Source organism: Perca fluviatilis, chromosome 2, assembly GCF_010015445.1.
Source record: "Perca fluviatilis chromosome 2, GENO_Pfluv_1.0, whole genome shotgun sequence".
Taxonomy (NCBI): Eukaryota; Metazoa; Chordata; class Actinopteri; order Perciformes; family Percidae; genus Perca; species Perca fluviatilis.
Genome location: NC_053113.1, coordinates 5,929,798 through 6,001,886, shown reverse-complemented (window position 1 = coordinate 6,001,886; position 72,089 = coordinate 5,929,798). Strand labels below are relative to the sequence as shown.

At 40.2% G+C, this 72,089-nt stretch overlaps 3 protein-coding genes and 1 pseudogene across 3 annotated transcripts; all 4 read left to right on the top strand.

Moving 5' to 3' along the window:
* Positions 1-11,762: 11,762 nt before the first annotated feature.
* LOC120545083 lies at positions 11,763-26,484 on the top strand (annotated as a pseudogene).
* A 3,486-nt stretch (positions 26,485-29,970) lies between these two features.
* Positions 29,971-30,897, top strand: LOC120545072 (olfactory receptor 11A1-like). The gene has a single exon (XM_039779067.1). It carries the CDS (start codon positions 29,971-29,973, stop codon positions 30,895-30,897), a length of 927 nt encoding a protein of 308 aa, XP_039635001.1.
* A 7,119-nt stretch (positions 30,898-38,016) lies between these two features.
* LOC120545063 (olfactory receptor 11A1-like) lies at positions 38,017-38,967 on the top strand. Its single transcript, XM_039779057.1, has one exon. The coding sequence runs from the start codon at positions 38,017-38,019 to the stop codon at positions 38,965-38,967; it is 951 nt and encodes a 316-aa protein (XP_039634991.1).
* Positions 38,968-53,023: 14,056 nt separating this feature from the next.
* LOC120545043 (olfactory receptor 140-like) lies at positions 53,024-62,215 on the top strand. Its single transcript, XM_039778991.1, has 2 exons — positions 53,024-53,184; positions 61,441-62,215. The coding sequence occupies exons 1-2, from the start codon at positions 53,024-53,026 to the stop codon at positions 62,213-62,215; spliced, it is 936 nt and encodes a 311-aa protein (XP_039634925.1).
* The last annotated feature ends 9,874 nt before the right edge of the window (positions 62,216-72,089 follow it).

Genomic DNA, 72,089 nt, shown 5'->3' with positions numbered 1-72,089 from the left:
TACACTGACACATTTATCTCGTTTTTTTCGTGATCCTCAGCACATTTTTTTAAACTTAACGTATTTCAATGGAAAGCATCTTTCGTGATCACAGCACATCCCATCACAGTCGGCTGCAGCAGAGAAGCTGGATACAGCTTTGCTATTATTGGTATTTTTGGCCCAATAACAGCTGTTTTAATCAACACTTATTCACCAGATGTTATCATGGTTTATATGTATTTCTTTTAATGTTATTATTTCGGTCTATTTCGACCAGGGAAGCTGGATTGCTTTGTTGTTTAATGTTCTTTTAAAACTATAACGCTACATCTTTCAACATGTATTTACATGTTATCATGGTATTCATTTCTTTATTTTAATAATATTATTTTGGTCTTATTATCGGTGAAATATTACAGTATGCTGTAAGACAGAACAGTAGGCTACGATATGAGCCAAGCTGGATGCATTCACAGCCAATATCCCACAATGCAATGCGGGCATTCATATAAGAGAATCAGACAGTGATCAGCGGGTCTTTATGCCAGTATCTCTTCAATGTACATATATAATCAGTGGTTTTGTCACCAGCAACAACACGTTGCTCAGTTTTGTCCCAGTAACTTATGCACCATAATAACGTTTAAAAAAATTGTGAAATACTCCGGAAGTATTGTAGTAATTAATGCTCGGCGGATAGGAAAGATACAATATTCGCAATATTGATGTTTTTGTCTAACGATGTATTTGAGGATTTAAACAATAAAGATAACAATATTAATAATTTTCTCATGTTTGCTCGATGCGGTGGCAATCTGCAGCAGAAACACAGGAGCCGAACATGTCCCCCCACCCACCCCAAAGAACTACAAGTACATTAGCTCAGTAACAGGTTCTGTGGTGCGTCTATATTGGGAGTTGTAGTTTTTTTTTAAATATATTGGTATATTTATTGTAAGTAGAAGTTGGCAGTGTAGAATTTTGGATACAACCTGGGTTTTTTGGGATGGGGAACACACTGGTTTTATCAGATTTTAAAAATCTAATTGTTAAATAGGTGAAAATAGCTTATTACCATATTTGAAAGTGCTTACAGTGGATAAACTTTGGAGACCATATCTACATGATAGCTGAGGTCCAGAGCTATCTATAATAGCTGGTCTTATGTGTCTAGCACCTACTGTTGCTAAATGACAAGCCTTCAAATATATCCAAGCAGGAGTAATGTATCCTCTTCAGACTGACATATGTTACTCTCCAGGTTGAGACCTTTTCAACAATGTGTTTAGTATAGTCCTACGACAACGTTTTTAATTTTACATATCATGGAGACCAATTTGCAGGCTATAGCCTCCTTTATTGTCCCCAGAGGGATATCTGCCTTGAGCTCAAATGCTTCACACATAACACTTGACATATTGTTTTATCATACAGCAGACATGTACTTACAATAAAAAAAACAACATGAACAAAGTGATATGTAGCCAGACTGAAGCACATCACACAGCAACAATCTATTTCTCATCTTTCACAAACAGTGACAAGAGCAACCTACACACAAGCCTATATGCATCATATCATGAAGCTATTGCAAAATCCCTGCAGCCTCAAGCAACATTAATAATATATAAAGTTTTAATTGCGGTAGGTCCAAATTAGGGCTATAGTTTAGAAATATTTACTTTACATTGAGGTACCGTATTTCTTCTGCCAGAGGATAGGAGCTCATACTTGGCATGGAGAATAAAGACCATATTCTCTGTGCTTGCCTGGAGAGACTGGTTTCTATTCCTCTCCACAACCTTCATGACAGTCACCTGACAAGCAAGCTTTAAATGAGAGGTTTGTAGATATCGCCATGCTTTCTGACATATGAATATGATATAATAATTCTGTCTTGCAGCATACTGTAATATTTCACTCGTAATAAAACCGAAATATTATTAAAATAAAGAAATGAATACTATGATAACAACTAAATAAAAGTTGATAGATGTAGTGTTATAGTTTTAAAAATATCAGTGCAGTGGTCGAAGGTTAGGTATCATTAGCCAATCACTTGCCAAAACACCTGCCCAGTTCTCCACTAGCTCTTAGAACACAACTGAATTTCTCAGTGATTTCTAGTTTCTACATAATTTTCCTACAAATTGATTCACAGGTTCACCAACCAGCAAGATACTTTTAAACATCTGTTTACGTTTTACCAAAGATAAGACTTTTACATAAGCTACGTATTTTAGACATTTGCAGTCCATACATTAAAGGGTTGAAGATCGGTTGGCAGGTCAGAAAGTATAATGACAAAAAAATCTGCAACATCATGGGTACACTGCTCATATCAAACCTGCTCTGTAATACTTCAAAGAAAGAACCAAAGAAAAAGTTAATCAGAGAAGCGAGGTGAGGTGTGCAGGTACTGACAGCTTTCTGTTTGGTCTGTTTAGAACCAGAAAAACAAACTTTAAGGATCTTGATGTATGTGTAAAGGATTAAAATGAGAGGACCAAAGATTACAAGACAAGTGTAAATGAGTCCAGAAATGTTATTGACTCTGGTGTCAGAGCAGGCCAGTTTGACAACAACATAGTTGTTACAGTAAACTTTGTTAATGATGTTCCCACACAGCTGTAAAGGAGCACTTAAAGATATCAAGACAGCAACTCCAACAAATGGGTATAACCATGTTAAAACAATAAGCATGGCAATCTTGGTGGATGTCATATGTGTGTTATATTGCAGAGGATAACAGATGGCAATATATCTGTCATAAGACAGAATGGCTATATTATGAAATGGTATAGTTGCATATGCATTCAAACAAAGCAGAAACAGTGTGAATGTCAGAGAGGATCTGAACCAGAAGGAATGGAAACAACCCTGTACTACCATACAGTTCATTTACAAACAGGCTGCACAGAAAAAGGTACATAGGTTCATGTAAGCTTCTGTTCATACAGATAACCACAATCAGCAAAAGATTGGCACTTACTATGAAAACATACAAAGACAAAATGAGCAAGAAATATAAATATTTAAACAACTCAGTGTCAAAGTAAGCAGCAAGTATGAAATATGAAACATATGAAGAGTTTATCATGATTCTCCTTTCAGGTTCAAAGTACTGTATCACAATAGGAGTATTATGTCACATGTCTGTTACAAGTGTGCAACAGTTTTAAATGTCAACATGTAGCACAGAGTGCAGCCAAAGCATCAACACAAACAGTATTCTTAAGGTCAACAAATGAGTGAGGAATCATGTGTGACAAACATCTTACAACTTACCACTTTTATTTAAAGTCAACACAATGGTTAGGAGAGAAACTACAAACAGTTTGTGACATTGTGTGAATGATACTGTGAGTCCCTCCGTACTGAACTGTAACTCTGCTTCTTCTAAACGTTTAGAGTCAGGGGACGCCCACAGCAGCAGACTGACGTCATCGTCAAAGAAACCAATTACTGATTTTCTAACTGATGCTCAGAAAATATTTTTAATTTGTTGGTAGTTATAAACAATTTCATTTAAAAGTGATCTAAAGAAATATTAAAATATTTAAAGTGGTGGAATTAATTCAAATTCAAGTTTATAAGTCATATATTCAACATATTGTTACATGTTCAGAGAAAGTAAGATGATGTAGTATGAAGAGAGACAACATTAAAGTATTATGTAGATAGACAATAGTAGAGAGTAGTATGTAGAGAGACAACAGAGAGTAGTATGTATAGATACAACGGTAGAGAGTAGTATGTAGAGAGACAACAGTAGAGAGTAGTATGTAGAGAGACAACAGTAGAGAGTAGTATGTAGAGAGATAAGGAGCGTAGTATGAAGAGACAACAGTAAGAGTAGTATGTAGAGAAATACAGTAGAGAGTAGTATGTAGAGAGACAGTAGAGTAGTATGTAGAGAGACAATAGTAGAGTAGTATGTAAGAGACAATGGTAGAGTAGTATGTAGAGACACAACTCACAGCTATATGATGGCACAATGCCAACATAAATTATCAAGACAGTTCACAGCACACCACACAGGAGCAGAGGCATACATGATATTGTATTTTGCTAGTAACACTAAATTTAGTAGAAAATTTTATCAAGGAGTGGTATTAAAAACTCATACAATTTATTTACATTTACATGGTAATCTTTATTTTAATAATATTATTTGATTTATTATCGGTGAGATATTAGTATTGTAGAGACAAACAGTAAGGTAGGCCAAGTGGAGACACAGCAATACCACAATGCAAGGGCACATATCAGAGAACAGACAGTGATCAGGTCTATGCCAGTATCTCTTCAATGTACATATATAACAGTGGTTTTGTCCCAGCAACCACATGTTGCTCAGTTTGTTCCAGTAACTTATGCACCATAATAACGTTTAAAAAATTGTGAAATACTCGAGGTATTATGGTAAATCGTGGTAGGAAGATACAATATTAGCAATATTGATGTTTTTGTTACGATGTATTGAGGATTTAAACAATAAAGATAACAATATTAATAATAGTTTGCGAGGGGGTGGCAATCTGCAACAGAAACACAGGAGCGAACATGTCCCCCACCCACCCGGAAGAACTACAAGTACATTAGCCAGTAACAGGTTCTGTGGTGCGTCTATATTGGGAGTTGTAGTTTTTTTAAATATATTGGTATATTTATTGTGAGTAGAAGTTGGCAGTGTAATTTTGGATACAGCCTGTTTTTTGGGATGGAACACACTGGTTTTATCAGATTTAAAGATCTAATTGTTAAATAGGTGAAAATAGCTTATACCATATTTGACAGTTTACAGTGGGTAAATTTGGAACCATATACATGATAGCTGAGGCCAACATCTATAATAGCTGGTCTTATGTGTCAGCACCTACTGTTGGTAAATGACAACTCAAATATATCCAAGCAGGTAATTATCCTCTTCAGACTGACATATGTTACTCTCAGTTGACCTTTCAACAATGTGTTTAGTATAGCCCTCACAACGTTAATTTTACATATCATGGAACCAATTTCAGGCACGCCTCCTTTATTGTCCCCAGAGGATATCTGCTTGAGCCAAATGCTTCACACATAACACTTGACATATTTTTTACATACAGCAGACATAATACTTACAATAAAAAACAAACAAAGATATTAGAGACTAACACATCACACACAACATACCACTTCACAAACAGTACAAGTAACGGCAGAAAAAACACCAACCGCGGTTGCTAGTCGGTGGTGTTGTACCGGTTCGTATACATGTTAATCACTAATATGGAGCTAAACGGCAAAGTTTCTAATTTGAAAAATAAAAAAACAATAAATTTAATTTTAAAACTTGAAAAAAAAACCAGTATCAAACTAAAATAATACATCTAATAATTAAATTCGAATTATTTTAATAAATTATAAATTTATTTTTCACATACAGTTCCACAATTTTCAATTCAAAACTTTTTGCTTCAAATCTTTTTAGTTTCAAATCTTTTTTCGGTTTCAAATCTTTTTTCACTTTCAGATAATTTTTTCGGTTTCAGACTTTTGGCCCTGATTTTGCGTAGGGGCGTGGCTTCAACTCAGAGGGCGTGGATTATGAGTGACAGCCTAACAAAGAAGTATGTTGCCTTCAGAATTTGTTACTGTAGACTAACTGAATGTTCTATCCACTATATACATGTGCTTTTTACTTAAACTGATACCAGTGACAAAGTTCCATTTAAAAAATTGTTTTGGACAACACATGGTACCAATTACACTATAAGAGCAATAAACTGTGCCAGATTGTGCAGTTCAGCAGGAACAAGGAATTCTATTCTATATTTTGGTAGCAGTAACGGGCTATCCACAGCTTGCTAACACAAGCAGGAGCACCTGCATTGTAATTCGACTTGTGAAAAGGGATCGGTTTTAGGAGAAGGCCTCCATCAACGTTGCTACTAGCTAAACTAGCAAGCTACACGATGCCCTCCCTCAGCTGTTCACCTGGCTGTGACTCGTGCCTCCTGTTCAGCCAGAAGATAGTGGAACTCTCCACCAGATCAAGGCAAGTGAACAGTTCCTCGACTCCATTATCATTGGAAGTTCCCCTCACACACACACTGACGGATGTCTTGATTCCACTGTGCCCTGCACTACTCTCACCCCACCACGCACTAATACAACATCTGACCCTGTTGTCTCTCCTCGGCTTCTGCCGAGGACCCAGCCAGCTCTGCTGACCAGCTCCACTCCACACCAGCCTGAGCCATGGCGTGTAAGCAAGCACCAGAGCAGGCGGTCAGGACAACGCTCAGCCCCAGCCCAACCCCTACAACTAGAAAATCGCTACAGCATTCTGATGAAGGACGAGGAGTTCCCTTCTCTGCCACGTCCCCACGCCGCTCATCCTGGTCCATCCACACAGTCGACGCGCCCATTGAGGGCGGACTCTCCCCCCTCGGACTCATCAACCTCCACGCTGGTCATCGGAAGCTCCATGGTAAGGGACCTCCACATTCCCCCTTTACCTAGCGGTCCCTCCAAGGTCTACTGCTTCCCCGGTGCCAAGGTCCGTGACATCCAGCACAAACTTCCCGGCATCCTCGCCCGCCACGCCAAGGTCGACAACATCATCGTGCATGTGGGCACAAACGACATCAGAGAGAGACGGTCGATAGCACTCCAGAAAGACTTCACCACTCTCCTCTCCACCCTGATGGGCACAGGTAAACGGATTGTCATCTCTGGGCCTCTACCTACCTACAGGAAGGGTGCGGAGAGATGGTCCAGACTGTTCTGGCTCCACACCTGGCTGGAACCACTCTGCACTTCCCTGAGCATTCCATATGTCGACAACTTCAACTTGTTCTGGGAGATGCCCAACCTGCTGAAGCGTGATGGTCTCCACCCAAACCGACACGGAGCCAGGATGCTATCTGACAACATAACGACCACACTGAAAGGCAAGTATTGACATTATGTTGAAAATATCACAGATTCATGTCCCCCAGGTATTGATCCTGATAGCGCTATACAAGTGGATGAATCTGAAAATGTTTTCTGCAGGATAACATGTAGTACTAGTATTATTCCAGTAACATGTAGTACTAGTACTATTCCAATTATAATCAACAACAGACCATACAAAGTGGTGAATCCCCTAAGTAATAAGAAGTTGACTGCAAACATAGTCAATTTAGCATCCAGTTCACGTCAGCCACAGCCTGTCCCAAAAGAATATGAGACTGTGTCTGTTCCTCGACTAAGATCAGTTAAATCAAAGGTAACCAAGAGAGGGGCAATACTTAACAACCTAATTGGAATTAAAACTACCACTGCAATGATAGAAAAGGATAGGAAAATTAGATGTGGATTACTAAATATCAGATCTCTGTCTTCTAAAACAGTACTAATAAATGAATCGATATCTGATAATCAAATTGATCTATTCTGTCTTACTGAAACCTGGCTGGGCCATGAAGAATATATTAGTCTAAATGAAGCGGCTCCTCCCAGTCATATTAATACTCAAATTCCTAGAGGCTCAGGCCGAGGAGGGGGAGTTGCAGCCATATTTGATTCAAGCCTGTTAATTAACCCTAAACCCAAACTAAATTATAACTCTTTTGAAAGCCTTGTTCTTAATCTTCAACATCCAACACGGAAATCAGTACAGCCAATTATATTTGTTGTTGTCTACCGAGCTCCAGGTCCGTATTCTGAATTTTTATCGGAATTTTCAGAGTTTCTATCATGTGTAGTACTTAAATCAGACAAAGTACTTATTGTAGGTGATTTTAATATCCATGTGGACGTTGCCAGCAATAGCCTTACTACTGCTTTCAACTCACTACTAGATTCTATTGGCTTCAGTCAGAGTGTGCATGAGGCCACGCACTGTTTTAACCACACCCTTGACCTCGTGCTGGCATATGGTATCAAAATTGAAGATGTATTAGTATTCCCGCAAAATCCTTTATTATCAGACCACTTCTTAATTACTTTCGAATTCTTAATACCCGATTATACGAAATTAGATAAAAGCTTCTATACTAGATGCCTATCTGACAGTGCTATTGCTAAATTTAAGGAAGATATTCCAACAGCACTAAACTCATTACCTTGTTTTAATACAACAGAGGACCTTTATGTAAACTTTAGTCCCTCTCAAATCGACAATTGTGTAGATGGTGTTACGGCCTGCCTACGGAATACTTTAGACTCTGTTGCTCCACTCAAAAAGAAGAAGATGAAGCAAAGGAAACTAGCACCTTGGTATAACTCCCAAACTCGTAAATTAAAGCAAAACTTGCGAAAACTTGAAAGTAAATGGCGCTCCACCAAAATGGAAGAGTCTCGTTTGGACTGGCAAGACAGTCTGAAAACCTATAGGACGGCCCTAAGACATGCAAGATCAGACTATTACTCATCATTAATAGAAGAAAACAAGAACAACCCAAGGTTTCTTTTCAGCACTGTCGCCAGGCTGACAGATAGTCACAGCTCTACTGAGCCATCTATTCCTCTAGCTCTGAGTAGTGATGACTTCATGAGCTTCTTTAATGATAAAATTATAACAATTAGAGATAAAATTCATCACCTTTTGCCCTCAACTTCTAATGGTTCACCTTTCAACGCAGGACTGCTAGAAAGAACGACTAGACCTGACATATACTTAGACTGTTTTTATCCTATAGACCTTCAACAACTAATGGTAAAGGTATCTTCAGCAAAGCCATCTACCTGTCTCTTAGACCCCATCCCAACGAGATTACTCAAAGAAGCATTACCCGTGGTTAACACCTCTCTACTAGATATGATCAATATGTCTCTATTAACAGGTCATGTACCGCAGTCATTTAAAGTAGCTGTGATAAAACCTCTTCTAAAAAAAAACACTGTCGATCCTGAGGTCTTAGCAAACTATAGACCTATATCTAACCTTGCCTTTCTCTCTAAGATCCTTGAGAAAGTAGTTGCTAATCAGTTATGTGATTTCCTCCATAGCAACAGTTTATTTGAAGACTTTCAATCAGGATTTAGAAAGCATCATAGCACAGAGACGGCACTGGTGAAAATTACTAACGACGTTCTAACTGCTGCAGACAAAGGACTTGTCTCCATACTTGTTTTATTAGATCTTAGTGCTGCTTTTGACACTATTGATCATACAATCCTGTTACAGAGATTAGAACACTTAGTCGGAATTAAAGGAATTGCACTAAGCTGGTTTAAGTCTTATTTCTCTGATCGATCTCAATTTGTTAATGTTAATGATAAATCCTCTAAGTACGCGAAAGTTAAACATGGCGTTCCACAAGGCTCAGTGCTTGGACCAATTCTATTCTCCTTATATATGCTTCCTCTTGGTAATATCATTCAAACACTCAATTAACTATCACTGCTATGCGGACGACACCCAATTATACTTGTCAATCAAACCAGACGAAACAAGTCAGTTAGCTAAACTTCAAGCATGTATTAAAGATATAAAATCCTGGATGACCTATAATTTTCTGATGTTAAACTGTAACAAAACTGAAGTTATTGTGCTGGGCCCTAAACACCTCCGAACTTCATTATCTAAAGATATAGCTACTCTGGATGGTGTTGTCCTGGCCTCCAGCACTACTGTCAGAAAGAGTTATTTTTGATCAGGATATATCCTTTAACGCCCATCTAAAACCATCATCAAGAACAGCCTTTTTTCATCTTCGTAACATTGCCAAAATTAGGAATATCCTGTCTCAAAACGATGCTGAAAAACTAGTCCATGCATTCGTTACTTCCAGGCTGGACTATTGTAATTCCCTACTGTCAGGTTGCTCAAATAAGTCCCTTAAGACTTTCCAGCTGATCCAGAATGCTGCAGCACGTGTTCTGACGAGAACTAAGAAAAGAGATCATATTTCTCCTGTTTTAGCTTCTCTGCATTGGCTTCCTGTAAAATACAGGATTGACTTTAAAGTCCTTCTCCTGACCTACAAAGCCCTAAATGGTCAAGCACCATCATATCTAGAAGAGCTATTAGTACCTTATTGTCCCACTAGAGCACTGCGCTCCCAGAATGCAGAGTTACTTGTGGTTCCTAGAGTCTCCAAAAGTAGAATGGGAGCAAGAGCCTTCAGCTACCAGGCTCCTTTCCTGTGGAACCAGCTCCCAGTCTGGGTTAGGGGGGCAGACACCATCACCTCATTTAAGAATAAACTGAAAACTCTCCTCTTTGATAAAGCTTATAGTTAAGAAGTGAGGAGTTGCAGCGTTCGCCTAACCCGGCCCACCTGCTTCTCTTCATAGTCATCAGATTTATTGATCATATAATCAATAATATAGTGAGAGTAGAGGGAGGCAGGCCAGTACAGCCTCTCATCAATGTTTTCATTCGTTTCCTCTTGTATGCATCCTGTCCCAGAACTGCTTGTTACTAACCTAGCTCTGGGGAGTTTACTCCCCGGAGTCCTTATGTTTCTTCTTCGCAGAGCTATGCGCTCGATTTCCCTCAACGCACGTCCTGCTTGCGTCCGCCGCATCCACCCATGCTCTGCAGCGCCACGTTACATCCCACAGCGTCCTGCTGTGACATGAACTATGACGACTACCTTCAAAGTCACTGGTCCACTATCTTTAATGCGACTATTATCGCCATCACACCCCCAACCGGCCCCGTCAGACACCGCCTACCAAGAGTCTGGGTCTGCCGAGGTTTCTTCCTAAATGGGAGTTTTTCCTTGCCACTGTCGCAATAGCCACTGCTAATGCTTGCTCTTGAGGGAATTACTGTAATTGTTGGGGCTTTGTAAATTATAGAGTGTGGTCTAGACCTACTCTATCTGTAAAGTGTCTCGAGATAACTCTGTTATGATTTGATAGTATAAATAAAATTGAATTTAATTGAATTGAAACGTGTCACTGAAACGTATATTTTTCAACCCCACCCTCGTCCTTTTCTTAAACCTAACTCTCCCGTTGTTGGAAGCGATGCTTTCATATCTCTAGTGGTATGCCGAGGAACTCCAGGCATGTGTCTGGACCAATAGTTTTTTGTTCCAACAGGGTGACTCAGAGTTTGAACAAAGCTGAACCTGAGCTGTCGTGTGGGGTATCTATGAGAAGGGAATCATCTAGTAGATGAAGAATGGAAGGAATCCTGACTCTGTTTAACTGGATCCAGCAAAATGCCTCGGAAACTAAATTGAATAAGCTTGGGTTACTTCTGCACCCGAAAGTCAAGTGCGCCGCAAAGTATTATTTCCTCTCCCACCTGACGCCGAAGAAATGCCACTGAGTGGAAGGTGAATGGGAACTATTTTGAAAGTGTTGGTAATGTCTGTTTTGGAAAGCCAGGAGCTTTGACCTGCTAGCCTGATTAATTTAGTGACGTTGTTGACGGTGGCATAATGCAAAGAGATGAGCTCTGTTGTAATGAGGCTGTTAACGCTAGAAGAGAGGCCTGGAGCGAGGAGCAGGCAGATTGAAAATGTATCTTTTCTTCCCTGAATATTTCCATGGGGCTACACCTAGAGTGCTTCTGCGAAAGACGAATAATGGAGGGGACTGAAATGGGCCGATAACATTCACATTAGTCATCTCTTTTGCTGGCACCTGGGAGACCATTACTGACTCTTTAAATGCCAACAAAATTTTTTGGTATGTAAGTAACTGTACAGAGAGTGAGTACACCAACCCGAAAACTTTGGGAAAGACCAGTAAGAAGATGATTTAAAAATACAGAATCAGGATGAGAAGATAATTATGCTGCTAGACAATTAACGTTTATTGGAGTGGATGTATAATTGTTCAAAATGTCTTTGAACCTTGTTGATTCTTCCGCCGTGAAGGAACCCGGGGTGGAATACGCCAGGGGCAGACTGGCCGAGGGTGAGCATCGTGGCAACTGCTGCAGATGTGAATAAAGTGACGGTTGAGGAATGTATGTACGCTCACGTTGAAATTGTTGCAGCAGCTCTACTCCAGCCCGGTCTCACGGCAGTTCGTTATATAGGTACGTTGTTTTAATCTATTAAGTCGTGGACAGGTTACGTAAATGCCTTTTTTTTCGTGTGGCGATTACGAAGCAATGCATTTTAGGGAAGCATATTTCGTGATCCCAGAACGCTGACGGTAGCGAGTAGTATTGATAAGGTGAAAGTCCGCGTAGGGAGGTTGATCGGGGTGGTGGATGGGACAGTAAACACAGGACTTTCACCCGGGAGACCGGGGATCGCGTCCTACGTGTTGCAGTTCCTTTGTCGGCGTGTCCCGCGTGTGACGGTTCCTTTCCCCGTTCTTCTTTTTCCTAACCACAACTGTCCCGTTATTGTGGCGTTTCATTTCCCCATTGTGGCGTTTCATTTCCACGTTGTTGTGTTCCCCTGCACCCGTGGATCGTGTCCTGCCAGTGGCAGCCCACGAGTGGCGGCCCGTCCCATTGTTGTGGCCGCCGTGTGGCGCCTCATTTCCCTGTTGTTGTGTGCCCCTGCGCCCGTGGATTGCGTCCTGCAAGTGGCGGCCCGCAAGTGGCGGCCTGTCCCGTTGTTGGGGCCGCCGTGTGGCGCCTCATTTCCCCGCTGTTGCGGCCCCCAGAGCAGGTTCGAAAAGCGTGACCTGTACACGTTCAAAAGTCGTTGCATATACACAAAAGAAACGTCAAAATCGTAACATGTACACGAATTTATGAATCAAAATAACGTGACTATTACACGACCTGCTGTGAGACTGGGTTGTCTACTCAGAGTTCCTCACAGATGACTGAGCTTCTCACCCTATCTCTATCTTCGGGCGTGACCCAGCCTTCATGACCGTAGGTGAGGGTAGGAACGAAAATTGACCAGTAGATCAAGCTTTGCCTTCTGGATCAGCTCTCTTTTTGTCACAAAGGTGTGATACATTGAATGTAATACCGCCCCCGCTCCGCCACTTCTCCGACCAATCTCCCGCTCCATTGTCCCCTCACTTGCGAACTCCTTCACTTGGGGTAAGGACCCATTCCCTACCTGGAGTAGGCACTCCAGTGCTGAAGGTCACAGGCCGATGATGCCATCAGGACCACATGAGATCCCCAGCCCACCAAACTGCAACCCCTCCCCACCCTGACTACGCCTAGATATCCTGTCCATATATATTCTAAACAGGATAAGTGACAAAGCGCAGCCCTGGCGGAGGCCAACCCTCACCTGAAACGAGTCTGACTTACTACTATTACTACCCTCACTTTTGTCATACAGAGATCCTGAGAAGGGACCCCCTCACCCCATACTCCCGCAGCACCACCCACAGTATCTCCCAGGCTCCCTCCAGGATCCTTGCGAGAGTGAAGAGCTGGTCCATTGTTTCACAACCAGGACGGAATCCGCATTTTTCCTCTTCAACCCAAGGTTCGACTATCGGCCGAGCCCTCTTTTCCAGCACCTTCAAGTCGACTTTACCAGGGAGGCTGAGAAGTGTGATACCCCTGTAATTGGCACACACCCTTTGGTACCCCTTTTTTAACAGGGGAACCACCATCCCGGTCTGCCATTCCTTAGGCACTGTCCCAAACTTCCACGCAATGCTGAAGAGGCGTGCCATCAAAGACAGTCCCTCCACACCAAGAGCTTTCAGCATTTCTGGCTTTGCCAGTGTGGAGTTGTTTGACTACCTCAGTGACTTCCATCAGGGAAATTGACGACAGTCCCCCATCATCCTCCAGCTCTGACGCTAACATAAAAGGCGTATTAGCTGGATTTAGGAGTTCCTCAAAGTGCTCCTTCCACCTCCCTATTACCTCCTCATTTGAGGTCAACAGCGTCCCATCCTTACTGTACACAGCTTGGATGGTTCCCCGCTTTCCCCTCCTGAGTTGGTGAACGGTTTTCCAGAAGCACCTTGGTGCCGACCAAAAGTCCTCCATTTCTTCTCCGAACCTCTCCCACACCTGCTGCTATGCCTCTTTCAAGGCTGAGGCGGCAGCCCTTTGGTACCCTGCAACTGCCTTCAGAGTCCTTTGGGGTAACCTAGGAGTAATAATCATATCCCGGAAAGACTCCTTCAGTTGGACGGCTTCCCTGACCATCGGTGTCCACCAAGGTGTGTTACTGCCCCTTGAGGCACCTGAGACCCTGAGACAACAGCTTCCCACCGCAGCTTCAGCAATGTAAACTTTGAACATTGTCCACTCGGGTTAAATGCCCCCAGCCTCCACAGGGATGCACGAAAAGCTCCACCCGAGGTGTGAGTTGAAAGTCGGTCGGACAGGGGCCTCTTCCAAACGTTCCCAATTTACCCGTACTACCCTTTTGGGCTTACCAAGTCTGTCCAGAGTCTTCCCCCACCCCCTGACCCAACTCATCATCAGATGGTGATCGGTTGACAGCTCCGCCCCTCTCTTCACCTGAGTGTCCAAAACATACGGCCTCAGATCAGATGAAACAATTATAAAATCGATCATTGACCTTCGGCCTAGGGTGCTCTGGTACCAAGTACACTTATGAGCATTCCAATGTTTGAACATGGTGTTCGTTATAGACAATCCATGACTAGCACAGAAGTCCAACAATGAACAACCACTTGCGTTTAGATCAGGGATGCCATTCCTCCCAATCATGCCTCTCCATTACATGTATCTCCATCATCGCCCACGTGCGTGTTGAAGTCCCCCAGCAGAACTATGGAGTTCTGCTGCCCCCACTAGAGCCCCATGCAGGACTTCATTCAAGGTCTCCAAGAAGACTGAATACACCAAGCCTTTGTTTGGTGCATATGCACAAACATACAAAGTTTCTCCCCCCCCCACAACCTGCAGGCATAGGGAGACGACCCTCTCGTCCACCGGGGTGAGCTCCAACGTAGCTGTGCTCAGCCGGCGGCTTGTGAGTATCCCCACACCCGCCTGGCGCCTCACACCCTGGGCAACTCTGGAGAAGAAAATAGTGCAACCCTTTTCCAGGAGTATGGTTCCAGAACCGAGACTATGAGTAGAGGTAAACCCCACCAGATTTCATTTGTATCGCTCCATCTCCCGCACAAGTTCCGACTTCTTTCCCCACAGAGAGGTGACATTCCACGTCCCCAGAGCCAGCATCTGCCACCCGGGTCTGGTCCATCAAGGCCCCTGACCTTCACTGCCACCCATGTGGCAGCACACCCTACACCAGTGGTTCCTTGAACAGGTGGTGGGCCCATGAGATGGAGAAGGAGGTGCCACGTTGATTATTCGGGCTCCGTGGCAAACCCACACACCAGGCGCTCACTGACGAGCCCTCCATCTGGGCCTGGCTCCAGATGGGGGCCCCAGGCTTCCTCCAGGCAGGGTAACTCTACCTCTTCCTCATTGAATCATAGGGTTTTTGAACCATTCTTTGTCTAGCCCCTCACCTGAGACCACTTTGCCATGGGAGACCCTACCAGGAGCACAAAGCTCCAAACAACACAGCCCTCAGGTTCATAGGGACACACAAACCTCTCCACCACAACAAATTGATGGTTCCCGGAGAAGATAAATTCTTGGCTGAGAAAGCTAAAGTTTAAGTATTTTAGATCATGTGCCTTGTTTCATATGAGTGACACTAAGACTGTCAAAATTAACGCGATGATAACGGATTAATGCTAATTCCTTTCAACGCCACTCATTTTCTTTGATGTGCGATTAACGCATGCAAGTTCTGTGGTTTGGGCTTTGGGCCACGCCGCAGTTTGTGAAATCAGGAATCGATGCAGCAGTAATGTGGATGGTTAGCAGAAACAGAGCTCCTTGAGCAGGAATGGATAAAGAAAAGGCTCTTCTGAATGGTGAGGTGAGTTGCAAAGTCCTTCTAGATGGTTCTCTCCACAAGACTTAAGTTATTTGCATGTACTGTCGATGTGAACTGAGTTACCACCGGAGTATGTCCAGTCTCACAGGGGCGTCGGACTGGGGGTTGAAATGGGACTGAGAACCCAGGGCCCTCATGTGAGAAAATCCAGAAATGCTGAAAGCTCTGGGTGTGGAGGGACTGTCTTTGATGGCACGCCTCTTCAGCATTGCGTGGAAGTTTGGGACAGTCCCTAAGGAATGGCAGACCGGGATGGTGGTTCCCCTGTTAAAAAAGGGGTACCAAAGGGTGTGTGCCAATTACAGGGGTATCACACTTCTCAGCCTCCCTGGTAAAGTCTACTTCAAGGTGCTGGAAAGGATGGTTCGGCCGATAGTCGAACCTCGGGTTGAAGAGGAAAAATGCGGATTCCGTCCTGGTTGTGAAACAATGGACCAGCTCTTCACTCTCGCAAGGATTCTGGAGGGAGCTTGAATTCTAATTAGATCCATTAGCACTTCCGCGGGGGCTCTCCACATACGTCATGGTTCGTTTCCGACAATGTGTGGCACAGACGAATGTGAAATTGTCGATAACTGCTGAAAATTAGGGGGATTTCCGGGCGTTTACAGGCATTTACCGGGACGGAAATCCCACTTTTCATGCAGTGTTATCTTTGGTAAAACGTAAACTGATGTTTGAAATTATCTTGCTGGTTGGTGAACCCGTGAATAATTTTTTGGATTTTACCTTTGTGGAAAAGCCTGATTAAAAGTAATTGTTGAAATAAATTATTTTGTGTATCTTTTTGACGTAACATTGGTCATTGCTAATGACATACACAGTAATTAATCTAGCATACTTTCATTAAATAAATCAATTCAAGCTAAAATTGAAGAGTGTACAATTAGGCTATACTGAGTCTGATCTATTTTAAGAGATTTTCTTAAAATTAAGTTAATACCTTTTAGAAAAATGTCAGCAACTCCAACAAATGGGTATTACCATGTTAAAACAATAAGCATGGCAATCTTGGTGGATGTCATACGTGTGTTATATTGCAGAGGATAACAGATAGCATTATATCTGTCATAAGACAGAATGGATAAATTATGAAATTGTATAGTTTCATATACATTCAAACAATAAATCTGTATAAAACAAAAGAGAGCAGAAACAGTGTGAATGTCAGAGAGGATCTGAACCAGAAGGAATTGAAACAACCCTGTACTACCATACAGTTCATTTACAAACAGGCTGCACAGAAAAAGGTACATAGGTTAATGTAAGCTTCTGTTCATACAGATAACCACAATCAGCAAACGATTGGCACAAACTATGAAAACATACAAAGACAACCTGAGCAAGAAATATAAATATTTAAACAATTCAGTGTTAAAGTAAGCAGCAAGTGTGAACTATGAAACAAATGAAGAGTTTATCATGATTCTCCTTTTGGTTCACAATCATGTATCACAACATGAGTATTATAATGTCACTGTATTATAAAACACAGTTTTAAATATTAACATTTATGACAGAGTGCACCTAAAGCATCAACACAAACAGTATTCTTATAGTCAACAAATGAGTGAGGAATCATGTGTGACAAACATCTTACAACTTACTACTCTTATTTAAAGTCAACACAATGGTTAGGAGAGAAACTACAAACAGTTTGTGACATTGTGTGAATGATACTGTGAGTTCATCTGTACTGAACTGTAACTCTGCTTCTGCTTCTTCTAAATGTTGAGAGTCAGTGGACCCCACAGCAGTAGATTGACGTCATCTTCAAAGAAACTAGCTACTGACTGTCTAGCTGATGCTCAGAAAATAGTTTTAATTTGTTGAAATTTGAAAACAATTTCATTTAAAAGTGATCTAAAGAAATAGTGAAAGATTTGAAGTGGAGGTGTTATGTTTATTTCAAGTTTATGAATCATATACTCAACATATAACATCGTTCAGTGTAATGCTTTGTTGTCCCCTCCTGTTCTGTAAAATACTGATGCTTGCTAAATCAACTTTTAGAGTCTGTATGGAACACACTGGGCAGAGCAGCAGCTTGACCGCTGCGCTGTGAGATGACGTAGCATTAAGAGCAGTTGTAGTGGGAATTGTCCGAAAAGGCCCTATGGCCGGACTAATCTGACCCCTGTTATTTAATTCCCGCGCCTTCTTTTATTGGACTTACGTTCACCATACACAGGGATCAATCAGAGACAATGAGTTCAGTCAGCCAAGTTTACTGAGTCCAGCATTTCAATCAGGAGAGACTTTGTTTGCAGATATGCAAAATATTTATTGTACAACTGTAATATAAAATGTACAAAGTCTTTTGGAGATTAGACTCCATCAAATTAGTAATATTTTTAAAGGGTTAGAGAACAGGAACACAACCCTCCGGTGGAGTCTAGACATTGGTGGCGGCGGAGAAAGAGACCAGAGACCGGACCGAAGAGGCAACGGAGCGGTTAGCCGGGAGAAACACGAAGACCAGAGGCGGCAGGGGAGGAGGTGGGTCGAGCGCTTTGCCTGAAACCACAGCTGACAGCACAAGGAGAGAACAGATTTAAAGCAGAGTTGTAAGGCTGTGATTGGCCCTTGAATTTCGTGGCCAAGTCTGATTGGTTTAACTGAAAGCATCACTTCTAAACAGCTGATTTGATTTAAGAATGAGTAGTGATTGGGTTAATGACGTCTTCCTGAAAGAATTTGCACTGAGCTTCATAAGAGTTACAACACAGCTGTGGGTTCACAAAACAGAGACCAAGTTTCCCTAGCAACAGACATAAAGTCGAGGCCCGGTCCACCAAGATCACGTCTGAAGTGAGCCCCGATCTATTCTCTCCCTTAAGCTTTTATCCTCCCCTCACAGGAGGATGTCTTCTTGTTTCTAGGAAATATAAGGCCTAAACTAACTTCCTCAATGACTACACACAGCTCTTTTGACATGAGCAGAAACAATTTTAACTATCAATATTCTACACGGTTTACGCTAATAACTTTAACCTGTCATTGCTGATTTTCATCTTGTCGGTCTGGTACACAATGCACTTTTATGCCATATAAGGCCTAAACCAAATCCCTCTTCCTCAATGACTACACGCAGCTCTTTTGCCATGAGCAGAAACAATTTTAACTAACAATATTCTACACGGTGTGCTCGCATTGAATTATATAGTGTATTCGACACAGTTACAACAAAAAAAGGGACACAGTCGATGAAGTGATCCATACTGGTGCTAACGTAGCCATGCTAACACATGCAATCTGCTAACGTTACCAAAGGGCCAATCAACCTGGCGAGCCATGGCTGTTTAGAACCACGGTGATGGACATACGACAAAAAAAGCGTTTTTAAGTTTGACTTACTCATAATGGAAACATGAAATTTTACTTTGGCAAAGCAACCCTGTAGCCTAAATTGTTGAATTGGGATACAGCTCACGTTCTCTACAGTTCCAATGTATGGTATGTTACGTTATGGAATATTCTATGCTAACGTTACCCTCGCCGGGGTCAGCCCTATGTTCCCACATCCCAGCGGTCCCACAGCCCTATGTTCCCACATTTCTAAGAATTGTTTTTCTCTGAAAATGTGTCCCTATGTTCCCACAGCCCTATTTTCCTACAGCCCTATTTTCCCTCATTTTTAAGATTTAAGTCAGTCTGGCACAGAGCTCTGCAATTTAGCTGTCTTTAGCGGTTGTTTCAGTGACGTTAAGCTGAGAAAGAGTGGCTGTCAGTCAGGCACAAAGCTCCGCAACGTTTCTGTCTTTTTGACGGCTGTTGTAGCTACATTTAGCTGATATAAGGTGACTCTCAGTCGGGTCCTTAGCTCCGCGAGAGCTCAGTACCCTGTAAGAAAAGAAGAACAAGAATGTCCATGTTGGTTTTGATTTTGATTTATATTTTTTCTGTTATACAGGGGTGTAGTGGTACTAGTTTAAGTACCGAAGCGCACTGAAGACGGTAAGAAGACCGGAAGGAGCGAGCGTTTACCGATCATGAAATCATCAATAAACTGCGCATTTTGTTATTGTATATGACAAGCTCTGTCACAGAGGATTTCAGCCCATGCCCGTAGAGTAGCCCATAATAAGGTGACCAGATTATTTAAAAGGAAAACCGGGGACAATTTGAGTTTAGCGCCGAACATCATTAAAATAGGCCTATCTGACCATTGAAGAAAACATGGAGTCAATTCCAGTTTAATGTAATTTGGCGTTGTAACTGTTGTTATGCTGCAACAAACTGTGGAGACATACAGTGTGGCAAAAAAGTATTTAGTCAGCCACCAATTGTGCAAGTTCTCCAACTTAAAAAGATGAGAGAGGCCTGTAATTTTCATCATAGGTACACTTCAAATATGAGAGATAAAATGAGAAAAAAAAAATCCAGAAAATCACATTGTAGGATTTTTAATGAATAAATTGGCAAATTCCTCGGTAAAATAAGTATTTGGTCACCTACAAACAAGCAAGATTTCTGGCTCTCACAGACCTGTAACTTCTTCTTTAAGATGCTCCTCTGTCCTCAACTCGTTACCTGTATTAATGGCACCTGTTTGAACTTGTTATCAGTATAAAAGACATCTGTCCACAACCTCAAACAGTCACACTCCAAACTCCACTATGGCCAAGACCAAAGAGCTGTCAAAGGACACCAGAAACAAAATTGTAGACCTGCACCCGGCTGGGAAGACTGAATCTGCAATAGGTAAGCAGCTTGGTGTGAAGAAATCAACTGTGCGAGCAATTATTAGAAAACTGAAGACATACAAAACCACTGATAATCTCCCTTGATCTGGGGCTCCACGCAAGATCTCACCCCGTGGGTTCAAAATGATCACAAGAACGTGAACAAAAAACCCCAAAACCACACCACGCCACAGAAGGGAAAAGGCGGAAAGAGCTGGGACCAAAGTAACAAAGGCTACCATCAGTAACACACTACGCCGCCAGGGACTCAAATCCTGCAGTGCCAGACGTGTCCCCCTGCTTAAGCCAGTACATGTCCAGGCCCGTCTGAAGTTTGCTAGAGAGCATTTGGATGATCCAGAAGAGGATTGGAAGAATGTCAGATGAAACCAAAATAGAACTTTTTGGTAAAAACTCAACTCGTCGTGTTTGGAGGAGAAAGAATGCTGCGTTGCATCCAAAGCACACCATACCTACTGTGAAGCATGGGGGTGGAAACATCATGCTTTGCGGCTGTTTTTCTGCAAAGGGACCAGGACGACTGATCCGTGTAAAGGAAAGAATGTATGGGGCCATGTATCATGAGATTTTGAGTGAAAACCTCCTGCCATCAGCAAGGGCATTGAAGATGAAACGTGGCTGCGTCTTTCAGCATGACAATGATCCCAAACACACTGACCGGGCAACGAAGGAGTGGCTTCGTAAGAAGCGTTTCAAGGTCCTGGAGTGGCCTAGCCAGTCTCCAGATCTCAACCCCATAGAAAATCTTTGGAGGGAGTTGAAAGTCCGTGTTGCCCAGTGACAGCCCCAAAACATCACTGCGCTAGATGAGATCTGCATGGAGGAATGGGCCAAAATACCAGCAACAGTGTGTGAAAACCTTGTGAAGACTTATAGAAAACGTTTGACCTCTGTCATTGCCAACAAAGGGTATATAACAAAGTATTGAGATGAACTTTTGTTATTGACCAAATACTTATTTTACACCATAATTTGCAAATAAATTCATTACAAATTTTGTCTCATAGTTGAAGTGTACCTATGATGAAAATTACAGGCCTCTCTCATCTTTTTAAGTAGGAAAACTTGCACAATTGGTGGCTGACTAAATACTTTTTTGCCCCACTGTACTGGTAAAACTGGGTACTAGCCTTACTATTAATGATTAAACCTTAGGCAGAAGCCTAAAAACTTACACTGCATAAAAAAGTGGTTAAACTATATGTAGCCCTAATATTGGATAAAGTACTAAAGAAAATGGAAAGACAAAGGTTTAGTAAAAAGCTGCTCTAAAGTAAACTTATCCAAAATAGCAATGCTATGTGTTATTAACGCACATTTAAAACGGGGACGTCTGGTCACCATGGACCTATAAGCTGGTTACATAAGGCAACCCCCCCTGGTCAAAATAAGTTCCTACGCGGCTGGGCTCGAAGGTTTTGTTTACATACATTAATCAACTAAAAAGATCTGACCATAATTACACATGTTCATTCCATAAACTTTTGTTGCTGTATTCAGGAGGCAGACACCGTCACCACATTTAAGAGTAAACTTTAAACTCTCCTCTTTGATAAAGCTTATAGTTAAAGAGTGAGGACCTTCTATTCTCTGCTTCTCTTCATAGTCGTCAGATTCATCTACCAACCCTTATAGAACTGGCTCAGGTTGGCCTTGCACCAACTCTTAATTATGCTGTTATAGTTCTAGACTGCCGGGGGACTTCCTTTGACACACTGAGCTCCTCTGTCCTCTCTCTTTCCATCTGTGTGCATCCATGTCCCAGAAATGCTTGTTACTAACCTAGCTTTGGGGAGCTTATTCCCCAGAGTCCTTATATTTTATTTGCCCAGCAGTTTTCCTTGGGTTAGGGTGGCACCTAAATCATGGTTGCAGCTGTCGCCGTGGTCCTGCTCCGCGCCCTGCTACACCTTGCTACACCCTGCTACGTCCTGCTATGCCCTGTGGTGCCCTGCTACGCCATGAACTACTACAACTACAATTTCTAGTCATAGTTCCATTATCTTTATTGAGACTATTATTGCCACTGTTCATCACACCACCAACTGGCACCATCAGACACCGCCTACCAAGAGCCTGGGTCAGTCTGAGGTTTCTGCCTAAAAGGAGATTTTACTCGCCACTGTTGCACTAAATGCTTGCTCTTGTGGGAATTGTTGGGTCTTTGTAAATTATAGTGTTAGAGTGTTGTCTAGACCTACTCTATCTGTAAAGTGTTTTGAGATAACTCTTGTTATGATTTGATACTATAAATAGAATTTAATTCTTTAAGTTGCAAACCTGGCCATGGTAAGTAATCGTGGGAGCAAATACAAAATAAATATAAAAACATAATTCAGATAGATACTTGCACATATTTAAGGCCAACAAGTACACGGCTAAGGTAAAGATGCGTAACTCCCTCCGCTGAAAATCAATATCTTTCATAAAGATACCCATCAGGTAATGTCAACGGAGCTTGTTGGTCTCTAAATGTTCTAGCTTTTCTGATCGCAACTCTTACTATGCGCGCACCAAGCTACTTCTTCTAAGAATGGTGACGCCATTATTGGTCAATATTACCGGTTGATCTATAATCTTGAACATAGGTCCTGAGCAGATTAGGTGTTCAGCACAAGTTACCATGGCGATTTAACCTGATAACAAGTGGCCACCATCGTGAAACACAAAACCCTGGGTTGAAGTTACCCCAGTAATCCCAAATATTGCTTCGTAGTATAGGCCTCTGGAGAGGCGTGAACGGGAGGAACGGCCTCCCTGATCTAAACCCCAGCAGTCGTTTGTTATTAGACTTATGTGCTAGTTATGGTTTTTCCATAACGAACACCATGCTGTACATAATGCTCATAAGTGTATGTGGTTCCAGAGCACCCTAGGCTCAAGGTTGATGATAGATTTTGTGATCATATTGTCTGATCTAAGGCCACATGTTCTGGACACTCGAGTGAAGAGAGGGGCGGAATTGTCAATTGATCACCATCTGGTGGTGACTTGGTTCGGGTGGTCAGGAAGCCATTGGACTGAAGGAGTCCTCCTGGGATATGTTATCTCAGATGACAACTTTTGTTGTAGCCATTTTAATTTTAAATAACCTTCAAAATGTCCATAACCCTCTGCATTTTGGGTCCAAGCCTGCACAAACACTGGAATTGTGTTCCTGGCCTTAGTGAGTTAGACATCAATGCATGTAATAATAGGTTCTAGGTGGAAAAATACCAAAATTATACTTTGGATAAACAATCATTAAGATCAGCAATTTTGATTATGATTAAATTGTTGAATTTTCATTTGTTGCAACAAAACAACACAGCTTTATATATATATCAGTTTTCCTGCTGTCTAAATATCGGCATCAGCCATTGAAAAACCAATAACGGTTGATTACTAACAGTTGTTGACAGCTTGTGAGCTAATTTCTTGGTTTACTACTATTATTAATTAATACATACATTGTTAAAATATGAATGTGTGACGTGTTCATCAGTAGGGGCGAGGCCTCAGCTTTGTCGCTGTGTACCTGTTGTGTGCAGGTTTTAGGCGTATAAGAGCTGCTGCTGGCTGACTCTGTTCTCCAGCAGCTCGGCAGATTTTCAGCTGCTCGTGTCGAAACAAATCAACAGTTTGTCTCTGGTGTTGATGTGTCTGATCGCTTACTGTTTCTTAACTTGTCCTTTTGATGGGGTTACATTTATTCAGGTGTCCAAAGTGAAAGACGACTCCAATCTGCAATAGGTAATATCTTTAATCTCCTTTTGACTTCACAACATCACTGTGACTCAGTTTTTATGCTTCTGATTGGTTCACAGAGTGAAATGTTGAAGCACATTTGATGTCTTTCCTTGTGGTTTGTTCAGCTGAACTGTTTAATTGTTTAATTTAATGAAAACTGTGTCCAAGTGTTTAGTCTGTTTCTCTAAAGCTTTGATCAAACTGATGACTCATGTTTCCTGATCAGTAGTTTTTCATGTTAACCCCACTGATGTTTTAAATAGTCTGTTTTCTTTACAGACTTGAAGAGACTCCGATTAAATGAACTATTGAATATGTTAAAATAGTTTCCTTCCTTTGTTTAAATGAGCAGAAACACAAAGAAATCTGTTTTGTTCTGCTGAGCTGATTCTTGTTTGATGAGTTTTCATCTGTTGATTTGATGCTTTTCTGTTTCTCACTCATACATCCAGCTGAAAGTTGTTATACTAAGAAATGTGCAGATTGAGTCACTTTAAGGTTTGAAATGAACTGGAACTGATCCTCATAAGAGTCTGAATTCATTTATATCTGAGTTTATCTGATGAAGAAAAAGCTCAAAGATCGTGTTTTGTTTTGTGTTTGTTAGCTTTTTAATAATTTTTAAAAAAAAAAAAAAAAAAAAAAAAATTTTTTGTCTACTAAATGTCTGTTTTTCATTTTGAACCCCACTGATGTTTTAAACAGTCTGTTTTCTTTACAGATGTGGAGAGACTCAGATTTGATGAACTATTGAACATGTTACAATAGTTTCCTTTGTTTAAATGAGCAGAAATCTTCTGTTTAGTTCTGTTGAGCTGATTCTAGTTTGATGAGTTTTCATCTGTTGACTTGCTGCTTTTCTGTTTCTCACTAGAGAAACAACTGAATTTTAAATGAACATTTTTAAACAAACAGCATCAGAAAGAATTAATAACTCAGATTACATTGTTGTCTACTGAACCACTGTGTTGCAGTGCTGATGTTCTACTTGTTCAGTCATTTCTGATTGCAGCTCTACACTGTGAGGATTTGCTGCTCTTCTGTTTCATGTCAATACAAACTGAACCTGTTTGTGTCTATGAACTGTTTACAGAATCACTATGAACTAAAGATGGACATTTTTGGTGCTGCTTCAGACATTGTATTCAATTTTGGAACCTAAAGTATGTTAAATTTGAAATTGTACATTTTTAGTAGGGCTGGCTTATATTAATCAATTCTCCAACTAAAGTCCATCTTTGTTTAAGTGATCTGATATCTATTACTAACATGTTGGAATAGATCTTTTAATGAGATTTCACTAAAAACCTTTCACCATGGAAATACAAGTAAATACTTGTGTTGTTCTGTGATCAGCAGTTGTGATGCAGAATAACTCTGAGGTGGTGTTTGTGCTTCAGGGTCTGAACGACTCTCTGACAAACCGTCAGATGTACTTTGCCGTCGCCCTGATGTCCTATCTCTTCACCATCTTTGTCAACCTGATGCTCATTGTCACCGTCTGCCTGGAGAGAACGCTCCATGAACCGATCTACATCTTCCTGTGCAGCCTGTGTTTTAACGGTATCTGCGGAGCGTCGAGTTTCTACCCAAAGCTGCTTCACGGCCTTTTGGCCGACTCTAACGTCATCACGTATGCCGGCTGTTTGACTCAGATATTTGTGGTTTACTGTTATGTTTTCTGTGAGTTCACCAGTCTGACCGTCATGGCGTATGACCGCTACTTGGCCATCTGTAAGCCGCTGCAGTACCCGATGCTGATGCCGGTGCAGAGGGTGGCGCTGCTGCTGCTGCTCACCTGGTGCTTCTCGCTGTTGGAGGCGATTATCGGTATCACACTGACCGCCAGATTGCCGCTGTGTAAGCGCCACATCAACCAGATCTTCTGCACCAACTGGGAGGTGGTGAAGCTGTCTTGCTCTGACACAACTGGCAGCAACATCTACGGCTTCCTGATCCTTTTTTCGCACTCTTCGCAGACTGGACTCATCCTGGTGTCCTACACCCACTTGGTCGGAGCCTCGCTCAGGTTGGCGTCCAACCGCAAGAAGTTCGTACAGACGTGTGTGCCGCACCTGGCCACGCTGCTCATCTTTGCAAGCTCACTGATGTTCGATTCCATCTACTCTCGCTATGGCGGCCGTGGCACGCTACAGGCGCTGCAGAACCTGCTGGCCGCAGAGTTCCTGGTAGTCCCGCCTCTCATTAACCCCATCATCTACGGCATCAACCTGCATCAGATCAGGTCCAGGATCATCCTCAACTTCTCCCACAAACCAGAGATCCAAAAACAACATTAAAGGTGCAGTAGGTAAGACTTATAAAACTAACTTTCTGTCATATTTGCTGAAACTGACCCTATGTTCCAGTAGAACTACATGAAGCAGGTAATAAAAAAAATCTGGCTCCTCTGGCACCACCTACAGCCTGTAGTGCGATTTACAACAATCCACAGCTCCCTGTTCAGATGCACCAATCAGGGCCTGGGGGGGTGTCTAGCTGCGTGTCAATCACTGCTCATGCACATACATTCATTCTCAGGACTAAGAAGGTGTTGATGTTCAAAACCTTAATATTAATGATTAACCCTTGTTATCCTTCCGTCAACCTTGAAAAAAATCACCTTTTTTTATGTTTTTGACGCCTTTTTTTCACAGTTTGTTTATATATATATATATATAATTGATATATTCTAAAGAATGTTTTATGCTTCTTCACAACATGGAGCGACAGTTCAATGTAGTCTAATAACATTTTTCCATTACATGGTACCTGCTCAACTTGCTTCGACTCTACTCGCCTTTTTCGGTTTTTCGTTACGGAAAAAAGTCGCTGGTACCTGCTAACAGGTACTTTTTTTAGTATCACCTCCATCGAGGATCCAAGCGAACTGAGGCGATGCCAAAAGGTGACGTGAAAACCTGCAGACTACTGATTGGTTGGAGAGAATCGTCACGAATCACTGCGTCATCATTGCTAGCGACAGATGGGGGTGTACTGAACAAAGCCGCCATTTTTAAATAGTTAAGCTAGCGGTGTTTTTTATTTGCTGCTTCAAACTTCTTTTGAAACAAAATTTTTCTTCTGGTTGTAGCAACAGCCACATGCCGAGAGTCAAAAACAACACATCTTCGAAGTTCTGTGTGTGTGTCGCGATCGGTGTATGCTCCGTTGTGTGTAGCTGGTCGTTTTCTATTACTGTGTGTGTAGTAATCTAGCTCATTAGCGCCTCCACTGGAGTGGTGGTAGAATCAAACAGGAAATGGGCTACCTCGAGCAGCACGATTGGACCGAAAGAGTTGGTGAAGAACGGTCGCGGTGAGCGCTACTCGGTATGACTGTTCTCAGTGACTTTTGACTCAATTACTAAATGCTGTACTACTAATGTTGAGAGCCAATCCCATGAGCCATTGTAATGTATCAGTGCATTGAATACTCTGCGAATAAAAGGCTGTGATAACGATAGCATTTCATGCAGCCTGTACAGAACAAAACTTTGAAATCTTTTGTACAAAAAAACTCATTAACAATTGCGGTGCATGCTATGTAAACGCATCATCACCAACACTGCGACATTGAGCAACCTTCAAGGAGAATAATTAGAGCAAAAAAGCATCACTGATCTGTTTTAACCTGATATTTTCTGGTCTAGTTCAACTAAAAACACATAACACATCAACACGTTAACATCTCGTTAACTAGCAAGCCTGTTTTTAACCGGTAAGCTATCTTCACTTCACCTGTTCAATTGACTTTAGCAGCTTACATAACAGACACTCGACTTCCAACTTTCCTTGCCCAAGCAGCAGAGGCTGGCTCTGGAGACGTGGTCACCTCACTGTGGGGGAAGAAGCCGAAACTTGTGCAGGAGTTGGAGTGCTACAAGTTAGATCTGGTGGGGCTTACCTCTGCGTACAGTCTCAGTTATGGAACCGTACTTCTGGATAGGGAGTACCTTACAAGGTTTACAACCGCTGCCTAGAACGGCTCAAATGCCTCTGGAAAACTTCTATGTACAATCTGGCGGAGAGGGTTTGTTGCCAAGCAATGGAGATATGCTAAAGGCGTGTGGAAGTGTAAGGAAGACAATTCCATAAACCTTGGGCAGTTCAGATCAACTCTTTGCTCATTGTCGAAAGCAAGACTTTCTTCAGCATCTTATCTCGATGACAGAATTCCTGCCAGCAAAAAACAACTGTATACATCAGTGCAGAAGGGAGGGAGACGGGGGATGCCAGGCTGCTTGGAACACACAGGAGCAGTCACACAGTTGATCAGAGAGGCACCGGAAGGGAAAGGAGATCTGGTTGTGCTGTGTTAAAACCTAGCCAGCGCTTACGGTTCAATACCACACAACTTGGTAGGGGCTACGCTGAACCGGCACCATGTTCCCAGCAAGATCAAGGACCTAATCTTGGATTATTATAAAAACTTTAGATTGAGAGTCACATCTGTGAGCCAGTAATACCAAATTGGCACCAGTTGGAGAAGGGCATTAGCAGCAGGTGAAAAATATCAGTCACTCTTTTTGCTAGGGCTGAGTACTGAATCGTTCAGGAACCGGTATCCAAGTCACGGTATTGGTATTGGTACTGGAATCGAACATTTTCGAACAATACCCAGCCCTACTTTTCGCACTCTTTAACAAGGTCTAGCGTGCAGTTGCCCCCCATCAGGGCCTACATGGACGACTTCACTGTCACTGCATCCTCTGTACTAGACAGCAGACGGATACTTCAAATTTGGGACTGTGGGCTCAATAAATAAAACAAATTTGACCTGATGTGACTGTTGGACTTCATCCACTTTAGAACTTTTTCTGTGTTTGTGGTGTTCAGTTTTACTCTTCAAAGCATTAATGATAATCTGAAAAAGTTATGCAGTTCAGAAACATTTATAGAGCCAAAGTATCTCAAAAAGTGGAAATGCTCAAATGAAGCAACAGAATCTCTAAATGAATCTAAATTTTATTAATTTTAATTACATTTTATCACTTTGTGAATGATGTAAGTGCTTGTAAAACACAGATCCAATTGTTTTAAACTTCAACAAGAGTACTCACCTTCAAGGAAGGTAGGACCAGGCTAATACACCAGAGTCTGGTAGGACCAAGCTATTGTATACCCTCCGTTTGCAAGAATTTGCATGACACCACCAATCTCTTGAAAATGAATACTTATTTTACTATTTTTAATTGTGATGTTTTGTGAGTAAAATCTGAATTTCTAATGTAACCAGTAACATTTCTCTGTCAGGTATAAATGTAGTAGGACAATGGTTTTTGTTTCTGAAGTATAAATACAAAGTAAGTAAGTAGTATACAGCTGCATTGCATATCAAGTGCTTGAGGGCCTTCTGGAAGTTATTTCGGGATACAGTGGTTGTGGAGAAAGTGCTGAACAGAAATGTGTTATTTTTTTCAAGCATCACTTAGAAACAAGCACGTACTCGTTGCCACAACGAGCAGGTGCTCTGATAATGAGGTGAGACTGCTGCTGTGGGCGTGTCCACAGTTCAAAAGGTTAAAAGACGTAGAACCATAGTTTCAGGTCATTTAGGACGGACTCAATGTCATAAACTGTTGTGTAATGTCTTACCTTTAGTATTACAACACACACTTGGGGAATGCTAAGTATGAAGAATTAATGTCTCTCCTGTTTGAATACTGTTTGTGATCAATGCTTTATCTATACACAGTCTGAAGAAAGCTTTAAAGGTTGAACTAAACTTTCAGAAAGTTGTCTTGTAAGGTATTATAATTTTTGTTTTTCAGAGTCAGGAGGATCATGGTAAACTCTACGCAGGTTTCATTTTTCACACTAAGTGCCTATTTTGACACCGGGGTTTTCAAATACTTATATTTTCTCATCATCATATCTGTATATATGTTAATTATTTGTGCTAATCTTTTGCTGATTGTGGTTATCTGTATGAACAGAAGCTTACATGAACCTATGTACCTTTTTCTGTGCAGCCTGTTTGTAAATGAACTGTATGGTAGTACAGGGTTGTTTCCATTCCTTCTGGTTCAGATCCTCTCTGACATTCACACTGTTTCTGCTCCATTCTGTTTCCTGCAGATTTATTGTGTGTATACTTATGTGTGTGTAGAGTTTTGCAACTTAGCCGTCATGTCTTATGACAGATATCTTGCTATCTGTTATCCTCTGCAATATAACACACGTATGACATCTAACAAGGTTGCCATGCTTATTGCTCTAACATGGTTATTCCCTTTTCTTGCAATTGTTGTTTTGATATCTTTGAGTGCACCTCTAAAGCTGTGTGGAAACATCATTGACAAAGTTTACTGTGGAAACTACTCCATTGTTAAGCTGGCCTGTGCTGACACCAGAGTGAACAACATTTATGGACTCTGTTACACTGTCATCTCCATCATCATTCCTCTACTTTTAATCCTTTACACTTACATGAAAATCTTTAAAGTGTGTTTTTCTGGTTCCAAACAGACCAGACAGAAAGCTCTCAGTACCTGCACACCTCACCTCGCTTCCCTGCTTAACTTTTCTTTTGGTGGTTCTTTCCAAATAATACAGAGCCGGTTTGATATGAGCAGTGTACCCAACATGTTGAGCATCTTATTATCGTTATACTTTCTAACATGCCAGCCACTCTTTACCCCAGTGCTGTACGGGCTGAAAATGTCTAAAATCCGCATGATCTGTAAACGTCTGGTGTGTGGTAAAGTGTGAGATTAGTTCAGTTTTACATACATGAAACAGCAATAATAAATGCCTCCCCTTACTGTATCAACACTAACGATGTCTCTCGTGTAATATGTGTGTGTGTGTGTGTGTGGTTCTACAAGACAGGTTAAAGTTGTTTTTGCTCTTCAAATAACGTTATGCACAATTTAATCTTTTTGCATATTTGCTTTGTTATGTTTATATCTTTTGCACTTGATCTGAGAAACATGGTCTAGATCAGTACTCCTAAAAGATTAGATTAGATTCAACTCAATTGTCATTGTGCAGAGTACAAGTACAAAGACAGCGAAAGGCGGTTTGCGTCCAACCAGAAGTGCAAAAAAAGTGCAATGTGATATACAAGTATAGAGAGGTGGTGCATAGGCAGGACAAGAAATATATCGCATTGTTATAACAGCAGAATAAATATGGCTATGTATTATGAACAATGTAATATAATAAAATAAAATAGTTTACGGTAACTCCATTCTCAGCATAAGCAGTAGGGGTGCACGATTCAGAAAATGTCAACGATTTGATTCAATATAGATTTTTAGGCTCAAGATTCGATTCAAAATCGATTTTTGATTCAAAAACGATTCGAAATGTATGTACTTTTCCCAAGTGATTGCAGTAGATTAAAAAATGAATTGATCTTTGGAATTCTATGATTGATTTAGAATCGGTAGAGCTTGATACGAATGTGAATCGATTTTTTTTTTTTTTTCTTTTCACACCCCTAATAAGCAGCACCATTCTTCCCATTGAAACAATGAGTGAGTCAGCTGTTTTGTAAAACTTTTAAGTGACTATATGGAACTTTTTAATGTTTCTGAAGCACTGCAATTTTTCATACAATGATCTTAAAAGACCTATTAGAGACTAACAGTGAAAAGAACGCGATTTTTATATAGTTTTTATTAATACCTCTGTCTGGGTCTGATTTTTTTTTTTCCCAGCAAAGTCACAGAATGCTTTGTGGCAGGTAGACGGCGCTACAGTAACACATTTTGATGGGTCACAGATTTCTTTGTAACACCAGAAAAGCCTGTGTTAGTATCCAGCCAGCTGAGCTAGGTAAATGGTAGCAGGAGATTTCTTTATATAGGCCTAATTGTATTTTAATTTTATTTTAGAAATTATCTGTTGTAGTTATGGCTGATACTGGGGCAGGACCATCACAGGAAAGAAGCAAATTAAACGAAGAACAACTAAAAGATAAAAGGGAAAGTGAAAGACAACGGCAATAACGTGAGTCACACTCGATTGGACTTTTACCAGATGGAGACACTTACGGGATTATAAATGATTCAACACCCACTCCGACCTTGGCCTTCAGGTATGAAATATGTCTATTTCATTCATAAAACAATTTTACAACGCACAATGTGGTTGTACGTCAGTAACCAACATTAAATTACGTCCCCCATCTATTTAGCACGGATGTTTTATCCCTTTTAGTCCATGTTTGTGTTGACCTACCCACCCCCCCTTGTAGCCTACCTGGGTAGAGCGTCTGTGGTTTTCATGAAATGTGCTATATTAATCTAAATATTATTACATTGGTTGCTTCAACAATCTTTGGCTCGTGACCCAGTGACAGTGATACCTGGTTTAGCTCATGAGACATCCAAAGTAGACTAAGTTACTGTATGCTACACTTGAATTCTATTATTGTAAATGAATGATTTTCTCTCTGAGCAAAACATTCATCGTGACTATATGATCTCCCGATAACTCTAACTAAGTAATCTACAGTGGGTAATACAGCACCGTAAAGAAAAGACCTTTACGACAGCAGGTGTGGTAAAAACACATTTATCTGTGTTTTTTGCCCCCAGCGCTGCCTGTTCATCTTTGGCCTATGCTACAATCTCCCACCTAGTTTCACGAAAATTCGTAATGACAACACTAGTTAGTAACGCACCCATCGGGTCAAGTTTTGAACACACCAGCCCTTTCTGTTGGATCAAGGTTTGAGAATTAGCTGGTTCAGGTGTGCTAGGGCTGAGAGAACTGAAAAATAGGCTAGGCTGCCTGGATTTCTAGGCCAGTGATTACCAACCAGGGGTACTTGTATCCCACAAAGTAGTTCTGCAGTTGCCAGGGGTTACTTGGAAAGATCTTAGAGTAGCTAAACTAATTGGAAAATATAGAAATAATGATTTGATTGGAAGAACATATCCACATATTAACGGGAAGTCAACTGTAACACCTGAACAGCACATGTTACAGTTATGTAAGAGTGTGTGAAAACTAGTTAGCAAGTGAGCACAGAAGTTTAGCTAAAAGTGATGAATAAATGGTAGAAATAACTAATGGTTAAAATAGTTAGCTAAAGGTAATGGCTTAAAGAAACGCTAATGGATAAACGGTTTGCCATCACCCTAAGTAGTAGAAGCCTAGAAGGTTTGTAGTAGTACGACTGTTGACCAAACCAACCTTAATATTGACAGTTCAATTGTATTAAGTAATTAACATATGTCCTTTTATTACAGTCCTGTTATACATTTGGAACATACATTGTGAATTGATGAAGGGGTACATGAGTTCATCTGACAGGACTGTGTGGGGAAACTCAGACCAAAAAGGTTGGGACCCACTGCTCTAGGCTATAATTATATATATCATGGGCAAGCTTATTTTTTACTTGTGAGAAAATATAATTTATAAACGTTATTTAAATGTTTTCTAAATCAGATCTTTGGATTAACAGAATCTACATTCACAGGGCAAACATTGCCAGAAGACTCAAATGTTCAGGCGAAGGCTGTGATGAATAAATACAAAATAATTCAACTATAGGAAGCTTTGTCAAAAGCCTTAAAACTAACTAAACCTTGCTTTCAATAAAAACACATTTCATGTATTTTGTATTAGTTTATTTCACGGATCTTTGTGAAACAGCATTTTATATTTCAAATAGAATAAAATCATCATGGGAAACTAATACATCTAATCAGGTGCTTGTTAATGCACAGCAGCTGTGCAGATACTTTTCAAGTGTCATACTTTAGACCTTAAACAACCATAAACGTAGAGCTGCAAAGATTCATCGATTAGCTGTCAACTATTAAATTAATCACCAATTATTTTGATAATAGATTAATCGGTTTGAGAACTTGTGTGATGTCAGCTTGTTAAATGTGATTATTTTCTAGTTTTTTCTCTCTGTGACAGTAAACTAAATATATTTGAGTTGTGGAAAAAACAAGACATTTGAGGACGTCAGCTGGATCTTCGGGATACACCGATTGACCTTTTTCACCATCTGACATTTTATAGACCAAACAACTAATCCATTTATCCAGAAAATAATCCACAGATTAATCGACAGTGAAAATAATTGGTAGTTGCAGCACTACATGAATGCTATTTCAGTTCCTTAGAAACACAAAGTAAAAACATTCATATTCAAGTAAACAATTTTTACAAATGTACCATTTTCTTATATAACGTCTAAAGTCTACACTAACGTAAGGCAATGTAGAAAACAGTTTGTGACATTGTGTGAATCCTCATGTAAACATTAACCTGGTGCATTATAAAAATTTATATTTAAAGAGGTGATAGAATGCAAAACCGATTTTACCTTGTCATAGTTGAAAAATGACAGTTTGGAGGGTAAATAGGACATACATAGAACCTCTAAATCCCACTGACACCTCTTTCCTCTGCAAATGTCACAATTTGAAACTGCTGCTGAAAACGGGCGAATCTCAACAAAGCTAAAAGTTGACATCAACTTCTCAACTCCTCCTCATCTGGCTCTAGTCTCTAGTCTTTGTCACACCCCAACATTTGCATAGGCTACACAACTGACCTGAGGTCAGCTTAGCCTTCTGAATCTAGGTCACGCAGATCTCTGATATTCCATTACTAAATTCACTTCTGAGACTTTTTTATGCCAGAAATCAACTATGTAGAGCTCAAATATGGGCCGTTTTATGAATGTGTTCGTGGGTTACCACCTGAGACCCTAAGACGACATCTCCCCGCCGCAGCTTCTCCAATGGAAACTTTGAACATTGTCCACTTGGGATCAATGCCCCCAGCCTCCACAGGGATGCACGAAAAGCTCAGGCAGATGTGTGAGTGGAAAGTCTGTCAGACAGGGGCCTCCTCCAGACGTTCCCAATTTACCCGCACTACCCATTTGGGCTTACCAGTAATTAGGGCCTGAGCGCCGACAGCGGCGAAGGCCCTAAGGAATTATTGTTTCTATTCTTTCTTTCTATTCTTTCTTTCTATTCTATTCTTTCTTTCTATTCTTTTTCCCGTCAAATGAATTGCCTTTTTGAGGGGCTTAACGTATTCAAAAACTCACCAAATTTGGCGGTCGCATCAAGTCTGGTGAAAATGTACGTATTTTAAGGGTTTTGGAAATAGGCGCACAAAAATGGCTCGCTAGCGCCACCAAGAAAGTTAGAAAAATTGAGCCCCTGCAGTGCGTTTAACGTAGACTCACAAAACTTGGTAAACATATGCAACATGTCAAGATGTACAAAAAACGTCATTGGAGCCATACCCTAAACCCAACAGGAAGTCCGCCATTTTTATTTCAAAGTTCGAAATTAGTGTGATTTTGGCCATTTCCACATGTCGTACTTTAACGAACTCCTCCTAGAGATTTCATCCGATCAACTTCAAACTCGGTCTGTGCCATCTTAAGATGTTAAAGATGAAAAGTTGTTAAAAGAAAAACTTTTCGTCATAGGGCGTGGCCGTGGCGGGGCGGCCATTTTGTGCATTTCGCCGCTGAAACAGGAAGTGGGTGTAACTCGAGTGTACATTGTCCAACTGGCTCGAAACTTTTCAGGATTCATAAGAGTCCAACCTTGAGGACAAATAAAGGCCGATATTTACTTAAAGTCATAGCGCCCCCTGGTGGCAACAGGAAGTAGGCCTAAAAGTCAAGGTGCTATACTTTAACGAACTCCTCCTAGAGATTTCATCCGATGGACTTCAAACTTGGTCTGTACCATCCCAACACCTTAACGATGAAAAGTTATTAAAAGAAAAACTTTTCGTCAGATGGTGTGGGCGTGGCGTGGCGGCCATTTTGAGTGTTAGCGATGAACAAAGAAGTTGTTGTAACTTGAGTGTACGTTGTCGTATCTGCCCGAAATTTCTCACGATTGACAAGGGTCCGGGCCTGAGGACACCTACAGGCCAAAATTGACTTTTGGTTATAGCGCCCCCCCCTGGCATCAGGAAATCTGCCTTATATGACAAACATCATCCAATTTACATGAAACTCAGAATGTGTGGTCTACATGTGATACTGATCCGCCCCCTATAATATGACCACGCCCACTTACTCAGACCTCGCCCCCTTTCATAACATTTGAACCATTTAAGGTAGTCTTGTGTGAGGTGTCATTGAACTCAGCAGGGACTTCATTCTTCATTGGTGATGGTTTGGCCCACCCCCTAAGCTTTAGCCACGCCCCTTTTTATAACTAATGACCCGTTTGATGCAGACCCTTGTGTGAGGTATCATTGAACTCAGCACAGACTTCCTTTTTAATTGGTGATGGTTTGACCCGCCCCCTAAGCTTAAGCCACGCCCCCTTTCATAACATTTGAACCATTTAAGGTTGACCCTTGTGTGAGGTATCAATGAACTCAGCAGAGAGTTCCTTCTGCATTGGTGATGGTTTGGCCCACCCCCTATGCGTTAGCCACGCCCCCTTTTATAACTAATGACCCGTTTCATGTAGACCCTTGTGTGAGATATCATTGAACTCAGCACAGACTTCCTTATTCATTGGTGATGGTTTGGCCCACCCCCTATGCTTAAGCCACCCCCCCTTTCATAAAACCTTACCCATCTAGGTAGAGTCTTGTGTGAGGTATAATTGAACTCAGCAGAGAGTTCCTTTTTAATTGGTGATGGTTTGACTCGCCCCCTATGGTTAAGCCACGCCCCCTTTCATAACTTTTGACCCGTTTAAGGTAGAGTCTTATGTGAGGTATCATTGAACTCAGCACAGACTTCCTTTTTAATTGGTGATGGTTTGACCCGCCCCCTACGCTTTTGCCACACCCCTTTTCACAGCTAATGAACCGTATGACGTAGAGCCTTGTGTGAGCTTTCGTTGAAATCGGCAGGGATTTTTCTTTTCATTCTTGACGATTTGCGGCGTCTGAGTGCCGCGTGGTATGCATGGTCGCAAGGAGCGGCATCCGCCGGTAACCCTGACGCGCGCAGCGGCGCGAGGGCCCGTCCATTGCTGCTCGCAACTTTAATTATAATTAATAATTGCTTTAAGAACGAAAAGGATATCATGATAAACTCTACACAGGTTTCATATTTCACATTTGCTGCCTACTTTGACACTAGAGTATTTAAATATTTATATTTCATGATTATTCTGACATTTTCAATTCAATTTCAGTTATTTTGCCACTCCCCTCAAGCTTGGAACATTTATGAAATGGTTTCTTTTTCTTGAGGCAAATTTCCAGTTCTCAGTCCCAGTCAGTCTTTTTTCCATCTTGACGTTCCCACCAAATCAAACCGGTTTGATATTATCCGAAGTCTTGCTAGTGAAGTTAAATCATGTGAACGCTGTCAACAACCAATGCTCCCTCCAGCACCAAACAGGAAGCAGCAAACCGGGTAGAGCCAGTGATGTTTATGGTTTCATGGCGCTGTGCAAAACAGAAATGTGTTATTTTTTTCAAGCATCACTTAGAAACAAGCACCTACTTCTTGCTACAATGAGCAGGTGTTCTGATAATGAGGTCAGACTGCTGCTGTGGGCGTCTTCTCACTGGAAAAGGTTAAAAGACGTTGAACCATAGTTTCACCTCAGTTAGGACGGACTCACAGTCCGACAGAATCAGATGAATGTTAGGATTCACACAATGTCATAAACTGATGTGTAATGTCTTACCTTTAGTATTACAACACATACTTGAGGAATGGTAAGTATGAGGAATTAATTACTCTGCTGTTTGTTGATTGAATATTGTTTGTGATCAATGCTTTATCTGTACACAGTCTGAAGAAAGATTTAAAGGTTTAACTAAACTTTCAGAAATCCTTTACGAAAATGTAACACGATGAAGTTATCTTGTAAAATGTTATAATTTTTGTTTTTCAGAGTCAGGAGGATCATGGTAAACGCTACGCAGGTTTCATTTTTCACACTAAGTGCCTATTTTGACACGGGGGTTTTCAAATATTTATATTTTATTATTATCATATCTTTATATATGTTAATTATTTGTGCTAATCTGTTGCTGATTGTGGTTATCTGTATGAACAGAAGCTTACATGAACCTATGTACCTTTTTCTGTGCAGCCTGTTTGTAAATGAACTGTATGGTAGTACAGGGTTGTTTCCATTCTTTCTGGTTCAGATCCTCTCTGACATTCACACTGTTTCTGCTTCTCTTTGTTTCCTGCAGATTTTCTGTTTGTACTCTTATGCACTTACAGAATTTTGGACCTTAGCCATCATGTCTTATGACAGATATCTTGCTATCTGTTATCCTCTACAATATCACACTCGTATGACATCTATAAAGATTGCCATGCTTATTGCTTTAACATGGTTGTACTCTTTTCTTGCCAATGCTTTGGTAGTGTTTGGTCTGACTGCTCCTTTACAGCTGTGTGGAAACATTATTAACAAAGTGTACTGTGACAACTATTATGTTGTCAAACTGGCCTGCTCTGACACCAGAATCAATAACATTTTTGGACTCGTTCACATGTTTACAGTAATCTTTGCTCTTATAATCTTAATTCTTTTCTCTTACATGAGAATTCTTAAAGTGTGTTTTTCAGGTTCTAAACAGACCAGACAGAAAGCTCTCAGTACCTGCACACCTCATCTTTTTTCCCTGCTGAATTTTTCCTTTGGCGCATTCTTTGAAATAATGCAGAGCAGGTTTAATATGAACTATTTACCGAATATGTTGCGCATTTTTCTGTCATTGTACTGGCTTACATGCCAACCACTTATTAACCCTTTACTGTACGGACTGAAAATGTCCAAAATACGCAGTGTATGTAGACGTCTGCTCTTTGGGGGGGGAAATGTAACTACCAATGTTACCTGACAACTAAGAGCTTTGCTTGTCATGAATAAAAATAAATACACTTATTAAATGATTTACCTGTGACAGTACTTTTTTCATCTAACTAGATATTGTGACAAACTGTAACTGCGTGTTTTAATAAAACACAGATGAAAAGGTTGCTTTGAATCATTAAGTGAAAGATTTTCTTTAAATCACCAAAAATAGATTCATGCAGTGTTCTTTTGAATATTTGTAATTATTTGAGTTTTCATTGTTTACTGTTTTCCTATTAAGCACTAAATAAAACAAAAATCAATAAACATAAGGTGTATAAAACCTGTACATTGTAGGTAAGAATAGTAAAAATGTGTGTGTATATATATATATATATATATATATATATATATATATACACACATTTTACTATTCTTTTACTATATAGATAGATAGCAGCAGTCATCAGCTCTAGATGAAACTCAAATGCAACTCTGTCTAAATATCCAGTAAACTGAGGTACAAGAAGACATTTAAAGTCTTAATCTATATTTAATCTTTTAACTATTGCTATTAACATATCAGTATTTTTTCTTGACACAAGGAATTTGCATTACAATAAACTATAGCTATAAAGCTAGGTATCGCCAATGATTTCCTGATTCACAAGATCCCGATTCATCTACATATTCTGTTTTGATTAGGTTAGGGAAATTTTAGATACACCAGTTTAGCTTGAATATAGAAGAGATTCCCAGAGAACCTCTGTGGTAAATTGATTGAAATTTATTCAAAAAGCAACCCTCAAATATTTTTGATAATGCACCAGATTAATGTTTACACACTGAAAAAAATGTTGAGTGTTATTTACTTGGGAAAACCTAGGAAAGTTTTTGCACTTAGAAATTGTAAGTAAATTCTACAAGGGCAATCATCAAGTAAACTTCACTTGCAGATACAAGTTACTTTTACTAGCAAACCTCAGGTAATTTACTGATGTTTATTAATATGGTTATTGAATTTTACTCTCTCATTCTTTGTAAGTTTTACTTAAACTCTGACTGCTTCAAACTGAAAAATCTCACCTAAAACCATTAGCTTTTCAAGGTAATTTTTAAATACTTTTTCTAACTTTTATTTTTGGACAATATTTAAGTAGCATTTACATTGCCTACATTTTGTTCTTAATATTTTTGTTTATTGAAAGAATGACTTAAAAAAATGAGGCAACTGTTTAATTTAACAACCCATTTATTTTTCTTAAGTGAAAAATTATATTTTTCAATGAAACATTTTCCAGCAAGTTTGCATGGTAAAACAATAACAAGGTATAGTTCACCCTAAGATGAATTAGTTGTTATTATTTACTCATGCCTTTGTCAATAAGATTGGTAAAGTTTTGTTAACATCTGTTTTCTTCTGCTAGTTTGAGAGACGTTTTTCCACTCAACTGCAGTGAGCAGTATCTTAGCTTCAAACGTCCAAATTACATCAATAATGAATAAAATGTCTCCATACTGCTTGTCTGAGGTAATCCAAGTGTCCTGTAGCTCACACATGCCAAGATGTTTGTAAAAAAACATTACAAACTTGTGTTTTCAGCTTTGTCTGCTCTGCTGCTCTTCCCATGCGTGCTCCTTCCAACGCCGCACACAAACTTCCACACTACTAACTTCCACACTACTAACTTCCACACTACTAACTTCCACACTACTAACTTCCACACTACTAACTTCCAGCCAGCCCATCCGTGTTCACGCAGCACAACAGAGGAAGCAAAGCATAGCACGCACAGCCAAAACACAATTCTGTTATGTTTTTTTCAAAACATCTAGGAATGTGTAAGCTGCAGGTCACTTGGATTACTTCAGATGTAAATACTTCTGTTAATATGTTTTTAATATATATGTTGTTTGTATAGCTGGAGTTTGTAACAATAATAATTCCCCCCTGGGATTATTAAAGTATTTCTGATTCTGATGAGCAGTATGGAGAAATTTTTTTGGATGTTTGAAGCCAAGTTGCCGTTCACTGCAGTTTTGTGAGAAACAAACATGAGAGAAGAGCATGAATGTTGACCAAACTTCAGTCCTTCTATCGGCATCGGGGTGAGTAGATGACAGAAATTTCATTTTAGGGTGGCTAAAATGGGTTTGAGGTAGCTTGTTAAAGGCACAAGGAAAAGTTCAGGAATTGTTTGCATAGAGCATACGTAGCCTATCTTTTGGATAGGCTATTTAACCTTAAACTCTCGATAAAAAAACATGACATGCTTCAGGAACCTTCAGTGCATCTTAAAAGACATGCTTATATTGGTTTCATCTTTAAACATTTCATCTTAAAGAACAGTGTTTTGCCCTGAGGTTCTAAACCTGTATCATGAGTAATATCCTACAAAAAGCAGTGCATCGTGACAGGAAAAAGTGCGATATTTCACCTCGCTCTTTTCATGGCCACACTCACACCTGTGACCCACTGAAAATGACCCCATGACCCACCAGTTGAGAACCTCTGGTTTAACTTGAAAAAGCTGATCTCACTTCTTTTCTTTTGTCCCCAAAACTTAGCCACTCTACATGGCCACATGTTTAATACAGTGCAACAAGTTAAAATAAAAACTACATCATTAAAACAAGAGAAAAATAAGAAAATAGACAAATAGCCACATAAACAAGTGTGCCGTATTTTTCTTTTAGCGCCCTCTTTGAAAGGAAAACTCATGGGTCAAACGTGCACTCAAGCTATATATAGGCTATATATTCAGGCTATATATATATATGTGTGTGTGTTTAGCTTTTAAAAATTTCAAAAGTGTACTTCGTTTTTGGGGGGTAACTCAAGTTCATGGCATGAGCAGGAGACAGACCTTTGCAACACTTCCACAGTTGTCAAGTACCTCAGTCCCTTCAATAACAATCAACACATCAATTTCACTTGTGTGGAAGACACAGATCCTCAGGACTTGCTCAGCCTAGTCCTCTTGAGCTTCCTCTCTGCTGATATTCTGTAAAATATATGTGAATCCATGTTCCGGTGCATAGTACAGCTTCATTTTTTATTCAAGTTCTAGACTAGTGTCAAAAATATCATTATTTCAATACCTATCGATCCTAAACATTTGAAATAATTTCACTAAGTTTAGAAATTTAGTCTTTGAATCATACAAAAAGGAGGAGACTGCCAATTGAGGAGGAAAGGGGTAGCAGGGAACTAGAGAGTGCATCCTATATAATGATGATGATGTAGTTGGTATTTGTCTCTTTTGTGTATGCATTTGTGTTGTTAGGGTCTGGTAACATATAGGCTTTACTTATTCCAACCCCTTTGCAAACTCTTGTAGTACTGTCTGCTGCGGAATTTGGTGTCTTGTGAATATTCAGTTTGAAATAAATTTTTCAAATTCTGAAAATGTTCTCGTTCCACAGTACCGATAACAGCTGAAGTGTGCACTCTTTTACACAAACAAACAACTTGTAGTAAATCAGGCCTTATGGACCTTATGCACAACTCTAGTGATTCCTGAACTTTATTTCCTGTCTCTCATTATTGGAAACACTGAATAATACAGATGTGCGTGTAGCACGCAGAGAGGAGAGGACAGAGGAGAAGAGAGAAAATGGGAGAGGAGAGCAGAGGAGAAGAGAGAAACAAGGAGAGGAGAGTGGCAGAAAGAGGAGAGAAAAGAACACAGGAAAAGGTCACAAGGTAATTTCATCTTTTTTTAAATCTAGAAAATAAAGACAGAAATAAATCAAACCTCATCTGAACTATATTTTCATATCAGTATAAAAGTCAACTTAAAACTAAGAATGAGAGGTACCTAGGGTTTTAGATTTACCTTACATTAGCAGTTCAAATCAAATGCTGTAGCAGGAGAACTTTTCCGGTGGAGGCTGTAAAATAGAAAGAAATCTATTAATCCATCATACTCAAAGTTACTTTAATGCCCGGGATAATGGAGAGGCAGCATTTCTTGGGCTATATTCATATCACTAGAATAGATATAACATCAGATTGCCCTTTCAACTTTTGTGTACATTACATTTTATGCGGCGCAACAGATAACTTCACAATTCAAAATATATTCTGCTTCATTTTAATTTGGAATAGTATGTATATTCTGTGATGATAGTAAACCTCTTACAACGTATGAAGTGCAAAGCACTACACAATTATTTTTTTTTACCTGAATTGCCAGATGGCTTTGCTTGTGACACAGCTTGCTGTAGTTGCTGCTTGAGAGGGCACTGTGTCAAATGTAGCAAGTTGTTGCTTTGGGCTTAAGGACAAAAACACAAAGACAAAATAATACAAGAAAAATTACATTCAAACTACATGTAAACAAAATTAACTGTACCACTGTCAAACCAATGAATTTTTGAAAATATGCTATCAAAATATTTGAAAATATCACTCTGATCTAAAAAATTACACATCTTTCATACAGAATCGTAACCATTTCCACATATGTTAAATCTTAAATTAAGAAAATCCTGCATTTTTGCCACTGTGATTCTGTTCCTCTCCTCAAAAAAGCAGTAGAGCATTGCTCTTCTAGATTCACGCTGTTGAGAGAGATCTGTGTCATATGTATCAAAAATAATGCAGAATCAAAATTGAAACAGTGTAAACGGAATTAGAATAGAGAACAATGAGGCTTCATAGATGAAGGCAAAATATAGAATATATAGGGAATTAGAAATGAAGGGATCAAAATAAGGTGATGGTCCTTAGGAAGCGTGTGGAAGCAAATTATCACAGCCAATGTTTTTGGATGGATCATTTTAATTCTTTCAAATTCCCACAAATTAATCTGAATTTCAGATACTTAAGACTAATCAGTAGCTCTGTAACAACTAAAAAATATATAGTAAATGCATCATTTTAACAAGTGGTGGTTCTTTTGGTTGAAATATGAGACATACAAAGTATTTTCATGTATGGAATATAAATATACAGCCACAGTAAGAAACAAATCTGAAATTCCTATTAATTAAATCATATTTAACATGATAAACTGAGTGAAATTTTGTGGGAATGAACATCTCTCCTGTCCTCTGTTTGCTCTTCAGATGCATAGACTGTCTGTCTCAGTAAGATTTTAGCTTTGTGGCAAACTATGAGTACACTGCAAAATAACTAAAACGATAGCTTCCTCTTTAGCTTATTTATAATAATTAGCATCAGGGTTTTGGTGAGGTACTGTGAAGCTCGCGGCCTCTCCAAACCGACCTAAAGGCCCTGCAAAATTTGAAAAAAAATGTTCTCCTCCTTTCCCCGCTCCTATGTGTAGTGGTTGTGTACTCTGTCGTTGCCTTGTGTTAATTATGCAAAGGAAAATCTCATCATTTTGGCAAATCCGCCATTTATTCACAGCATCTAACGAAGGATTAATCATACAGTCAGTCCCTGTTTACACACAAACACACACACGTCTTAATGTAAGTGCAAAATAAAAAGAGGTTAGCTGGTTAGCTAGCGACACATGTAGCACTGGCCACATTATATAACTAAATAAAGAAAACCACCGTCAACGTTACATTAAAAGAATTTGGTCGACCGTTCGGGAGCTACACCTTTCATAAACAAAATAAACTTCGTTTGGAATAAAATTAAGAAAATTAATAAAAACGACGGTGGAGCTCACTTTTACACTTACCAAGGGGACAGCAAGGTCTGACTGCTGTACCCCCAGGGTGCATGACCCAAGTCCACAGGTACGTTGTGTTTAGTGACCATAGTGAAATTTAGCTGCAGTGATACGTGATAATGGCAAGTGGGATCATATTATATTTTAACTCTGTTACATATGCAGTAAAAACCCTGAATTACTTACCTTCAAGATGATTTAGCTGCTCCTGCCTCCATTAAACCTAACCCCCGTTGTTGTCTTCTTGTGTTTTGGCGGACAACGAAGCGCATGCATCCTGTACGCGCATCACAAGGCGCATGCGCGGATTAAAAACACCCAACACTATTTAAACTTACTTGGTATTTCTGAGTTCATGTGCAATGACTATGCAACCTTTGAATATTATGTGAAAATACATAATAAAACTTACTCTTCCCACACAGTTTATTTATTACATGAATGACATATAGTTTTACTTGAATAATTCCAGTTCTCACCAATACTTACAATTAGAAAATAAAAATTGTGACAGTTAAACTCATAAATATTACTACACCACAAAATAATTTTTTTCAGTGCAATATCAACCGACCCCTTGAAAGATATTTCTATTAATTAGACATGTATGTTACCCAGATATGTTATATAGTGTGTTAAAGTTTACCATGTGTGTATTCTGAAAGGAAAGGTTTTCTAGGAGTGAACATTTAATGACAGGATAGAGCCATAGGAATGTGATGTTCAGGTGCTTGGTCAAGAAGGTCACAGGAGGAGGGAAGAGGAGGAAGACAGGGGATTCTGTGAACCCATTTGGAGTGAAATCAGACTTCTGCTGGACTGGTGTGCATAAAGCAACCCCCACATCCTGATGACACAGAGGAGCACGACACCCGGAGAGAAAGAAATAGGAACTGAGCTTTGTAACATTTGCTCATAACTGGTGGACACGAGGAATCACAGTTATGGCCCGCATGTGAAGGCCAGCATGTGTATCTAAATTGACAGTCATTGACAAACTACAGCAGTCGTCAACACAAAACCAGACAACTGTTGTCTATAGCCAGAGAGGAGAGGGACCATGAAACAACTTTACAACTATACCATGGTTAACAAAACTGGTGATGGTGTTTCTTACCCCAATGGAGCTACATGATTACCTAACCATCATCAGGTGCGTGTTAAGTGTGAGGCCTATGTTCATTTAGTGCATGTGTCTGTCTTTGATTGTTGATTTGAAGAAGGCCTGGGGGCCGACACATCAGAATAAAAAGAAAAACACATATGGAGCCAGTGTGCGGCACTTTTTTCTTACTTTTAACACAACATTAACACAACATTAACACACATAAATCAGAAATATTCTATACAAGTTATATTTGGGTAAAACGTAAAGATTTACAAAGAATATGTTTACAGCATTTCCTCTCTAACTGGGACGTTTTGGGACCGATTGATGGGATTGCTGTGGACCAAGTACACGTGCACTGTAGTGTGTAAGAAGAACTCAAAAGAATCGAGTTCAGTTGCCACAATTGTTTTGAGTTTATAAACTCAATAGTCTGAGGTTATTAGAGCTTAAATATTTACTTGTATTTTTTGATTACAGTTAAAATAAAGTAGGCTACTGATTAAGCCAACTCAAATATTATCAGTAAATCCAACTAAAATTATTAAATTGAATATTGAATTTTAAGTCTAAACACTCAGTAGTTGTGTTTTAGGTTTACAGTAATCATACCAATTAATGAATTTGAGCAATGGGGTTTGCAGTGCGGCAATACACAGGTAAGAGCCAATGAGGTTTAACCATGTATCCAGCTAATTTACATAGCTCACATTACTGTATTGTGTCAACATTTCCACCAAAACAAGTTCCTTCCCGAGACTACAGTATTTAGGCTGGTTACACACTGCACGCGTCTCGCGAGCGTGGCGTTTCTGTTGCGTCTCAGCTGCGTGGATTTTTCTGTGTCCTACATACCAGAAGCGTGTCTGACGCAGCGCTGCTCCTGCTGCAGGTACAGGGAGGGCTGATCTCGGGACATAGTGCCGACAGATTCACACTCTGATAAATGGGTAAGTGGGCTGTCTGAACAACTTTGTGTAGCTGTAAAGAGCCTATATAGCCTATCTGATGTTGGACCGTCACTCAGAACACACACACGTTGTTATCGTAGCCTATCCTACCATTTATATATAGCCTACTGATTTGATTAAAGCAAGACAACGTCGGCAGTATTGACTGCAAAATATGTTACAGAATATTTCGTTCTGTATGACAGGTGCAATATTTGAAAATCTTTTCTCTGAAATTTTGTATTACATTTATATCTACATTGATGTCAAAACCTAGACTTATACATCAATATGTAATTTATTAATATGTATTTGTGTCTAAATGACATATAAACATATTTTCCTATTCAATTTTGCCTGGAAATGCTTCCAACCCGCTCGCGTCTCGCGTGAAAAATAGGCGTCGGTTCTATTTCTAGCAGGCACGCGTCTCACGCCGGCAGTGTGTAAGCTCTAATCTGTTAACATGGGAGCCGAAATATAAACGGACACGCCATGCAGCTGACACGCTCTCGCGACACTTCCAGTGTGTAACCGGCCTTAGCAGAGCCACCATCACTGCGTCTGGAGCTTAGTGCCGCCCAAGACCATTGTGATTGGTTTAAAGAAATGCAAACAACCCAGAGTGTTTTATTCTCCCAGAATACATCTATGGTGTAGCCAGACCTTACTCTCCAGCACTGTAGAGATAGAGCTTGACATACAAAACAAAAGGGTGTTTTTTTTTTTTTTTTGTTAAGTTCAGGATCTGTTTTCAAGTTCAAGTTTCAAGTTTAAGTTTATTAGCCATTTCATCAGTGCACTTGATAGGAATTGGTCTTGGTGTGCCCACATATAATTGACAACAGTGCACCGACAGAACACATTGTACACATATACCTCACATATTGACATCCAAAGCACAGACATAAACATAAACAACACATATTGCACATTAAAGTGTGTAAGCGGGTTGTGAACCAGTCCATAAAGTGCATGGTGCAGGAGGCACAAGCCAGAGCTCATAGTGCAATGACATTCAGGTGTTATATTGCAGAGGGCAACAGATAGCAAGGTATTTGTCATAAGCCATGATGGCTAAGTTTAAATATTCTACACCTACGTAAGAGAATAAAATGAAATTCTGTAAGAAACATACTGAAGCAGAAACAGTGTGAATGTCAGAGAGGATCTGAACCAGAAGGAATGGAAACAACCCTGTACTACCAAACAGTTCATTTGCAAACAGGCTGCACAGAAAAAGGTACATAGGTTCATGTAAGCTTCTGTTCATACAGATAACCACAATCAGCAAAAGATTGGTAGTATATAATATATATACTATGTACTATTTGACGCTAACTGCAGTTTAATGAAGCGTCGGGAAACAGACTATATCAGACCCAGCACCCGAGTCACAACTAGCTAGCTAGTCTCTGTTAGCACTAGCGGTGTCCGTGCCGAAAATCTCCTCCCTGCCAAATTTCTCCTCCCTTCACGTTTAGCTGTCTTTACGATTAGCTAAATTAACCCGACAAAAGGTGGGTTAAGCACCAAAACGAAAAGTTAAGATTACAGAAAAGTGAAGGGGAGATCATTCCGGGCAGCTGGGAGATGTTCTGCTGCTGCACAACAGGCATTGAACGTCCTCGCCATCGCGGAGATTTCCCCGACAATCCCCACCCCTCCCACACCCGTCTCTCAGCCTCGTTGAGTAGCTAGCTAGCTTTACAACAAACCCCATCTGCCCCGGTGTTGAAACCATCCAAAAGGTGACATGAACATGTGAAATATTTTGTGTTTTAGGTGCTGGCTAATGTTAGCTTGCTGGCTCACTAGCTAACTGGTCAGCTACCAATAAAAATCGAATCAAGAAAAATGTAATTATGTTGGGGAAACTGCAGCTATTTTATTAGAATAACATAAATAAAAGTTACTAAATGTAACATGAATTAACTTGAATGGGTAAACTCGTCGGTGAACAGATGCATTCTAACCAGCGAAGGTGTTTAACACTAAAAACTACAACTCCCATAATTCCATGCAACTTCCCAACGTCATCAAAAGTCCGTGTTTACCATCCATTGTTTTGGTTGAGAGACCCCTAGTGGCAGAAAGTTACATATTGTACGTTTAAACAATCATAACACTGTTTATATGACAAACTAATTTCCCTAAGAGTTACATTGTGTTTTTGTACAACTGCAATACAATCTACACTTGTTTCGGACTATGTGTAGTCAAAATTGTAAACACACAGTATTCATCCGACACAAAGTAAAAACATCCATATTCAAGTAAACAAGTTTTACAAACATACCATTTTCTTATATAGTCTAAAGTCTACACTAACGTAACGGAATGTAGAAAACAGTTTGTGACATTGTGTGAATCCTCACATATCTGCTGAGTCAGATGGAGTCCATCCTCCTACTGAGCGGAAACTACTGCTTCTCTGTCTTTTAAACTTTTCAAGTCAAAGGACTCCCCCAGCACCAGTCTGACCTCATTCATCTAATTGATGATAAAAAGTTACAGCTGTGTAGATAATTTATATTTGTAAAAATGCAAACAAAAAGTTATGGAATCATAAAATTGTTTGTGGTAATATTTTGTCAAACTATGTTTTCACTATGGATATATAACAACTTTTTGGGGGTCAGTTCTTAATGTAAACATTAACCTGGTGCATTATAAAAATAATTATTTAAGGGTTGCTTCTTCTCTGAGAATCTCCTTTTAACTTGTCCAACATAAATATTATAACTTACATATAATGTTTACATTTTTGTCTTCTCCATGTCCAGCCTGCCTCCTGACATGAGTTGGATAAATCAGTTAAATTTCTAGACCTTTTCTGGGATTCTGGGAACACTAGAGCACTGAGGCTCTTCTACAAGACTTGGTGACAAATGACCTCCTCTGTGCAGCAGATTCTGGTACATGCTTTATATTAATTATTTTAGATCTCAGTGCAGTTTTTGATACTGATCACTCTTTCTCTGCTGGATTGCTTGTCAAGCTGAGTCGGCATTTCTGCGTCCGCCCTCGATTGGTGCATCGGTACAGCCCGATCCGGCAGGGGAGAGTTCAAGCCCGATCCGGCACCTCTCTCTAAGCTAACCTGCCTCTCTTAGTTATTGCTATTATAATTCTAGACTGACGGGGAAGTTCCTTCCTTCCTATGACACACTGAGCTGCTTACTCATCTCTGTTTTCATTTGTTTCCTGTTGTATGCATCCTGTCCCAGAAATGCTTGTTATTAACCTACCGGGCTTTGCAATGCCCAGCCGCGTCCTGATGCGTCCTGCTGCATCCACCCATGCTCTGCAGTGCCACGTTACATCCCGCAATGCCCTGCTGTGATGTTCATACGCACAGAGTAGTCAGGATCCAGTATTGGAGACTGCACTACTCAGTATGACACGATGTGCCCTGCTATGACATGAACTTCCACGACTACCTTTGAAGTCACTGTTCCATTATCTTTAATGTGACTATTATTTGCCACTGTTCATCACACCCCCAACCGGCCCCGTCAGACACCGCCTATCAAGAGTCTGGGTCTGCCGAGGTTTCTTCCTAAAAGGGAGTTTTTCCTCGCCACTGTCGCAACAGCCACTGCTAATGCTTGCTTTTGAGGGAATTACTGTAATTGTTGGGGCTTTGTAAATTATAGAGTGTGCTCTAGACCTACTCTATCTGTAAAGTGTCTCGAGATAACTCTGTTATGATTTGATACTATAAATGAAATTGAATTGATTGTTTTAAATCTAACGTTTCAAACAGACACAATGCAAATATTTAATGTTGGGTTCCACAAGGTTCGATTTTAGGTCCACTTGTCTTCTGTCTTTACATGCTCCTATTGGAAAGAATCATTCAAAAACATTACATTTCCAATAATCAAGCTGTTGACATAAAAACTGTCTCAAGACTAAAAAACTCTCCAAGAAAACGAAGATAATTTTTCTGCAGCTATATGGGGACAAAAACAACCGAGATACTGCTCTTTCCCTCCCACACCATACAGCTGTTAGAATGTTAATTAGGGCCTGAGCGCTTTCAGAAACTCTCCAAAATTGGCAGTTGCATCAAGGCTGGTGAAAACCTACGTATTTTAAGGGTTTCTGGAACAGGCGCACAAAAATGGCTCGCTAGCGCCCCCTACAAAGTTACAAAAATTGAGCCCCTGCAGTACGTTTGAAGTAGACTCACGGAACTTGGTAGACTTATGTCGCATGTCAAGATGTACAAGAAACGTCATTGGAGCCATACCCTAAATCCAACAGGAAGTCTGCCATTTTTAATTGAAAGTTTTAAATTTCCACATGTCATACTTTAACGAACTCCTCCTAGAGATTTCATCCGATCAACTTCAAATTTGGTCTGTGTCATCTTAAGACGTTAAAGATGAAAAGTTATTTAAAGAAAAACAGCAGGTAAGGCTGAGGAACATCACATCCAGCACCCGGACTATTAGCACTGGCGCCCCCCAGGGGTGTGTGCTCTCCCCACTGCTCTTCTCCCTCTAAACCAGTGACTACACCTCAGGAGACCCATCTGTTAAACTCCTGAAGTTCGCTGACAACACAACGGTCATCAGCCTCATCCAGGACGGTGATGAGTCAGCCTACAGCTGGCAGGTTGATCAGCTGGCTCTCTGGTGCGGTGAGAACAACCTTGAGCTTAACACGCTCAAAACTGTGGAGATGATCGTGGACTTCAGGAGGAGCCCCCCCACTCTTATTCCCATCACCATACTCAACAGCCCTGTGTCTGCTGTGGAATGCTTCAGGTTTCTGGGATCCACTATATCCCAGGACCTAAAGTGGGAGCCGAACACTGACACCATCATCAAGAAGGCCCAGCAGAGGATGTACTTCCTGTGCCAGCTCAGGAAGCTCAACCTGCCTAAGGAGCTGCTGATCCACTTCTATACAGCCCTGGTTTGGATCTGTCACCAAAAAGGACAGGAGCAGACTACAACGGACAGTTAGGACTGCAGAAAAGATCATAAAAATAATTTACTCCTGCACCCTTTACACTACTGCCTCAACCTGTCTATATTGTTTCTGTTCATAGTGTGTATAGTTTGTTTTTGTTGTTTTGTATGAGTAAGCACATTGTGAGCATGGTATAATCAAAAGCAAAATTCCTTGTATGTGTATATCAGGGCGCTGCAGGGCGTTACAGGATGTAGCGTGGCACAGCAGAGCATCGATGGACGTAGCAGGAAGTAGCAGGGTTCAGCAGGACACAGCATGACATTGCAGGGCACCGCAGAGCTTAGCAGGGAGTGCAGCAGGACCACGGTGACAGCTGCAACCAAGATCTTGGTGCCAACGTACTACTCAAGGAAATATGCTGGGTGAAAAAATAAGGACTCCGGGGAGTAAACTCCCCAGTGCTAGGTTAGTAACAAGCATTTCTGGGACAGGATGCACACAAATGGAAAGGGAGAGGAGAGAGCAGCTCAGTCTGTCAAAGGAAGGAAGTCCCCCGGCAGTCTAGAACTATAACAGCGTAACCGGGCTGTACTGGCCTGCCTATGTAGCTGAAATGTATGCATACAGAGTAGGCTACCTCAAAATGTATGGAAGAATAACTAGATAATGCATTGCCTGCAGGAAATGTGTGTAAATGCTGAAAAGCTGAATTGTTAAAGCTAACATTGATTTCTAGCTTAAATGCATAAGATGAAGGCAAAGTTGTGAGAATAATTAGAATAGGGGAAATGGTTTCAATTCTCTCAGCTCTGATAATGAGGACAGACTGCTGTTGTGGGCGTCTCCTCACTTGAAAAGGTTAAAAGACGTAGAACCACAGAAGCAGATGAATGTTGGGATTCGGGCAATGTCATAAACTGTTGTGTAATGTCTTACCTTTAGTATTACAACACACACTTGAGGAATGGTAAGTTTGAGGAATTAATTTCTCTCGTTTGTTGATTGAATACTGTTTGTGATCAATGCTTTTTTTGTACACAGTCTGAAAAAAGCTTTAAAAGGTTTAACTAAACTTTCAGAAATCCTTTAAGAAAATGTTACATGATGAAGTTATCTTGTAAAATGTTATAATTTTTATTTTTCAGAGTCAGGAGGATCATGGTAAACGCTACGCAGGTGTCATTTTTCACACTAAGTGCCTATTTTGACACCGCGGTTTTCAAATATTTATATTTTATTATTATCATATCTTTATATGTTGTAATAATTTGTACCAATCTATTCTCTGCCTCAGGTGAATAAACAGTTTTTTTTACCAGCCTTACTGTAGTCCAGGCTGCAGCTAGTGGCCAACCCAGCAGTAGGTCCTTCCAAATGTCTCTCAAGTATTTCCACAGGTGAATACTTCCAACGGTGAGTCTTTCCAAAGGTAAGTATCTCCAACTCTTTATATTCCTCATGGCAATGGAAGTAAAGCGCTCTCGTCCTCCTGAGAGCCCAGCTTGGAGACTGTGTCTCCCCACCACCCACACACTCTTCTGGGTGTGTTTCTATCCCTTCAAAAAGCCCTTCAGCTCATCAGCTCCTGATTTGTCTCAGCTGTGTGGGACCATTGGCCACAGAGGGTTGGAGTTCCCGACTATACCAGCGGATGGAGCCATAGCTGTCTGTGCTTGCAGCCATCTCAGGGGGATGTAACGTCCGTCCAGGACACAGCCTCTCGTGACATCACACAAGGAACAGAACAGCAGTTTCCTGTGTGCTGTGTTGATCATTTAAATGATTACCAACATGGTGAATGTCTGTTCTGGAAGCAGAAAGCTGCTAAAACAACAGCAGCATGTGAGTAACATAATATATTAGACTTGTAGCATTAAAGCTATAGTGCGTAGTTTCTGTCGCCCCCATGAGGAATTCTAAGTAATGACAACAAAACTGTCGGCACGTCCACATGATACAAGCCTTCCATGATCTCGCACAAGCTCCGACCCTTCCTCCACACAGTTGCTAGTAGCCAAGGAGGACATGATGGACTCTTCAGGAGAGGTCATTATCTTCACTTGAGTTTCTGTGCGGAAAGACATCGGACACCGCAATCTTCTGAACATAGTCATACTGAGAAATACAGAGAGAGTTGTGTGGAGCTGATAGTCTTAATTAGCTTTGTAGCAACTCATTTGGCAATGGCTTAAATGTAACGAACGTTCATTAATATCAAAAAGTTATGCACTAAAGCTTTAAATACTATCTCTTGGTTGACAATGTGTTTTGCTAGCTCAGCTGCAGTTGCAAACGGACCTACGTCATGTTCTGCGTCACGTGGTTACCTTCAGGAAGTAAAGTAACATCTGATTTGAACCCAAACCACCATCTTTTAATCAACCTAACGAAGTAGTGTTTCTGCCTAAACTTAACCAAACTGCTGCATTTACAATGTTCGTCATCAGTAAAGAGCTGCTGACTGCATGTGAAGAATTACACACATGCACTGTAATGGCGCTAACGGAGACAAGGAACATCTGGATATACTCTCTCTCCTTCATCTAAAATGAATTTTTGATGCTTTCAGATCAACACTGTCAACACTGATTAACCTTAGCTTGGAGAGCTAATCTTCCTGTTGGGCCACAGACTTAAGAACATGACACCACCCAACACGTCACAGTGTTGTCCACAACTCGAATATATTGAGTTTAGTGTAACAGAGGTGTGAAGAAACTTGAAAAGATTCACATTTAACAAGCAAGGAATAGGGAATCTTGACCTTATTGTCCATTAAAAATTACTCAAACAGATTAATCGATTATCAGAATAGTTCACTTGTAATCCAACGAACCAGGACCCTTGGGTTGGTGACTCTTGGAGGGGTTCATGTGTCCATGAATAGGATGGTATGAGACCTGATGATAAAATAGGACTGGCCTGTTCGTTTCTACTGTTCTGAAAAGGTATAAAGCAGCAGCTGACAGAAGTGACTGCAGCACTCTGCAGCACAACAGGTAACAAACACTGAACTGGGTGTGATGTGTTCATGTTTCATTTACAGATTGTAATGTCTTTTAAAACTTTGAGGGAGGTGAGTAAATATTTCAAGCCGTTTGTGAGGTTTTTGTCATTTATGCTCAATTAAATTTTTCGCTTAGAAGAATGTTAAATTCAACTTTTTTAACTTGATCATATTTCCTTCTTGGAGCTTATGTGGATGTAGGGACTTTCAAATACTTTTATTTCATGTTAACTGCAATGTTATACATTCTAATTGTTATTACCAACACATTTCTGATTGTGGTTATCTGTATGAACAGAAGCTTACATGAACTATGAATGTACCTTATTCGGTGGCGGTTTGTTTTTTAATGAGTTGTGTTTAGGGGGGGGGTTTTTTTTTTTTTTTTTTTTTTTTTTTTTTTTTTGTTTTTTTTTTTTTTTTTTTTTTTTTTTTTTTTTTTTTTTTTTTTTTCAACCTATTAGAAAATAACAGCCAGAGCCACACATGCTCAAAACATGACATTACACAGTAACACATATAAAAAGAAAAACATCACAAAAAAAACAAAGAAAACTCAACAAGACATCATTTACAGTATGCTTCTCCCCCCAAGTCCACCACCTCCCCAAATTATACAATAAATTACAAGGTTACATTGACAGTAATAAGTAATAAGTCCTCATAAGCTGTTCACATAATAATACAGCATTATAATAATACAGCATTCAGATGAGCCCAACAAAGAAAACAAAATATCCTCAATTAAAACATGAACATGGTATCTTTAAATATAAAAATAGTGCCACTTTAAATGAATGTAACGATGTAATAGATTTCAATGACAATGTGAGGTTATTCCAGTCCATAGGAGCTTTATGACAAAATGCTCTTCTCCCAATTTCCCCGATGGATTCTTGGTATAGCAAAAAATGGATGGACCAAGTGTCGTATGGGATAGACTGAGATGTGTCTAACAAAATATTGTTGAAGATAAGGGGGACATTTATTGGCATAATTAATGCAACTAAAAATAAACATAAACCTGTGGTACCTTCTTCTTTCTTTAGGTTGGAGCCATTCCAATTTTTCATAGAGCGTACAATTGTTATGGTTTTGGTGTTGTCTTAGTTTGGTAGTCTGTTTTCTGTGTTGTATTTTGCTCTGTTTCCTGTTTTATTTTGAAGTCTCTGGTTTTATGTCTTGTCTTGTCCAATTTACTTCCTGTCTTGTGTTTCCCTCCTTTTTTGATTGCTCTGCCCAGCCTAATGTGTTTCACCTGTTTCCCAGCCCTTGTGTCACCTGTCTTGTGTTTTCTCATTAGTCTGTGTATTTAGTCTTTGTGTTTCCCCTTGTCCTGTAATACTAGCAATACATGTCGACATTATTTGTATAAAAGAAAAGAACGCTGTAATGACAGAAAATAAAAAAGTAAAAATTTTTTAAAAATTAAAATAATATATAAATATGGGAAATCCGCTTAACCTTATCTTGGTTTTGTAAACAGGCCCCAGATCATTTTGTGTGTTTGTGTATTTTGTTTCCCCCAGTGTCAGCCCTCGTCAAGTTCTGTACTCCCGGTAATTCCTGTTCTTGGATTCCCTTGGTTTGTTTTCGTTTCATCAATAAATCCTCCACTTCAAACGTTCTCCTGCCTGCCTGCTCTCTGCATTTTGGGTCCGCCATTCCCTACTCCTCCCTGCTACACCCGACAACAATGATGTGTCATAAATGGATACCTTAAAACAAATCTACATATGGAATTAAATAAAAGATCTAAAGCATTAAGAGAAGTAACACTTGATGTGTGGTAAACAATATCAGCATAATCAATTAGTGGTAATAGAAGTTGCTGTGCAATGCGCTTTCTTATATCAAATGTAAAGCAATCAATTGAACGGTACAACTGACACGAACATTGTTTGACTTTCAAGACTTTAGCTTCAATATGAGCATTAAATGATAGCTCAGTATCTAACCACAGACCCAGGTATTTAAAGGCATTTACATTTTCAAGAGATCTTCCATCAATCATACAAATTTGTAATTTATTCGTAGTAACTTTAGATGGTCTCAGTTTAAACAGCATAGTACAAGTTTTTTTCTCAATAAGTAAAAGGTTGTGCTCTCTGAGCCAATTCTGTACAATAATAAAGTCCGATTGTAATGCATTCTGTACCTGATCCTTCTGGTTATGCGACGTATATAGAACTGTATGATCAGCATAAAGATGAACATTACAGGATAAACAAATACTGGGCATATCATTAATATAAACAGAAAAGAGAAGTGGCCCCAGTACAGAGCCTTGGGGCACACCTTTACCTATAATTAAACTAGTGGAACTTGTATTTTGTAATGCAACATATTGACGCCTACCATGTAAATAGGCATTAAACCATAATAACAATCTTTGACTTAAGCCAATCGAATACAATTTATCTAGGAGTAAATAATGATCAACTGTATCAAATGCTTTTGAAAAATCTATAAAAATTGCTCCAGTATATTTTCCTTCATCAAATGCTGTATATACATCATTTGTAAAGTTGAGAAGAGCTGTGGTAGTAGAGTGATTAGGTCAGAATCCAGATTGTGCTGTTGATAAAATACCATATTTTTCAATATATTCACTTAATTGCATGAAAATTAATTTCTCAAATTTTTTTTCGACTGTGCATATAATAGAAATAGGTCTGTAGTTATTCAATTCATCTGGTTTTCCACCTTTGAATACAGGCAATACCCTAGCCATCTTCCAAATAGGTGGAAGTGAGTTTGTATTTATAGATAAATTATATAATTTTGCTAGGGGGTACATCAAGATATGTGATGCATATTTTATAAATTTAGATTCCATTCCATCAGGTCCAGCGCCAGTACTCAACTTCAATTTTGCTATAGTTTGGTAAACATCTATAGGTGAAATCAGTTTAAAAGAAAAAAGATTTTGGGGCGGGGGATTTTTGAAAACTGCATGTGAATAAGGGGTCTCATTCGCTTGAGCGACTGCAACAAAGTGTTCATTAAAGGTTTGTGTAATTATTGTGGGGTTCTGTATAATTTCATTATTGATATTCAGTTGATTAAATTGCCCTATTTTGTTAAGGTTAAGTAAAGTGTTAAGTTTATTCCAAAACTGTCTTGGATTCTTAAACTCTCTATTTAAAATAGTTTTATAGTATTCTGACTTTGCATTCCTTGTTTTAGTTTTACTACTATTACGTAATTGTCTATATATTTCCCAATCGCTCTGGTTTCTAGTAAGGCGGAATTTGGCACAAGCAACATCTCTTCGCTTAAACAAAGAAATCAGTTCTGAGTTAATCCAGGGAAGACTAGTCCCTTTTACTCTGACTGTTTTAAGTGGAGCATGCTTATTGATCACATTCATAACCTCGCTGTAAAAGAAGTACCATGCATCATTAACAGTAAGTATAAGCGAGAGGCGCTCCCAGTTAATATTGCCCATGTCATCATTAAAAAGGTTTACATAAAAATATTTACACTGTCTAAATGTTATATCTTTGGGGTGCGCTTTAGACATTTTAATTTTCCACACACAGTATATTACAGAGTGATCGCTTAAACAATCTGACATGACTCCAGAGGATAATATCCTTTCAGGGTTGGTTACAAGTATCCAATCTATTAATGTAGATGATTGTAAATTTACTCTGGTAGGTGTATTAATCAGTTGTGATAAATTCACACTACTAATTAGATTTCTGTCTCCTGCTGAAGATCGGTGAAGCCAATTGCTGTTAAAATCACCTAGAATTATACATTCATTATTCTTTTCTAAGGAGCTTAGGGTTGCCAATATATTCTTCATAGAGCCAGAAGGGGCTGAGGGCGGCCTGTATATATTTCCATTTATAAGTGTTTTATTTACATGTAATATTATATTAACAAAAACACATTCAAAATCAATTGGACCAATTTTAGGGGTAGAAAGCTGAGAACACAAATTGGAACACACATAAGTGACCACTCCACCACCTCTTGATCCTCTATCAACCCTGTATAACAGGTAACCATCCATTTCAACATCATTATTAGATATGCCACTATGTAGCCATGTTTCAGAGACTGTAGTAATATCAGGTTTATTGTGATTTGCCCAGGCTCTTAGAAGATCTACTTTAGACATAAAGCTTCTAATATTTAAATTAATTATTTTAAGGCCTTTAAAGGAATTAAAAGCCATTGTTATTATAGAAACTTGCCGTCAACAGCAATAGGGTTAAGTGGTGAAAAAAGTGTACACTGTACATTTAAAGACATGCATAACACAAAAACAAAAGCAAAACATATTAAAGCTGCGAGCAGCGATGGACGGGCCCTCGCGCCTCGGCGCGCATTGGGGTTACCGGCAGACGCCGCTCCTTGTGACCGTGCATTTGCATCACCAATGAAGAATGAAGACTCTGCTGAGTTCAATGATACCTCACACAAGGGTATACCTTAAACTGTTGAAATGTTATGAAAGGGGGCGTGGCTTAAGCATAGGGGGCGGGCCAAACCATCACCAATGAAGAAGGAACTCTCTGCTGAGTTCAATGACACCTCACACCAGACTCTACCTTAAATGGTTCAAATGTTATCAAAGGGGGCGTGGCCTGAGTAAGTGGTCATATTATAGGGGGCAGCTCAGTATCACATGTAGACCACACATACTGAGTTTCATGTAAATCGGATGTTTGTCAGATAAGGCAGATTTCCTGTTGCCAGCGGGGGGCGCTATGACCAACAGTCAATTTTGACCTGTATGTGTCCTCAGGCCTGGACCCTTGTCAATCGTGAGAAATTTCGGGCAGATACGACAACGTACACAAGTTACAACTTCTTTGTTCATCGCTTAACACTCAAAATGGCCACCATGCCACGCCCACACCGTCTGACAAAAAGTTTTTCTTTCAATAACTTTTCATCTTTAAGGCGTTGAGATGATACCGAAAAAGTTTGAAGTCCATCGGATGAAATCTCTAGGAGGAGTTCGTTAAAATATAGAACAATATATACAAACAAAGCATACTTGACTTTTAGGCCTACTTCCTGTCGCCACTAGGGGGCGCTATGACTTTAAGTAAATATCGGCCTTTATTTGTCCTCAGGGTTGGACTCTTATGAATCCTGAAAAGTTTCGAGCCAGTTGGACACTGGAGTTACACCCACTTCCTGTTTCGGCGGCGAAACGCACAAAATGGCCGCCCCGCCACGGCCATGCCCTATGACAAAAAGTTTTTCTTCTAACAACTTTTCATCTCTAAAGTCTTAAGATGGCACAGACCTCTCTAGGAGGACTTCGTTAAAGTACGACATGTGGAAATGGCCAATATCGCACTAATTTCGAACGTTGAAATCAAAATGGCGGACTTCCCGTTGGGTTTAGGATATGGCTCTAATGAAGTTTTTTGTACATCATGACATGTTACATATATTTACCAAGTTTCGTGAGTCTACGTTAAACGCACTGCAGGGGCTCAATTTTTTTTTACTTTGTAGGGGGCGCTAGCGAGCTATTTATGCGAGCCTATTCCCGAAACCCTTAAAATACGTAAATTTTCATCAGACTTGATGCGACCGCCAATTTTGGTGAGTTTCTGAATATGTTAAGCCCCTCAAAAAGCCAATTCACACTAAAAAAGCTAAGAATGTATGTACTGTAAGATTACAATTTAGTGATGGAATAGATCCAGACTACTTTCACAAATATATCGATACATTAATGAGCTAATCCATATATATTTACAGCAATTGTGACAGACAAACAAAAAAACAAATTGAGTTTACGTCACTCATTTACGGCAGCCAGAACTATGTGCTGCAAACAAAACAAGTGTGTGATCATAAACATATACGCCCACATTCTTATCAAGGGGAAAATCAAAATCAGCACAGGAGACGCATAATGTTACTCCTTAATAACAAAAAGTTAACTCAGAATCAATCAGATGATCAGCCAGATATTCACTACTCACACTGACTTATGAAGAAGTTCAAATGTCATCGAAGTATTTCTCTGCATCCTTGGCACTACGAAAGAGTTTTGATTTACCGTCCACATCGACCTTCAAAGTGCATGGATACACGAGGGAGTACTTGCAGCCCACTCCACGTAGTTTCTTTTTTATAGTATCAAACTGTCTGCGTCGTTTAACCAGGTCAGCGCTGAAATCAGGATAAATATGAATCTGCGATCCCTTGCATAGGAGTCCCTTTTTCTCCCTGGCCAAGCGCAGTATCTTAGACTTGTCCATGTAGTGCAGGAACTTGGCGATGATCGGTCGAGGTTTGTTTGATTTATTTGAATTATAAGACGGAGTACGATGAGCTCTTTCAATCATCGGAGTAACGGAGAAATTGTCACTGCCAAATAGGCCAAGTATCAGCTGGGTCAGAAACCCAATCACGTCAGCTCCTTCGCTCTTCTCAGGAACATTAATGAAACGGAGATTGTTTATACAGCTCCTGTTTTCAGCTTCATCCACCTTCTCTTTTAGGTAAGCATTCTCCTCCTCCAATGTGTGCACTCTTGTTGTTAAGTTATCTACATTGTCCTCATTACTACTCACTCGCTGCTCAAGCTCAGATATTTGATCTCCAAGCGATGATAAAGCACCATGAATATTGTCGAGGCTTATCTGCACTGGTTCAATTTTAGTGTCGATATGAGCAGTCATTTCAGCCTTGCTCTGTTGGATGGCCTCCCAGATTGTTTGTAAGGACATCTCAGCCATCTTGAAATTTGGGTTCAGTCAGTCAATCCTTTAAGGCTGTTCAAGATATATTACACAACAATTAGAGCTTCAGATGTTCATACAATTGTTAAGTGAGTTGTTCTCTGTCGATTTAGGATTTGCATTAAGTCATATGATCAAAAATAAAATAGTAGCCAGCGATCCTTCAGAGGCCAACTAGGCAGTTGCGGCCATCTTGAATGGCCATTCCTTCTGGTTCAGATCCTCTCTGACATTCACACTGTTTCTGCTCCCTTCTGTTTCCTGCAGATTTTCTGTGTGTATACTTATGGCAGCGTAGAGTTTAGTAACTTAGCCATCATTTCTTATGACAGATATCTTGCTATCTGTTATCCTCTGCAGTATAACACTCATATGACATCTAACAAGGTGGTTATCTTAATTACTGTGATATGGTTGTACTCTTTTGTGAAATTCTTAATTACTTTATCCTTAAACATCCATTTGACTCTCTGTGGAAACACTATCAACAGTTTGTATTGTCATAACTACCTTGTTGCTAAATTGGCCTGTTCTAACGTCAAAGTTAATAACATTTATGGTCTTTTTTCTATTTCTTTCTCCATTTTGGTCCCATTGATTTTAATCCTTTTCTCTTACATGAAAATTCTTAATATTTGTTTTTCTGGTTCCAAACAGACCAGACAGAAAGCTGTCAGTACCTGCACACCTCACTTCACTTCACTCCTAAACTTTTCTTTTGGCTGCTGCTTTGAAATACTTCAGAGTAGATTTGATATGACCAGTGTACCCAGTGTGTTTCGCATAATTCTTTCACTGTATTTTCTCATCATACAGCCACTTATGAATCCTTTTATGTATGGATTGCAAATGTCCAAAATACGTAATACATGTAAACATGTCCTCTTGTATAAGTTCTTTGCCTATCGCAGAGATACTAAGTAGATGTGACAAAGATTTGATATAACCTGTGTACCAAGCCTGCTTTGCATTATGTCACAGTATTTTCTGATAATGCAACCACTGAATCCTATCATATATGGATCGCAGATGTCAAATACAAAATGCCTGTGAAAATATCTTCTGTTGTAAAATGTTGACTTGTCACAGTGAAAAGATGTAAACAGTATAGTTATTCTAATATGTACTGTTGAACTACATTTTTTTCAAATGTAATCTTTTCAAAACTGTTTCCTTTTTTCAAAACTCTACACATAATTTCTAAAACACACAAAATGCAAAATGCCTCACATCTCCTCCAAAATGAAACACTGCATTCAAAAGGCCATAAACACGTCATTCCCCCTCTCTCTCCCCTTTCATTTCTTCAGCTGTGCTCTCAATAAAGGCCAAAAATGCCCAATAAATAATCGTAAAAAAAATTTTTAATGCCATATACACCTCTCAAAATGAAGCATTTGCATCAAATGGCAAACACTTTTTTCATAATAGTAATTTTTTGGATATACCATGTACACACTGTTGTTCTAAATCTAAAGCTCTTTTGTCTTCCATAGGCTTATATCTACATTTACAATGTTGTAGAGAGAAAGTCATCTGCTGAGAGGGGTTGAAAAGTGCACTTTACAGTTTTTTTCCAACTGCTTACACACAAAATCTTTTCATGTCACACAATTTTTGAAACCTCTCACTCAAAGTGCAAAACTACACAGCAAATCTCCAAAACCATAAGCTATTTCTCAGCCTTTTATTCAGTTTTCAACTGCATAAAACACTGTTTTCAAAACATTACACACAATTCCCTACCTAAGACACAAAAATCTAACAGGAAGTGACTTGCTTTCCTTTTATAAACACAACCAATCAAAATGCTACACTTATTTACCAGGGCACACACACACTCCTCACATTTGCAATCACATTATGTCATAACTGAACACTAACCAATCACTGCTTATTATAGGCCTATACAGAGGTCAAAGGTCAAATTACCTGTTTTGAACAATGGATGCCAACAATAGACAGAGAGCAAGGGGAGGAGGAGGGAGAGACAGGACGAAGAGGAGGAGGAGGATGAGGAGGAGGAGAAAGAGGGAAGAAGAAGAGGAGAGGAAGAAGGAGAGCCATCTCTGATGAGATCAGGGCCACACTTATTCATCATGTGATCAACCACGGATTGACCAATGAGAGAAGCCCATCTTGAGTAGTTTTACAGTGGCGTCCATACTGCATGCAACTATCTAATGACTATTTCAGCATTACAAATCAATCAGACTTTGTTTTGCACAAAGTGCATCCAATTCCCCCTCTCAGCAGATGACTTTCTCTCTAGAACATTGTAAATTTTAGATATAATCCTATGAAAGACCAAAGAGCTTTAGATTTAGAACAACAGTGTGTACATGGTACATCCTGATACGCCCCTTGAACTTGACTTTTGCCATTGCTAAAAAATAAAATTAATTTTTGTGAAAATCAACAAAGTGGACACAAATGAAGTGAAGAAATTTATTGATATTAAACCTTTAAACAAAAAAAACTGAAATATTGGATGCAAAATTATCAGCCCCTTAAGTTAATACTGGCGCCACCTTTTGCCATTACACTGTAAGTCGCTTGGGGTAGGTCTCTACGTTTTGCACATCGACGCATTTTCCCATTCCTCCTTGCAAAACAGCTCGCCGTGGTTGATGGAGTAGTCATCCCACAATCTTTGCTGATCAACACCTATAATTTTAACATTGTAATTTAATTTTGTTGAAACAAAGCCATCCTCCAACCATTCAAATTTCTCCACCCCCATCAATTTTAACCATCTCCTCCCTGCTGAGAAAACCACCATATCACCACCTGAGTGATGTGAGGGGATGTGCTTACCCCATTTTGCATGCAAAATTATCTCCACAGCCTCTCCACTTTGTGTGCGCTGCAATTACCAATAAAAAATTCGACTCATAACAATTGTGCATAAACATTTATCAGTAAAGTTCATGGGCTCTTGCTCATCTCGATCAGTCTTATGACTGAAAGTTTAGAGGGACGGGTCCGAATTTGTAGTGGTCTGATACCCTTCCATCAATATTATCGCTTGCACAGTGCTCCTTGGGATTTTAAAGTTTGGGAAATCTTTTGTACCAACGCAAACTTCTCCACAACAGTATCTCTGTGGTGTGTTTTGTTCTTCATGATGCTCTCCTTTACCGACCTCTGAGACTATCACAGAGCAGGTGCATTTATACGGAACTTGATTACACACAGCTGATCTATTTATCATCATTAGTATTTAATCAACATTATCATCAGAATCCTCACTGAACTCTGGAGAGAGTTTGCTGCACAGAAAGTACGGATAATGCCACCAGTTTTATTTGTAAAAAGTTTGAAATAGCCAATGAATTTCATTCCACTTCATAATTGGGACCCACTTGTTGTTGATTCTTCACAAAAAATTACAGTTTTATATCTTTATGTTTGAGGCCTGAAATGTGGCAAAAGGTCGAAACGTTCAAGGGGGCCAAATACTTTCGCAAGGCACTGTATATCCAAAAATTTACTATTATGAAAACAGTGTTTGCCATTTGATGCAAATGCTTCATTTTGATTTTTTACGGTATTTTGAATGCAGTGTTTCATGTTGAAGGAGATGTGAGGCATTTTGCATTTTGTGTGTGCAGTTTTAGGAATTGTGTGTAGAGTTTTGAAAAAAGGAGACATAGTTTTGAAAACGTGTTAAAGCAGTTGGAAAAAACTGTAAACAACAATGTAATGTTACAGGGCAAAAATTTACGTTTGTAAGAGTAGCACCGTGTTGTATACAGTAGCATGAAACAAGAAAACAAAAGTACAAACATATGTAAACCAAAGGTATCAATTTGTGTGTGTGTGTGTGTGTGTGTGTGTGTGTGTGTGTGTGTGTGTGTGTGTGTAACCAAAGGTATCAATTTTAGAATAAAAGCTACTCAAGATGGGCTTCTCTCGTTGGTCACTCCGTGGTTGATCACATGATGAATAAGTGTGGCCCTGATCTCATCAGAGATGGCTCTCCTTCTTTCTCCTCCTCCTCTTCCTCCTCCTCCTCCTCCTCCTCCTCCCTGTTGTCATCCCCTGTCTCTCCCTCCTCCTCCCCTTGCTCTCTGTCTATTGTTGGCATCCATTGTTCAAAACAGGTAATCTGACCTTTGACCTCTGTATAGGCCTATAGTAGAGCATTGATTGGTTAGTGTTCAGTTAAGCATAATGTGTTTGCACATGTGAGGTGTGTGTGTGTGTGTGTGTGTGTGTGTGTTGTGTGTGTGTGCCCTGGTAAATAAGTGCATCATTTTGATTGGTTGTGTTTTAGGTAGAGAATTGTGTGTAATGAGTGAAAGGCTGAGAAATAGCTGGTATGGTTTTGGAGATTTGCTGTGTAGTTTTGCACTTTGGGTCAGCGGTTTCAAACATTGTTTGACATGAAAAGATTTTGTGTGTAAGCAGTTGGAAAAAACTGTAACAATGAAACCCAAAACTTATGAAACCAGAAAATAAAAAGCAGTTTAGATAAGGAGATCAGAGCTCATAATGTTGTTGCGTGTGTGTGTGTGTGTGTGTGTGTGTGTGTGTGTGTGTGTGTGTGTGTGTGTGTGTATGAACTGACAAGACAATACACACAGTGATTTATTTATATAATTGACTGCTAGGTACATCATTTTGATTATCTTTAGATTTTTATAATAAGATTATTTCAAATTAATGTGTGTCTGTCATTACCCGCCAGTCTCTGAGGACTGTGCTGATTGGTCTCACTGGTCAACAGCTCTGATTGTAATTTGTTTCAGAGGGAATTAGTGGAAACTGTGGCTAATGTGAAGAGACCTCAGGACAAACATGTTGACAGGCTGAAATGACCTTTGACCTTCATCAGTGAGTTGCAGTGATGTTCTCCTAACATGTTTGAGAGGTTACATCACTTACAGATCAAAGTAAAGTTAGTTTTTATTAATTAGCATCACTTTAGATTGTCAGAAGTTTAAAGCTCCATATTATAGACTGCAACAATCATGTAGACAAAACAATCTGTGTAGACAAATGGGTGCAGAACCTGTCAAGCAACTGTCCAGCAGCTGAAAAAAAGTGTATATTGTTATTTATTTCATACAAAAACTCAATATTTAGGTTGGTTTGGTCAGCAATAAATCTAACAAACACACTCTGAAAACTAAGACTAAAATCCAAAAGTAAAATCTAAACTAAAATAAAATAAAATCCAATTTTTGAATAAAATAATTATTTATTGTCATTCTGTTATATAATAATTCAAAAATGAGTTTTGATTGTAGTTTCGATTTTCTGTTCCCTTTTCTTGGTGGAGAGGTCCTTATGTTTTCCTATAAACCTGAGGGCTGTGTTGGCTGGAGCCTGGTGCTCCTGGTAGGGTCTCCCATGGCCAAGTGGTCTCTGGCGAGGGGTCAGACTAAGAATGGTCCTGAAAGCCCTATGGAAGCCTGGAAGAAGCCTGGGGCCCCCACCTGGAGCCAGGCTTAGACGGATGGCTCATCAGCGAGCGACTGGTGGCCGGGTTTGCCACAGAACCCGGCCGTGGGACAGCACGAAGAAGCTATGTGGCAAACCCCAGTCCAGTCAATGGGCCCACCACCTCAGAATCAGTATCAGTTTTATTGTCACTACCATAATACACACTCGGCATACATAGAAGCGAGATATCGTTCTCCATAGATCATGGTATGTTGCCAAAAAAAGGACAAGACACACAATAAACCTGTTGGAGGTCCCGCTGGGGTCGGGTGCGCTGCCACACGGGTGCTTGAGGTGGAACGCAACGGTTAGATCTAGTGAGGCCTCTACGCACAGTCTTGGTTCTGGAACCATTCTCCTGGATAGGGGTTGGACTCTATTGTTCTCTGGAGTTGTAAAGGGTGTTAGACGAACGGAGGATGTGGGGATACTCACAGGTCCCATACAGAGCGGAGCTACATTGGAGTTTACCCGGTAGATAAGTGGGTTGCCTCTCTACGCCTACGGGTTGTTTGTGCATATGCACCAAACAGCAGCTCAGAGTATTCAGCTTTCTTGGAGACTGAATGAAGTCCTGCATGGGACTCCAGTAGGGGACTCCGTAGTTCTAATAGGATCTGAACCCGAGCAGTCGTTTGTTGTTAGATTACTGTGCTAGTCATGGATTGTCTATAACGAACACCATGTTCAAACATAATGCTCATAAGTGTACCTAGTACCAGAGCACTCGATTTTGTAATTGTATCTTCTGATCTGAGGCCTGTTTCGAATCCATGGGTCAAGGTTCAATCTATTCACAAAAGTTAAAAGACAAGTACACTCATAAAACATAACCCTACCTAAGTAGTCCCAAAACATTTTGTCCATCAGTCTAAGTATTGGTCAAACATAAGATGCAATAAACAAACAATAAAGCAGGTAAGTATAGCAGTAGAAAAAAGGAAAAAGAAAGGAATTCAGAGTCACTATTTAAATGTCCCCAGCTGTTTAGAGTGGGCTATTCAAGCTTTAACATATTTTTGTAGTAACTGTTGTCTTAGTCTCTTTTTAAGCACAGACAACGAAAAAGACATTTTTATAATGTATTCAACCTTATTCCAAACGTGTGGCCCTCTGCACACTACACAAAAGCTTGTGCATTTCAGTTTCCGTTTTTTTACCATTAATAAGATGCTTTTTCCTTGTCCTATATGTATGCAAGGGAGAGTAGATTGGAATGAGGACACAAAGGGCCTTGCACCCAGAGCAATTGCCTTTGTACACCGACGCATGTATCATTCCTATTTTGCACCTGATGCACAGCGGACTTTTCCCTCCACAGACGCATGTCAGTAGATTAGGGAATCTATTTGCGCTCCCGGGGGCGGTTCAGCGAAAAGAGGAGGCGTTATTTGGTGCAAACGTTCCCTGGTGCTATTTTGCAGTTTCAGAAAACAATTCCGCCAATAACCAGGAAAAACCTGGTCTAAAGTCAGTGGCGCGTTATTCAGATGCTAGTTTAGGGGCGCATGCTTGGCCAAAATGTAGCTTGCGCACAACCTTGCTTCTCTCATCTACATGGACGCAGCAGTTCCCATTTTTGCAATATCGGCACCTGGACACGACGGGCATTTATTACTTTGCCGCATCCCGGACAGCTCCCGCTGGCATGTGCCAGGCAAATCCGCCGTCATAATAGCAATCCGCTATGGAACAAGCGCACCTGCTCTTAATGAATGTGAGATGACGCTCTGATTGGTTATTTTCACATTACGCCCAAACCACACCTAGCTACTTCAGACCAACCCATTTTAGATTTGCGTCGAGATCCGCCCACAAAGCTACTTGCGTTTTGCGTTTCATACTTGCGTTTCAGATCGTTAGGCATATTTACAACATTATGCATTAAACAGGCATTGTAAAATATTTTACATTCAGCAAGCTTCAGAAGACTGTAGCTGTAGAAAAGGTCATTGGGAGCATTTACCTTTGACCATGATATTGCACGTATAACTTTCTTCTGTAATGACTGTAATTTCACAAGATAGCTGGGAAAAGATTTGGGTCAGGGGATGGGGGACGACTCTGCACAGACTTGGTAAGCCCAAACGGGTAGTGCAGGTGAACTGGGAACATCTGGAGGAGGCCCTGTCCAAGAGTTCTTCAACTCACACCTCTGGAGGAGCTTTTCTGGCATATCTGTGGAGGTTGGGGGCATTGAACTGGAGTGGGCAATGTTCAAAGCTTCCCTTGCTGAAGCTGCGGTGGGGAGTTGTGGTCTAAAGGTCTTAGGGGCCTCAAGGGGCTTTAACCCTTGAACACCATGGTGGACACCATTGGTCAGGGAAGCCATTCAACTGAAGGAGTCTTTCTGAGATATGTTATCCCAAAGGACTCCGGAGGCAGTTGCAGGGTACCAAAGGGCCCGAAGGGCTGCAGCCTCTGCCGTGAAAGAGGAAAAGGAGCGGGTGTGGGTGAAGTTCGGAGAAGCCATGGAGAAGGACTTCCAGTCGGCACCAAGGTGCTTCTGGAAAACCAGTACAGTAAGGATGGGACACTGGTGACCTCAACTGAGGAGGTAATTGGGCGCTGAGCAAAAGGGGGCAAGGAATAGCTGGATATCCTCTCATCTCCTTCATCTAAAATGCATATTTGAAGCTTTCATATGTCAACACTTTGACTAACATTAGCTTGGAGACCTAATTTACCTGTTGGCCACAGACTAAAGAAAATTACAATAACCAAACCAGCCTAGTCTAACCGGTGCTGAAATGTTGCTGTTCCTAACGCCAGATTAGGTTTATCATGGATGCTAGCAAAGCAACACAGTACAGAAAATAAGGACAGCAGAGACGACAGATCTACCACTGCATATGGGCGGCGCTCTACCAGGTGAGCTACCCAGGCGCTCAACTACAAAATATTTTTATCCTGGATTCAACTGTTGATTATTTTCTTAATTAACTGATTAGATGTTTTGTCTATTTAAAGTCATAAAAAGGTGAAACATGTTGATCAGTGTTGTTCAAAAGCCCAACATGATGTCCCCACATGTCTTGTTTTGTAGATATTGAGTTTACTGTCACAGCGGAGTGAAGAAACTAGAAAATATTCACATTTAAGATACAGGGAATAGGGAATCTTGACCTTTTTTTTCTTTATAAAATTACTCAAAACGATTAATTGATTGTCAAAATAGTTGGCGATTAATTTAACAGTTAACAACTATTTGAATAAACTTTGCAGCTCTAGTCAGATCCTCCATGATTAACCATATTTCGTTAAAGGTTACAGTTGCGGCTGAAAATGACAACAGAAATAAACAAGTTTGCAGATTTCATATTTCCGCATTTCAACTCTACGCCCATTTGTCTACATGATCGTTGCAGTCTATAATATGGAGATTTAAACTTCTGACAAACAATCTAAAGTGATGCTAATTAATAAACTTTAACTTTACTTTGATCTGTAAGTGATGTAACCTCTCAAAGGTGTTAGGCAAAGTTACATCACTGTATCTCACTGATTATGTCCCTCACAAAGGTCATTTCAGCCTGTCAACATGTTTGTCCCTGAGGTCTCTTCACATTGGCCACAGTTTCCACTTATTCCCTCTGAAGCAAATTAGTGAGACCAATCAGCACGGTCCTCAGAGACTGGCGGGTAATGACCTCCCATCAGACCGCTCTGTCACAACTTCAAGACACACATTAGAAAATATTTTTACTGGTCAGTAATTGTTGGATATGAATTGTATTATTTAGATTCCTTTAGGGATGACCCCGAAGAGACCCCAGTCGGATTCGCCTGCCAATCTCACAATCGAATCTTTGCAGAGGCGGAGGACGTTGCCATTTTGGCTTCATGGGGGTGCTCAAACAGGATTTTAACTACCTCTTTTCTCCCAATAAGTTAATATACAGCTTATAATGTAAAGAAATAAGCTTTTAATACATCTTTTTAAAGTGGGTGAATAAATCCATCTGCCCCAGTGATTGAAGTTTCACTTTGGACGATCCGTCACCAATGGGGGAGCATTTTGGCGGCAGGGATTTAAACCTTTAATTGAAAATGTCTGGGAAAAGAAAATCTAAAGGGTGCACTTTCAAATAGTAAAAGATGACCCAAAGTAAGATGCAAGTTGTGCCCCACCGGCCGATACAGAAGCACAGCTGTGATCCAATACACAGCCGTCTGCCCCAATAATGACCAAATCCTACACACCAGAACAGCAGGCAGTGGCGTTATATGTATAGACCTGACGTGCTGACGTGTACAGTAAGCGTATTGTCACTTCCGGTGTTCCCGTGTTCGGTTCCAAACGCTAGTTTGCTGCTCCTGCAAAAACTTACTCAACTCTGCTTTATTGTTTCATTTAGCGGCTATTTGCCTTGATTGCATTGAATTACAGTTGTTCTACTCAAGAACTTATACTTCGCTTCCCTTACAGCGACTGCCTCGCTGATCTTACAGTTGTTAAAACGCTGTTAGCTACTTTAGCTTAGCCATTTAGCAATGGCTAATTCCTCTCCCTCTCCTGCTCTCTCTTGCTCTGTGTGTCAAATGTTTAGCTACTCCTCTGCCTCCTTTAGTGATAACGATAGATGTAATAAATGTAGTATATTCGCTGCTCTGGAGGCAAGGCTTAGTGAGTTTAAGGCACGGCTACGCATCATGGAATCAGAATCATATGCTTCCGTAGCTAGCCAACGCCACGTAGCTGAAGCAGGCCAACATACTGTAGCTTCTGTAGCTTCTGCTAGCTGTCCCCCGGTAGGCCCTGAGCAGCCGGGTGAGTGGGTGACTGTCCGAGGGAAGCGTAGCGTTAGATCTAAACCAGGGAGTGCACATGATGACGGTCGCTCTAAACCGGATCATCTTCGCCTCTCTAACAGTTTCTCCCTACTCAGTGATACACCCGCTGAGAAGCCAATTCTGGTTATTGGGAGCTCTATACTGAGACATGTGAAGCCAGCGGCCCCAGCGGCTGCGGTCATATGTGTCCCCGGGGCTAGAGCGGGCGATATAGAATCCCATCTAAAACTGCTGGCTAAAAAGAACCGTAAATACAGTAAGATCATACTTCACGTAGGTGGTAATGGTCGTAAATCGGAGATCACTAAAATTAATGTTGAGTCACTTTGTGCATAACGCAAAGACAATGTCGGACTCAGTAGTTTTTTCTGGGACCCCTGCCAAACCTGACCAATGATGAAATGTACAGCCGTACTTCATCCTTCCACCGCTGGTTGTCGGGGTGGTGCCCAGCTAATGATGTGGGCTATGTGAATAACTGGGGGGCGTTCTGGGGAAAGCCTGGTCTGAGTAGAGACGGCATTCATTCCACCTGGGACGGAGCCGCTCTCAT

What these genes read in the sequence shown, in the direction of transcription:
- LOC120545043 (XM_039778991.1), top strand. Translation starts at nt 53,024, where the DNA reads ATGGAAGTAAAGCGCTCTCGTCCTCCTGAGAGCCCAGCTTGGAGACTG. An exon ending in GGGACCATTGGCCACAGAGG is followed by an intron (nt 53,185 to 61,440) that starts GTTGGAGTTCCC and finishes AAAATAAAATAG; the next exon opens with TAGCCAGCGATCCTTCAGAG.
- LOC120545063 (XM_039779057.1), top strand. Translation starts at nt 38,017, where the DNA reads ATGGTAAACGCTACGCAGGTTTCATTTTTCACACTAAGTGCCTATTTT.
- LOC120545072 (XM_039779067.1), top strand. Translation starts at nt 29,971, where the DNA reads ATGGTAAACTCTACGCAGGTTTCATTTTTCACACTAAGTGCCTATTTT.